Consider the following 72,089-nt stretch of genomic DNA (forward strand, 5'->3'; position numbering starts at 1 on the left):
CGTTCCAAATTCACTCCTTGTAAATATCAGAAACCACAAGGATCATACAAGATGGCTCAGAATGCACGACAATGTTATTATTGTAAGCAAACTGGACATTATCAGAGGTATTGTCCACAACTGCGGCCATATCTAGCACCTCGAGCACCACCATTGCTCCGCAACCACAATCAATGCTCCACTGCCTCAATATCGTCCTACTTATCAACCCCAACAAAATCAGCCAATAGGTCAGTTAATCAACTACCACAACATCCAACAGGACCACGTGCACAAGGTAAACCAAGGGCACCTGGAGGAGCTAGAAAGTCAGGGCAATTAGCTCAAGGCCAGGTATATGCTGTTGGACAAGTGATGGATCAAAATGACCCTGCACCAGACCAAAATGATCATACTGTGGTGGAAGGTATATTCTTAGTTTACAACTCATGGGCTAGAATATTATTTGACTCTGGTGCTACACAATCTTTCATTTCCACATCATTTACATCCATTCTTGGATTGGAGTCTGAAATGATGTCATCTCCTTTAGTTATTGGATCTCCAATGGGAAATAGTGTGGAAGTTAATACATTGTGTAAATCTTGTTGCATAGAGATATTAAATCATAGACTTGTCTTTGATCTTATCATATTAGAGATGCTAGAATATGATGTCATCTTAGGGATGGATTGGCTTACGCATTTCAATGCCATAATTGATTGCGGTAAGAAAAGAGTGACTATTAAGATTCTTGATGGCGAAACATTTAGTTTCAATGGAGTTGGAAACAAAGTTAAGCCCAAATTTAGTTTGGATACAAGAGAATGTAGTTACTTGAATTTAATAACAAGTATTGCAATGGAGGATACAAACAACTTGCAAATGGAATTCATTGATATAATGAATGACTTCACTAATGTATTTCTAGAAGATTTGTTAGAACTACCACTGAAAAGAGAAGTGGAGTTTTCCATTGAAGTATATCCTGGCACAACACCAATTTCTATTCCTCCATACCGTATGGCCCCTGAACTCAAAGAGCTTAAGGTACAACTGCAGGAGCTACAAGAGAAAGGATTCATTCGTCCTAGTACATCACCATGGGGTGCACCAGCTCTATTTGTGAAGAAGAAAAAAGGAACTCTTCGTATGTGTACAGATTTTCGACAACTCAATAGAGTTACTGTGAAGAATAAATACCCTTTGCCAAGAATTGATGATTTATTTGATCAATTAAGGGATGCTTGTTTCTTCTCAAAGATTGATCTTCATTTTGGCTATCACCAACTCCGAGTGAAGGCGAAAGATGTACCAAAGACAACTTTCAGAACTCGTTATGGCCATTATGAATTTTTGGTCATGCCTTTCGGATTAACAAATGCCCCAGCAACATTCATGGACTTAATGAATAGAATTTTTTGTTGTCATCTAGATCAATTTGTGATCATTTTCATCAATGATATTCTCATCTACTCTAAGTCCAAGAAGGAATATGAAGAACATTTGAAGATCATTTTGTAGTCTTTGAGGGAACACCAATTGTTTGCTAAATTTACCAAATGTGAATTTTGGTTGACTGAAGTAAAGTTTTTGGACATGTAATTTCTAACTAAGGAATTGCAATAGATTCTTCCAAAGTTGAAGTAGTTTTGAATTGGGATCAACCTAAAAATGTTCATGAGATACAAAGCTTTATGGGATTAGCTGGATATTATAAATGGTTCATACAAGATTTCTCTCGGATAGCTGCACCAATGACTAGATTGACAAAGAAGGGAGTTAAGTTTACGTGGGAGAACCAATGTGAAGAATCATTTCAGGAATTAAAGACGCGGTTAACTACAGCTCCAGTTTTAATTATTCATGAACGAGATGTAGGTTATGTGGTAAACACTGATGCTTCACTACGTGGATTAGGTTGTGTTTTAATGCAATCAAATAGAGTTGTTGCCTATGCATCTCGACAACTGAAGCTGCAAGAAAGAAACTATCCACCAAATGATTTGGAGCTAGCAGCTATTGTTCATGCATTGAAAACATGGAGACATTATCTTTATGGTGAGCGATTCGAACTTTTTTCGGATCATAAGAGTTTGAAGTATTTATTCACACAGAAGGATTTGAATTTAAGGCAAAGGCGTTAGATGGAATACCTTGAAGATTATGACTTCGATTTACATTGTCATCCAGGAAAAGCAAATGTTGTGGCAGATGCTTTGAGTAGAAAATCAAGAGGAACTGTAGCAACTTTGCGCCTTCAAAAATGGAAAATGATCAAAACTCTTTGTGCGTTTAAATTGCATGTAGAAATAAAGAAGGATTGCGCTGATCTATGCAATTTGGTTACTCAACCATTTTTGGTGGGAAAGATTATTAAAGCGCAAGAAAATGATGTTTTGTTGAAGTCAATCCAAGCTAAGATTGCAAGCGGAAAAGCACATGAAGATTGGAAGATCCATTCAGACAGTGGACTAAGATACTTAGGAAGGTTATTTGTACCTGAAATTCCTGAATTAAGGAATAAAGTTCTTCGGGAAAACCATTGTTCTTCTTACACGATTCATCCTGGAGGTACAAAAATGTATCATGATCTTCGACATCAATTTTGGTGGAATGGTATGAAAAAAGATGTAACAATCTTTGTAGCAAGGTGTCTAATTTGTCAACAAGTGAAAGCTGAACATAAAAAACCATCAGGCTCACTTCAACCACTACCCGTAGCTAAGTGGAAATGGGATCATATGACAATGGACTTTGTGACAGGACTACCAAAATCATGAAGGAGCCGAGATGCAATATGGGTTATTGTGGACCGTTTAACCAAGTTTGCACATTTCTTACCAGTTAAGACAACGGATTCCATTGAAACACTTGGAAAGCTTTACATTCGAGAAATAGTAAGATTACATGGAATTCCCATGTCAATTGTGTCTGATCGGGATTCCAAGTTTACTTCTAAGTTTTGGGAAACCTTGCAACGAGCTTTAGGAACTCAACTACATTTTAGTACTGCTTTTCATCCACAGACAGATGGATAGTCCGAAAGAACTATCCAAATCTTAGAAGACATGTTGAGGGCACGTATTTTAGATTTTGGAGGAAGTTGGGAAGATCATTTATCACTCGCGGAATTCGCCTACAACAATAGTTACCAGTCAAGCATTGAAATGGCACCATATGAAGCACTATATGGAAGACCATATAGATCACCTAATTGTTGGGCAAAGATAGGTGAAAAGGTGATGTTAGGACTTGACCTTGTACAAGAGACTACTGAAAAGATCAAGACGGTTAAGCAACGTCTTATAACAGCTCAAAGTCGATAGAAAAGCTATGTAGATTGAAGAATGAAACCATTGAAGCTCGAGGTCAGTGATTTTGTGTTTTTGAAAGTATCACCTCGCAAAGGAGTCAAAAGATTTGGGAAGTCAGGAAAATTATCTCCAAGATTTATTGGACCCTTTGAAATACTAGAGCGAATTGGCGAAGTCGCATATAGACTAGTGTTGCCCCCTCAACTTTCAGGTATTCACAACGTATTTCATGTCTCTATGCTACGGAAGTACGAACCTTATCCATCTCATGTCATTGATTGGGGAGAGCTAAGCATGGATGAACAATTGTCATATGAAGAGAGAGCATTTCGTATTCTAGATCGCAAAGAACATACATTACGAACGAAGACTATTCTGTAGGTCAAAGTTTTGTGGCAACATGGTGATGTAGAAGAAGCCACATGGGAATTGGAGAGTGAGATGCATACAAAATACGTAGAACTTTTCCTTCACTCCGGCAAGTTTTTAAATTTTGAGGACGAAATTTTTCTCAAGGGGGGTAGATTGTGAGAACCCGAAATTTTTTTAATTAGTTAGTGGTGCAAGTGTTGATTTAACTCTCTAATTTATATAATTAGACTAATATGTAAATTGGTTCATATTTTTTTTAGATTCATTATATATATATATATATATATATATTATATACTATATATACATCCAAAAAAAAGGAGGGGGGACAAATACAATATTTTGTTGTTACTTTATTTTTCCTTCTTCTGGATGACAACCCCAATAAGGAGTTCACGATCTCCTTATCTCCTTTAGTCTAAAAAGGGGAAAAAGAAACCCTAGCTTTTCTCTCTTCGAATTTCATAAGCAAGAAATAAGTTTTTGTCTTCGAGTCTTCAATTCCATACTTATCTAGAGTCAGATTAGAGTAGCCAACAAGTAATTCATGAGGTAAGTTTGTTTTTGTTTCCTTATGACTGTACATTGAACTTGTGTTTTACATGCTTCTTTCTCTCTTACCACCACGTACGAATTTGAAATTAGGAGGTGTGTTATTTTCATTTGCTAGGATTTTCATCTCAATCTAGTTACCGTGTGGGTAGTCAGGTAAATCCTCCTCTTACTGCTAGCAAGCAAGAGGTGTTCAATTTATGTGGCTTGGTGGCTTGTGTCACCTGAGTGTGAGTTCCAGGAGAACTTGTGGAGTCTATGGAAGCAGGAGGTGGAGGTCTAAGAAGCAAGTGGTGAATAGTCTAGAGTTAGGTATCATGATTGTTAGGGATAAGTACGAGTTTTTATCCAGTTAAAATGAAACAAAAACCTGCATAAATAGGGAGTTAATAGTTCTCTTGAGAATCAACAGTAATAGAAATGCCAGACAAAAAGCTTTATAGTTTCCGAAGGCTATTGAGGAGAAAGGGTGCTAAGAGTTGAAGTATTTTTCTTTTGGTTAGACTTCTCATTCCTTTTGTTTGTTTCATTTTTATTTTAGAGGGGCTTTGAAGAGGTTGGTTAATCAATAGTCAATCTTTTTTAGCCAAAAACCCTCATAATTTTATTATATAATGTTCAGTTTCCCCTTTTATTCCAAAATATATTTATGTTCTGTTACTGTTTAAAACAGAGAGCTTTCATAAACTCAAAAAGAAAGAGTCTTTTATGTTGAGGTTTTGATTATGGATTGGTACGAAGGAAGGGATTTTAAGGTGAAATTTTGAAACATGAAACTGTTGAACCAGTCATCCAATTCAATAAACAAATTTTGGTGTTAGAAACGAGTTCTGATTGTAATAATATATTTAGATATTATTGGTGGATTCGTACATATATCCAATATTAATTTTGCATAACAAATTTCCACCATATAAAAACTTTTAGTTTTAAAACTATTTTTACTAGAAAACTGAAGTATGTGTTGTTTGGGTTATTATTATATATACTTGTATTCTACAAAATCTATTTATAATACGAGTTATATTCTAAATTGTATGCTTAAATAGTGATAGTTTATACTTTGAATAAGAACTCACGAGTTGGACCAAGATACTTGATTAGTTTGGCAGTTACGTGGACTGACGTTGTAGCTTTGGAACCAGGTAAGGGGTGCTTGGGAAACCTTATAAATATTTATTCTTTTATTATCTGATTAATATATATTGATTGATATTTATCTATGTGGTTGGATTCATAAACTCATTACCTATACAGTTACTTGGATGGATTGATATACATGTTTTTCATTCATTTGTTAAACAATGAACTGATTACCTTGGGTTGAGATTCTTGTGAAGTAGATAGGGAAATGGGCAATGCAGAAGGCTTTTGTGTAGTTGAGCCTAATTCTTGGCATGTACCAGGTCTCAGGCCAGCCCCAAAGTGCACAATAATTTAAGGGTAATATGGGACTGGTGAAAGGGAATTAGGCAAGAGCACTAACAAAAGGAAAATATGGTGTTTGGGTTCAAGTTAATAAGGTTTGAAGAGAGAAACTTTGTGCATTCATACATATCATTTTTCTAATGTGTTTTAACTACATAAAAATAATATACTAATGGTTATATATTGAGGTATAATGTCCCTACTGAGCTTTATGCTCACCCTACTTAAATTTTGTGCAGGATCGGAACCAGAGAACTAAGTCATGTGCTAGAGATGTTACTTGTTGTATGATATGTGTAAATAGAAATAAAATAAAGAGCTTGGTGGTGTTTACTCTTTTGTTTGAATAAGGAACAAGAAGCTTTATGTAAATTTATGTAAAGAGTACTTTGTAAAACTTGAGAATTATCTCTTGGTGAATAAATGTGAATTATGTTTGAACAAATTTATATCATCTAAATAAGTTTTTTTTTTCTTTTCTTTCTTCACTATTTAACTATGGATTAATCTGTTCTTAAAGCTTAAAGATTTTATTCCATATTAAATTGTGAATCATGCCTTAATTAGAGTTTTAAGTTAATACTCCGATTAGGGTGTGACAACACCACACCGCAAAGCACCAGAGTATACCTCCGTGTGGGCTGAAAGGCCTACCTTGGTTCTTGCCACAACTGATTAGAGCCCATATGGGCCTTTAATATTTTGGGCCTATTTCTGCAGCCTGTTTGCTACTACTGGGCTCGCAACCTAATTCTTTTTTGGGCCGATTAGCCCGTGCTTACTCCAGCATGTGAGTAAATGAAATACATATAGTAACCAATTTTAGAGTCCGTATATGAGCGGGGTTGACCCATTTCACACAAGTGATGTTTAGAACATATGTAAATTGCATTAAAAGAAGAGTACATACATTTATATTGAAAGGAGAAGTCTTCTACATGACAGCTTTTATTAGCAATCCTAGTCGACAGGAATCTTCTGCCACTAAAATCCTAGAGGGGCGAAAAACAAGGATAAGTGGGCTTGAAAAATAAAGTTTTGTTAACCTTTTCGAAAATGTGTAACCCCTCGCTTTAAAAAAGTATATAGTTTCCCAAAAATATTATAATGATAGTATGTAATAGGTACCCTGCAACATAAGTGAGTCAAAGGATGTAGGGCACTACAACAAGGTATCTCAACATTAAATCTCGAATCGTTGTCACAAGAAATCAATGCTCATTAATTTATGTAGGCACTCAAGTCGATTGCAGAGATATCCAGACAATGGGACAGGCTGAGTGTAGGTCTTACATTCTAGTACTACATCACGTGAGATGCACTAGTCACATCATATACGAGTCTAAAACATCACACAAAAGGACAGGCTGGCACCTAACTCTAGATCCAAAGCGAATGTGAACTACATGTGAAGCTGGTCCTTGGCCCAGGATAGTACAAATAACTAAAAGACACCGTGTAATGAGCAGATAAAACGTAAGGATATCATGCCACAAGTTTATGCTCACAAATAGTAGTAAAAACATTAAGTGTATGAAAAGTCTATTTGTAAAGCTAAACATGGCATGTCACATCATAATATATAAAAGTAGTTGTTAGGAAAATCAAATATACATATATATACGTAAAAACGAAAAGACCCACTAATGTAGGTCATAATCGTCTAACTATTATGTCCGCCGTACTCCTCCATGTGATCTACTCCTATACGAAAAATTACTACACTAATCACTAAACTAATAATAATTAACATAAACAACTTAATTTCCCCTAGTTTGAACAAAAATGGGATTTTCGTCGAAGATTTCTAAAATAGTACAACATAGTCATTGCTCAACCATTTTTTCACACAAGAGGTATCAAAATGAAGCTTAGGACGAGGAGAACGTTTTTATACCTCTTTGGGGACCAAAACTTGGCCAAAGGTGATCGAAAATTGGCCTAAAAGCGACTGCCATAATCGGGACTTTCTAGACAGAGCATGTTTCAAACATGCAAGCTCAAATTTATGGTCTAGGGGTTGTGGGAAATTGTCCTACACATCCAAATACGACCAAATCAACAAAGTTTAGCTGGGAAAATCCTACAACTACCGGAAAAATAACGAGGTTAGACAATGTCTACGCACCAATACTTGCATGCATGCTTGAAAATCCACTAGAACTTGAAGGATAGTCTTGAGAAAGAAAGTGGAAGCTTACCAAGACGAAAGTGGTTTAGTATGGTTTGGTTCGTCGAACTCCGTCGAGATGCAAAACAATTTTGGATGAGTTTCCTTGGTGTTTTGAGAGTTTTTGGGTGGCTTTAGATGAAGCTTGGAGGAGATGGAGAATTTTTGGAGCTGGTTATGGCGGTGTTTTGATGTGCACCGAGAGGGAGAGCTACAAGAGAGAGTTGAGAGGTGTGGAAGAGTTTGAGTGTATTGTAGTGGAAATTAATTGTTGAGTGAGTGGGTAGAGAGACAGAGAAAGTGCATGGGGAAGAAAGGTAGAAGCATAGGGAAGAGTGGAAGTGAAAAAAGAAATCTACATTATTAAGAGAAGAGGGCTTGTCAACTTTTTGCCCCATTTTCTTTCAATTTTGCCCTCACTTTTGAATACACAATGTTGGCATGAGGACCACAAAATAGTAATTTTGTGTCTTTTGAACTTTTTCCCCTTTTTTCCTATTTTGCCCTCACTTTTGGTACACAATATTTACATAAGGAGGGCAAAATAGTATTTTTTTTATAGAAATATTTACATAAGATAAAAAATATGCACTTATTAAGTGAAATTGTCCCACCATCATTTTTTCATGCATGTAAGTGAAATCAAGATGTTTTTTGGATAGTTTGAATGAACTGAAGCAATTGCGCTTGAGGAGAACGTGGGAGGGCAAAATAGGAAAAAAGGGGGAAAAATTTGACAAGGAGGCTTCTCTTAATAATAGTATAAAAAAATGTACTTATTAAGAGAAATTGTTCACAAACACACACACAAAGTGTGTGCTCACTGCTAGTAATAAAGAAAGCTAAGGAAATGGACGTGATGATTAAAAACAAGAGGATCTGCTACATTTAAAAAGAAGTCATGGAATGGGATTTCCAATCCCAATTTAAAAATTAAACGTGGGTCCCACCACTCAATTATAGCTATAGGGTAGAAAATATAAACTTTCAAATGTATTTCTTGCAAAAAGAAGAGTAACTACATCACAAAGACTCTAAATTCAATTCCGCTTGCATCCATGAGTTCGTAAAAATGAGCACTATTTAGAAATAGTAAAGTAAAAGTGGGAAGTGAAAGGAAAATTGAGGTCCACGTGGAAGGCCTACATGGCATCTCAGGGGCATCGTGATAATTTCACTACTACTAAGAATAAAATACAATAAATTTCGGAATGGGATGTCACAATCTACCTCCTTAAGAAAATTTAATCCTCGAAATTAAAACAAAAGAATTTAATCAAAGAAGAAGTACGTATACAAATCTCTCACATGTTTCTCCATTTCCCATGCAGCCTCTTCAACAGAGTGGTTGTGAGACCTTGAATTTTTAAAGTACTTAGAAAGTGTTGTTATGAATTTTGAACTGCCTTCGAATTTTACAATTTACAATTCATTTTGAATTGTTGATAATTTTACATGAGATCAAGGGTTATTTTGAGGTGATAGGTTGAAAGTAGATGAGACCATGAGTTTGTAGCATTTTTAGAATTATTTTTCGGATATTGAATGAAATTTTTATGAGATTTAAAGCCGAATGAATGTTGGAAAGCCACGTGAACGCCAAGGTATGGATGACTTGCCACGTGGACAATAGCTAGAATGATCAACAAGGAAAGGGCTGATGGTGGTGGCAATACACCATGACAACACATGGTTATAAGAACCGAAAGATAAGAACAAAGCAAAAGGAAAAGTGATTAGATTTCCATATTGCTTGACACATGGCAAGCACCTATTGGACCTCTGAAATTGAAGAGGTGAGGCGGCAAGCTTGGAAGATTATAAATATTCTTCCTCATTCAATGCTGCAAGCTGAAACGAAAACAGCAATAGGAAAAATTTCCTTCAATCTTTCGAAATTCATAACTTTCAATTCAGGAATCCGACTGAGGAATGGTTTTTGCCTACATGCTCAGTGAATCAAACCCAATGTTCAAAGGTAAATTTTGAGAATTATTACTTAAGTTTGAATAATTCGTTCAGATTGGGATTTGTGACTAATTAGACTAAAATCTTCGATTTTAAGCTTGTTCTTGCACGATTTGAGGGCTTTGAAGCCTATTTGGTGACTGGAGAACAATTTCTAAGACATTAAGGTAAAGATTTACACATAATCAAATTGCTGGGATTTTATACAAGTTTCATTTGAATGAGATATAGAAGAATATGATGTTTGATTCAAAATACTTTGAATTTAGACTTTAAAGGACGTTTGTATGAAACAAATGAGTTGTACTATTGATAGATTGTGTTTTGTCTTGGGATATATGTTGAAATTCTGGGAAAAATAGATCTCAAAGCCATTGGTTTTCATAACAGGGACTGAACTGCGAAAACATTTTTGGTATTACTGCAATTGTGTAATTTTCAAAAAGTTAGGGGCCAAAGTGCAATTATCAAAAGTTTGGGGACCTATTTCAAATAATAAAAAGTTCAAATACAAAATTTTTATTCTGGTTAAGTGAAGGTCCCTATTGGATATAATTGTTGTTATGGAATAAAGTTGAGTCATTATATATGGACATATAGTGACATATTGTAATTGTTGAACTATGGACTCCAATAACTCATTGTGCTTGCATTTAATCAAGGTATTGGTGAGGAATATTGATTGCTTGGCTTGGAGTCCAAGTAGGGGAATCCTCACTTACCCTAGTTATGGAGTTTTGTGAATGTACGTATATGTAAATATACGAAGGCCTATGAAAGCTGCATATATTTTGCTGTGATAGAACCATGAGGAAAAATGGTTTTGTTTTATATCATGATATGCATGTTGTTTTATGCTACAAATTAAAGTGATGAGAGTGAAGCGGGCATAGCGACCGCCTTGGGTTTCAATCCCCTAAACCTCCGGTGGGGCTACTACTAAGGGATTAGTACCGCTACCTTTCTAGGAAAGGTACTAGGATATTTAAAGGTAGAGCATTAAAGGACACTCTTGCTACACCTTACCATAAGTATGTTTGTTCGAAGTTGGTCCAGGTAAGGGGGTAGTTGGTCATTGGACTGGTTATCAGGCATGTAGCGATTTATTAGGATCTCTGTTTTCTTTAAAAAGGAAATTGTGTGTGCATATAGTCTATTTTCAAAATTAAACAAAGCTTTTGTTGTGCATCAATCATTTCGCTGGGTGGATTCCCTCGCTGGGTGGATTCCCTATTTTCAAACCTAGCTGGGTGGATTCCCTGAGGGGGAGCGATGAACGTTTGTGATGCTCACCCCTACTTTATTACAGGACCGGTGCACCTACAATTAGACTATATGCTTGACTTTCCACATGTTTGTTACTTGTCAACTTCTTAGTTGCTAATTGGCTTTCCACATGTTTTTGTTTGTACATATGCTTGATTCCCTCAATCTTGAAGGAATCTTTTATAGCTAAACTTAGCGCTTTGTACTTTCCAAATCGTACCTAAGAGTTGGTTTTGTTGTTAATTGTAAACTTCATCCTTAATGACAAAAAGAAATTATCAATTCAGTTGCCTTTTTATTCTTCGTTTTGCCAAAATGATTTCTGCTTCCGTACTGCTTAAAAATAAATGATTTTACTTCCCCTCAAATAGCCTTAAGTTCTGTTAGGAATGTAGTGTTATAGTGTTGGAATTTAACACTATAGTATTGCGCTACTAATAGAGCGTGGCACTATTATGTGCCCCTTTTTGGGGCGTGATAGAAAAATGGTATCAGAGCAACAGTTGATCCACTTCTAAAGATTTTTGTTGTTCCTGTTTATTTTAAATCGTTATGGTTCGAAAAAGAGTTTTGAATTCCACTTTCGATTTGAGTTTTGGATTGACTTTGCCTTGCCCTTTCAATTGAAACTTCTACTTCATCTGTTGTTGAGTCAAATCTTGAATGAGTTGTTGAGTCAATATCTCTCATTTCAGTTCATATTCGGTTGACAAGATGCCTAGTCATTCGACAAGTCCAAAAGAAAACAGGGCATCGTTTGATGCACAACAAATAGCATAAATGTTTAGGAGTTTTGAATCATCGATGAATGCTTATATGCGCACTAATGAGAAATGTGCGCATGACCGATAGATGTCTTATCTCGATCCTTTTGAAAAATAAGCCGCTCAAGTTTTGGGGAGCGCCTAAAGCTGAAAAAGCTGAGAGTTGGTTGGAACATATTAAGAAGAAGATGAGAACTGTTCATGTACCACTATAACTTCAAGTTAATCTAGCTTCACCTGTCTTCAAAGGTGAAGCAGATTTATGGTGGGGTACTATACGTGCTCAATATAACATCGAAGAGATGAATTTTGATGATTTTGAGTAACTTTTTCTCAAGCGTTACTTTCCTGATGCAATGAAGCATACTAAGATTCAAGAAATTCTTGATCTTAAGGAAGGGAATGTGACTGTAGCTGAGTATGTCACCAAATTTATTGAGTTGTGTAAGTACTCTGATGGTATTGCTAATGATTAGAAGACAACGGAAATTAAGTTCAGACAAGGGTTTAAAGACTTTATCTGAAGGCATATTGTAGGTCAAGGACCTAAAACTTATCATGAAATTGTGGAAGCAGTTTACGAGTTAGAGTAAGATTAATATAAAGGGTCAGGATTGAGAAAAATGAATAGGAAGTTTTTGAGGAACCAGAATGGAGTAGTAGTGGCAGTGGTGGATATAGATGTAGAAGGCCAGGACCTATTGAATGTTATAATTGCCATGAATTTGGATATACTAGAGATAAATGCACCAGTTGCATTTATGTATCTCATGAATCGAGTATTCCAACCTTATTTGGATAAGTTTGTTATTGTTTTCTATTGATAATATCCTTATTGATTCTAAGACTCAAAAGAAGCATGAAATGCATCTCCATATAGTTTTACAGATTTTAATGGACAACTAGTTGTATGCTAAGAAGTCGAAGTGTGATTTCTGGCTAACACAAATACAATTCCTTGGACATGTGATATCTGGAGATGGAAGATGTGTGGATCCCAATAAGATAGAAGCGGTATTGAACTGGGGGCAACCTAAAAGTGTTTCAGAGATACAAAGCTTTCTTGGATTAGTTGGCTATTATAGAAGAGTTGTAGCTTATGCTTCAAAGACAGTTAAAGAATTACGAGAGGAATTATCCAACACGTGACTTGGAGCTAGCTACCGTAGTACATGCATTGAAGATTTGGAGATGTTCTTTGTACGGCAGTAAGTTCAATGTTTATTCTGATCACAAAAGTCTTAAGTATATATTTACTCCACGTTATTTGAATTTGAGGCAAAGAAGATGGGTGGAGTACATAAAGGATTATAATTTTGAATTGTTCTATCATCATGGGAAAGAAAATGTAGTTGTTGATGCTAAGTACAAAGACCAGGAGCACTTTGTCTTGTCTGATGTTGGTGGATAAACAGATGTTTGATACAATACAAGATTATGATCTAGAGGTGCAACATGATGACATAAGTGCTTATTTGGTGAATCTTAGTCTAGCACCTCAGTTGGATCAATATATAAAGCAGAAACAACATGAAGATTCTGAACTACAAAAAGTAAGGCAGAAGATAGTTTCAGAAGAAGCACTTAATGAATGGAAGCTTCATGAAAATGGTAGTGTGAGGTACAAAGACTGACTGATTGTACCTGAGAATGAAGAAGTCAAAAAGAAAATATTAGATGAAGCTCATAAAACGTAGTTCGCTATGCATCCTAGAAGTACTAAAATGTACAAGGATTTGAAAAGGCAATATTGGTGGAAAGGTATGAAGCATGATGTTGCTATTTATGTTGGACTGCCAACAAAAGGAAGAACACCAGAAGCTGTTTGGAATGCTACCATCACTACCGATCCCATAATGGAAATGGGACAATATCACGATGGATTTTATTACCGGCTTACAAAGATCAAAGAAAGAACAAAATGGTATTTGGGTGATAGTTTATAGACTTACTAAAGTAGCTCACTTTTTACCTGTAAAGACGAATTGGTCTATCGGTTATTTCACCGAATTGTATATTGAATGGATTGTTCGATTACATGGAATTCCAAAGACAATAGTCTCAAATCGAGATCCGAGATTCACATCATGGCTTTGGAATAAATTACAAGATGAGCTTGGAACTCACCTTGATTTAAGTACAACTTATCATCTGCGGACTGATGGATAGTCAGAGCGAGTAATTCAAGTATTGGAGGATATGCTTTGTACATGCAAATTTGATTGGGAAATGAAATATCTTAGAAACCGGGTTATGAAATGTAAATGACAATACCATGGACTTGAAGAACCAACTTGGAAATAGGAATCCGACATTTAGATATCCACGTACATTTTTAGAATAGTTCACTACTTAGTGGCATGATGGGAAAGTATTGGCTATCTGTTTCTTTTGATATTCATGTAATCATTGTCATTTGCTCGAGTTAAGGGACCGACTGGCCACCGGATCTTTGATACTCTACAGTGGAATGTTCATTGATTTAAGGAATATAAAAAATTTAATGGATATGATGCTAAGAAAATTGTTCAAAGGTACCCATAATTTTCTTGAGAGTTTATGTGTGTTCGACTAAGTGTTAAATGCGAGTATGCGTAATCAGCACACTTAAGATTTCGAACTTGCCTTGGAAACGACAGTTCGATCAAAGGTGGAAACTCTGGACTTGTTAATAATTCAGTCTTTAAAGTAAATCTCGAGGATAAGATTTGTTTCAAGGAGAGTGGAATGTGAGACCTTGAATTTTTAAAGTACGTAGAAAGTGTTGTTATGAGTTTTGAAATGTCTTCGAATTTTACAATTTACAATTCATTTTGAATGGGTGATAATTGTACATGAGATCAAGGGTTATTTTGAGGTGATAGGTTGAAAGTAGGCAAGGCCACGAGTTTGTAGCATTTTTCGAATTATTTTTCGGAGCTCGAATGAATTTTTTATGAGATTTAAAGCCTGATGAATGTTAGAAAGCCAAGTGGACGCCAAGGTATGGATGACTTGCCACGTGGACAGCAGCTAGAACGACTAGCAAGGAAAGGGCTGATGTTGGTGTGAATACACCATGACAACACATGGTTATAAGAACCGAAAGATACAAACAAAGCAAAAGGAAAAGAGATTAGATTTCCATATTGCTTGACACATGGAAAGCACCTATAGGACCTTTGAAATTGAAGAGGTGAGGTGGCAAGCTTGGAAGATTATAAATATTCTTCCTCATTCAGTGAAGTATCAATGTAGATTTCGAAATTATTGGTGTCATCGAAAAACATAAGAACAATAGTCGAAAAGACACAACACCTTAGTTGTTAGAAACTTATTCACATCCATTTGTCAAACGAAACTAACCTATTTGTTGGTCAACTTTGTAAGGAATAAGGCTATGGCGGAGAAATTTAACACATACTATTAATGGTAATCGAAAAGACCAAGGATACCTCGTATTTCACAAAACCTTGTGGAGATTTCCAATTTTTTTTATTTTTTATTTTTTACAACTACAACAGTTTTAGGGATTGACAAGAATGTCATCTGTTGAGGTCTCCCAAAAAGAAACATAATCTAAACAAATCCGACATTTGGGGAATTTAGTGTAGAGTTAATTTGCTTTGAAATTGCTTAGATCACATGATCAATGTTTAGAAAGTTTAACTTCATTATTGGAGTAAACAAGGAAATTCTTGATCAGGTTATCACGAATCTTTCAGGACATGGGTGGAATGCACGGTCTGTCAGGTTCAAGAATGATATTGGAGCATTCGTCAACCTGCATGACATCACAAGGAACTCATAATGAACATGTCGAGTCTTGAACGCAGTCTTAGGAACATTATCATTTCTGATCTTCAACTGGTTGCAACAAAACTTCATATCAATCTTGAAGAAAGCTCGGTTTCTATAGAGTTGGTCAGAGAGATTTTCAATTCAAGATATGGATTAATGGTTTTTAATCATCACCCAATTGAATTGTTAGTAAACAATGTACAATCTTAAGGTTCGGTCCTTGCTCTTCATGAATGGAAGTAGAGGTCTCTACGATGAATGTTCAAGGAAAATAGGTGTTATATGTGGATGTAGACCAATGGTGCCTTACACATCTCAATCTAGTGGTATCACAGGTAGATATTTAGGAATGATGTCAGGAATTTAGTTTGACTGGGTTCACAATTTCTAGCTATACTGGATTGTCGTCTTTCTCTACAACACGTGCTAATAAGCCTTCATAACTTTTCTCAATAAATGTTTTGCTTTATGGCGGGGATTAAGTTGTGCTTCAATTTCTGATGTTTGCCAGTGAAGCTGACCATAGGGATGACAAGTCGTCGAAAAATGACTACTTTAGGTCGATGCTCCAGTAAAGGAATAATAATAATGTAGTTGACCCATCTCTTGGATTATATGGAATCCCATGATATCCAACAAAATAAGATTAACTGGCATTACCGAATTGGTAATAGAAACGGTGCAACCACTACACTCACACTGGACATAATAGACTTGCCTTATGGCATTGGAGTTCTTGAGACATACCCGACTAAGGTACCATGTGATTGAAGTATTTAAACAAACAAGGATAATATGACTGTTGGAAATGTGCCCTAAAACCAATCATATGATGATACTTTACGGACATTGCACATGTTAAACTAATCTAGTTTAATATCAAGGGCAAAGATTATTGTTTTAAGCCGTCTCATATAAATGTTATATGCTTAAACGATAAGTCCAAGGAATATGTATTTAGGAGAATGTAATTTAAACAAGTTAGATTTATGAGACCATTCTCTTTCTTATACATATCCTAAACGTTCCTGATCATAGGATTGCCAATTGGGCATTGACAGTCCATTAAGATCAGTACGTGCTATGTCTTCTCTCATGGAGAGTGACTGGTCTCGAGTCATTGGTGTGATTGACACCAAGACAAGTACGTAGGTGCTCAATAAGGAATGAGTTCACTGAACACGATCAACGAAGAGTTCTCATACTCATGTCACATGAGAACTCATGGTTGGGATAATGCAAAGTAGTCCTTTGACCTGAGGCATCATAGTTGTCTTGTGGTTAGGTCCTTGATCTTTGATTATGTCAAAGTCACTCCATTCGCGGGTGTCCACGACATAGTTGGGGTTAAGCCACTTAGCCATGGAGGCAAGTGAATGCGCAACAAGGGATCTCTAACCTTCAAACCGTTTGAGGGAGAATACTCTATGATATGATTAAGAATCTCTGGCCAGAGTATGAATGAGATTTAGGAAGTCATTCCAAATCACATTCAAGGTAATCATATAAGTAAATGAATCACATTGGATAGTAGACATGAATAAACTATCAATCCAAACAATGTGGTCAAGAGTATTGTATTAGAGAAAGACCGTATTGCATTGTAATCCTAAACTGAATAGGTTCTCCACCTCTTCTGATTAGCCTGGGTAACCATGACATACTGCTAGGTGTCACTCATGGTTTGTGGAAGCCCTAAACGTGTATAATCACTAAAGGGAGAATTGAAAGTAAGTTTCAATTCACAATCGATTTGAAAGAGTTCTAATCGCCCACTGCCTTGCTAAAAGGAACCTAATGGATCGTACACCATGTAAGGTAGAGATTGAAGAAACAACGGAGATGAGTAAGGATAATTAAATGGTTTAATTATTTATTTATGGCTAGAATTAATTAATATGTTAATTAATCAAACGAATAAGTTCGTTATAGACCTAGGGTTAGTTTTGGGCCGCAAGGCCCAAAGGGATTTGAATGTCAAGCCCATTAACTCAAGTTGTATGACAACTTGAATAAACAAAGGGCTTGAAAGCCCCAATAAACCCTTAAGGCCGGCCATTTAGAGGAGGGTAGTGAACTTGCTTTAATTACAAGTTTGCCACTCTAATGAAGGAAGGTATAAATATGACTTTATAGCCAAAATTCATTTAGGGTTTTCTTTTGGGGAAAGGATGAGAACACAAGCTCTCTTTTCTCTCTAAAGAGGCCGGCCACCCTAGAGGAAAATAGCTAGCAATCTTACTTCCTCTAGGTCACTCATTTCTTCTTAAAATCTTACCTTGGTGTGGAGACTTAGAGGTTCTCAATTTTGAGAACTTGGAGAAACCTATACTTCCATCCAAATCCATGGATCTAAGAAGCAAGGAATGAAGGCCCTATCTCTTGGGTGATTATCCTTTGCTTATGCAAAGAGGAATCAACAAAGGTATAATTTCTCAACTCACTTTGTTTTGAGTTGAGTCTTGGTTCACCTAACTACTAGGCTTTGAATTTAATGGGTAATTTTTTGTTTTTTAGTGCATGCAAGCATGATTCCGCCTTTTAATTGTTAATTGCATGCTATAAATGTTGCTCAAATGAACATGTTTTTCACAAAATTTCCTTCAATGACTGACTAGTGGTTAATGTCGATGACATGACTACGAGTTTGGTGTTCTCCTGCAAGGCTTACTCCTAAGTTTTCACGATGGTGTGTGATGTCGGTCGTGTTGCTACTTAATGTCTCTATGGTATTCTAGTAATGTCTGTCTCCATGGAACAGTGAGCCGGTGTCCTAGCAATGATATGATATCCATATACTGCATTATATTTTCAATATAAAGAAATCATTCCACCTAAATAATGGATGATAGTTTTCGGATACAGGATAGTCTCGTTCTGGTGGCAATTAGCGTCACTGGCTACTACCTAGGGCACGATCGAAAGAGTAAGTATGATTTCTAGGAAGGCTACTCTTATGAGGTGATTTTGTTGCTTTTGTGAACACTGATTACTGAATTTGGTATGTAATTATAAAAACTAGTGTTTGTGAAACTGCCCTAAGCTCGAGAATGGGAATTATGGTTAACTTTACCTCAAAATGAGATTTTTCGAAATTCGATCTTCCTCCTGAAGATCCAAAATCATAACTGATATGTTTGAAAGATTGACATTGTCGGGGACCAAATGTGACTGTCCCTCAGATGTTCTTCCGTTGAGTGCAACCACTTCAGCACTAACATAGTCCATCGAGACAATTTTCAAAAACTTCAAGGTGAAGCTAAACCTCAAGGAAATTTTGGAATGTGGCACAATAAATAAAGACTGCTAAGGATGAAAGCGCTTGTGATTTTCTAACAAAGAAAGGTTGGTAACGATGGCTAGAGTGTAGTTGGGATTGATCGGTTAATTTTTAGTGGTACACAATTGTTGATATAACGACCCTGCTTCAGGGTCAACAAAACGTCTTCATTTTGGAACTTTCTTTGGCAAATAGGTTCTTCACGTAAAGTCTAGTGGCAGCTCCCAAAGTATTTTTCTAGAAGGTCAGTAAGTCATCAACAGTGTCAGTGATAGTCATTCCAAATTGCCCAAAATTCATGAAAAGTTGGCATATTTCGTGTTCAATAAGGTGGTATAACTATGACGTTAGAATTTAAGAATCGAAAATGTTTACATCACATGTGTGATGAATGCAGTACTGCCTAAACTTATGCTCTGATACCAAACTTACACACCCCGACTCAGAATGTCTACCTAGACACCTAAATCGCGATATGCTGGCCAACTCCTAGAAGGTAACGAAGCTATAAAGTATAGTGATGTGGAAAATGTGAATAAATTAAAAACATATAGTAACTAATTCTAGAGTGTGCATGTGAGGGGCATTGACCCATTTCACACAAGTGATGTTCAGAGCATAAGTAAATTGTAGTAAAATAAGAGTAAGGACATTTATACCGAAAGGAGAAGTCTCCTAATTGACAAAGCCAAGGCCCGTCTAAGGGAGGAAACCGAGCCCAAAAGTGCTCTAACCTTGCTCCTAATTCCTTGAACTTCAAGAATAAGGGTAAAGCACCTAACACCATGGATGCAGACATGTGCTACTGCTATGGTTCAAAGGACTATTGGTCCCGTGTTTGCCGTGCTCCCCTGAAGGTTGTAGCTGAATATCATTCTCATTGTAAGAAGTTTGAATCAAACTTTATGCAAGTAGATGAATTGGAGAGTACCAAGATGGAGGTTTCTGACTTTCAGGAGGCTATTACCCCTATGGAAGATTAGAATATTAGGCATGAACTATTTTTAGTTGAATTTTAGAACACATGGGGCCGAATTCCACCTAGTGGCCGAACCCCTTCTTTATTTTTGGTTTAAATTTGAACAATTTTCCTTTATGTTTGGATTATTTGTTGGTGATTTGTTTTTGGATATTAAGTTTTTTTTTTTTAATTACCATCATTGAATACTTAAATTATTTTGAATGGATATTTGTTTTTAGAACTTTTATGCATGTAACCAATTCAAATTAATTTTTTATTTCTTGGTATGACTAGTGAGAAAGTTGGTTGTATGACAGATAGTGCAACCACACACATTGTTTTGCGTGAACGCATTTATTTCATAAACTTTGTACCTAAGAATACACCTCTGACAACCTTCTCATGACCATCCAGCCTGATCAAAGGATACGGTAAAGCACGTATAATGTTGTCTAATGGTACAATCTTGACCACACTAAAACCTATGTGGAAAATGAAGTGCAATTTCTATGCATCACTTCCTACGAATATGGCCAGAAGTGTATTTTAGAGAAAATGGGGCATATCCCGAGTGGTCTGTATACTACAACCATACGCCTTATAGAGAGCCACTATGTGGCCGGCCCTACCTTAAGGACCACGCACGAAATTACACTTTGGCATAATTGTTTAGGAAACCTTGACGAATAGCGATGTGCCTCATCCTCAAATCTTGACATGGGCATCCACTAACCCGAAGTTTAGGTTCGATTTAAGGAATTGCATGTGAAACCTGCTCCATGGGAAAACTTATTATTAAGCCTTGTTATGACAAGATTTGTTTAAATCCTCTTATTTTTCTACCAAGGATTGAGGGGGACATTGGTGGACCGATTCACCCTCCATGCGGACCATTTAGATATTTTATGGTTTTGGTTAATGCTTCCACACGTTGGTCATATGTGTGCTTGTTGTCCACAAGGAACGCTGCAATCTCCAAACTGATGGCTCAGGTTATCAAGCTCAAGGTTTAACACCCTGATTATCCGATCAAATCTATTCGATTGGATAATAATGGAGAATTCACATCTAAAATTTTTTATGACTATTGCATGTAGGTTGGGGTTGAATTTGAACATCCAGTACACCATGTTCACACCCAGAATGACCTGGTAGAGGCATTCATTAAGTGCTTACAAATGATTGCTTGATTGTTGGCCAAATATACCAAGCTCCTGATCGCTGCTTGGGGCCATGCAATATTGCATGCAACCATGTTGGTCTGCTTGAGGCTTGTTGTGACCCAACCATATAGCGCCTTTTAGTTGGTTACCGAATACGAACCCAACATATCGCATCTGCGCGTTTTTGGTTGTGCGGTCTATGTGCTGATTTCGCTGCCCTTACGTACGAAAATGGGGCCTTAGCGAATGATGGGAATCTATGTCGGATATGATTCTCCTTTAATTATTAGTTACTAAGAACCTTTGACAGGTGATCTGTTTACCACTCGTTTTACGGATTGTCGCTTCTATGAGATAGTCTTCCTGCTGCTAGGGAGAGATAAGAACGTCATCGTTCCTGATGAACGATGTAAATTATTGTGGACTCATATGCCCCTATTGAGCCTACAGTGAATCTGACTGTCGCATACTCATTCTATCCAACTCATGAGGAAATTCTAGATTACGGAAGTGTCCTTAAAGAGACGAATCCACCTCCTGAGAATCGAGGGATTTATGTCCATTATGCTAGCTTGAATGATGTTTGGTGTAGAAATGAGATGATCATCGATGATACATTAACATATGCAAGAGCTACTGAGATCATGTTAAGCGATGACACTGAACCGCGTCTCGTTGATGAATGACGACATAGAACTGATTGGTCAAACTGGAAACAAGCAATCCAAGTTGAACTCAATTAGCTTGTGAAATGTAAGGTGTTTGGACCTGTAACTCCTACTTCTCTACATGTGAAGCTCGTTGGCACAAGTGGGTTTTTGTTCGAAAGTGAAATGAGAATAATGAAATTGTACGTTACAAAGCTCATCTTGTTGTGCAAGACTTCTCACAACACCTCGAGATTGATTATGATGAAACTTGTTCACTCGTTATTGATGTGATTACTTTTCGCTACCTTATCAGTTTGGTAGTTTTCAAAAAAACTAAGTATGCAGCTGATGGACGTAGTAACTGCATATCTCTATGGAGATCTTGATACGAAAATTTATATGAAAGTTCCCGAAGGACTTACATTAATTGGATCAAATATTTCCAAACCCTAGAACACACTCTCAATTCGGCTGAGGCGTTCACTTTACAGTGTGAAGCAATCTGGAAGAATGTGGTATAACCATCTGAGTGAGTATTTGACTAGTCAAGGATATGTGAACGATGAACTATGCCCTTGCGTGTTCATTAAGAAGTCACATTTCGGTTTTACGATTGTTGCAATTTATGTTGACGACATGAACCTCATCGGAACTCCTGAAGAGCTTAAGAGAACTGATGCGCACCTTAAGTCATAATTTGAGATGAAAGATCTAGGAAAGACTCAATATTGTCTCGGTCTTAAGATAGAGCACCATTCGGATGGCATCGTAGTACATCAATCGAACTACACCCAAAAGGTGTTGCACTGCTTTAACGAGGATAAAATGACACCTTCGAGTACTCCTATGGTCATTCAATCGCTAAATGCAAAACGAGACCCCTTTCGTCTAAAGGATGATGATGAAGAGATTTTGGAGCTTGAAGTTCCTTATCTAAGTGCGATAGGCACTTTATTGTACTTAGCTCAATGCACTAGACCCGACATCTCCTTCGCTATTAATCTTTTAGCAAGGTACAGTAATGCACCAACACACAGACATTGGACTTGTGATAAAGACATCTTTCGTTACCTTAAGAGTACTACAGAAATGGACCTGTTCTATCCCTACGAATCCTTGAGTGATGACGCACCCCCTTATCTCGAGTTGATTCTCACCTTGTTGGTTATGCCGACACATGATACTTATCTAATCCGCACAAGGCGCATTCTCAAACGGGTTTTGTCTTTATCGTTAGAGGCACCACAAACTCTTAGAGGTTAACTTGGGAATGTTTCTAGCTGAGAGAAATTGTGGGCCATATTCGAAGCTCTTGCGATCTCTACCTCGTCTTTGATGTCCCAACGACGATCTAAGAAGACAACGCATCATGCATTGAACAACTCAAGAAGGGTTACATCAAAGGAGACAATATGTCATCGGCAATATCAATATAATTATGTACTCAACAATATATACTAGCATGCAAGTCGGAGTCACCTAATGTGACCTGTATGACTGCACCTATGGCTCATCAGTCTACGCTAGCACACGAGTTAGAGTCACCTAATGTGACCTGTACGACAAGACTAGGTGTAATAATCGCTCTAGTGCTACGATCACGTGAAGACTATTGTTATGCGCGAGTCACCTACGAGTTGGAGTCGCCTAATGTGACCTATACGACAGGAATGTCACCTACTTGGATCCAAGGTAAACGTGCAATGTGGGAGGTGAACATACACATGAAGGATTGGCCCTGGCCTGGGGCGAGAGCACTAATACCGGGGTGAAGCAATGATAAGCAAACTATATGAATATAGGCATGCCATAATGATGCAATAATCCCAATCAACATAACAAACTTACCTGAACTTACATGCGCGTCCCAAAGCATTTCATAACAGTACAATATTCATGAGCAGGTAAAAATGCATATGAAATGCCATGACAATGTAAAACTCAACCACACACGGTATTTTTAAAATTAAGTAAATCGTGGCATAATATGCATAAACCAATTTAAAAGCATTTGTGGAAACTATACAATATATGTGTGTGTATATATATATATATATGAAAACAAAATGCCCACTCACTGATACACAACAGGAATGAAGCCTCCGAGGCTTGTTTGACCCTGTACTTCCTTAGGATACGTTTCTCGTATACGTGAAATTACTAATTCAATTAGTTTAATAACACATATATGGAATAAAACCTCTGTAGTTTGGTCACATATAGGGTTTGAATATATGAAATTGATCTACTTGATGTCACTGACCTACACAACTTGACAGAAAGCTGATTAAAGGTCAGACGCGCAGCCACGCATTGCCTAGGGCACGACCCTACACGCCACCACACATGGGCAGAGACTGACGAAGGCCCTAACGACCATTAAGAATATTTCGTTAAAGTGACGGAATATTCCATTAAATGGTAACGGTGCTATCGTTAGGATGTATTTCGTCATCTTCTCCGGTGGTCCTCGCCGGTTGCCGCTATCTGAACTCGCCGTAAATCTGGAAATCTTTGAAGGTTTCTGGGTAAAATTTCAAAGCTTCATAACTTGTTCATTTCTCAACCATTTTTCACAAAATTTAAATGGAAATGAAGCTTATGAAGAGTAGAACATGATTGTACCTTTTGGAAGTCCAAAAAGTGGACGGAGGTGGCTGAAAATGGTTTGAAAGGTTTAGGTTAAACTCCGACTTCTCAAAATCGTGTCTTTCAAGGTTGTTTCTTCTTCAAACCTTCACTAAAGACCTCGGGGAGTTGAGTGGAGGCCTTTAGAATTGCTAAAAACTTATAACTCGCTTGTAACTCGTCGGGGAAAAACTAAGCCGAGTCGTGATCTGGGGGTATAGCTATGCTCGTGGTGAGGAGATGAACACAACAGTGGTGGTTTGAGGGTTTGATACGTGAGTTTTGATGTCGATCTAGCTAGTTGCATAGAGAAGAGAGTTCGGATTAGAGAGAGAGAGAATTGTGGTTTCTGATTGGTTGAGTGGTGAGGGTGAAGTAAAGTCTGATTGGTGCCAAATTTGAGGGAGAGAGCTTGATTGGCTGTGAGGGTTTTGAGGGGAAAAGAAGTGGATGAGAGGAAATTGAGGAAAGTGATTGGTGGGATTTGAAATGGGAGGCCGAATCCGCCAATTAGGGAAGGGATGGATGAATTTTGTACAATTTTAAATGTACAAAATCTTTTCCCTTGACAGTGTTTCCAACATTGGTAATTTGTATGCGCGTGTACAAAAATACCCGTGATTAACGTACTTTAACGAAGTGTAACTTTTCCGTTACAGATATGATTTGAGTCTATCACGAGTTCATAACGACGAGTACTTTTTAAGTACAAAACCAGGAAAAAGAAACAACATTCGAAAAACTACGTCCACGTCAAATTGCACTTTTGTCCAAAGAAGGGTAAAATTGTCAAATTACACCAACGGAAAAGAAATTGCAATGAGAACTAAGGACAAGTCGTCACAGGATCCCTTTCGGTTCCATATATTAAGAACCAAAACTAAATCGTTTTTTAGCTTGTGGTTGTTTTCAAATCGAAATCGTTTTAAAACTGTAAAAATAGAACTGTTAAGTGCAATTCAGTTCGATCTGTGTTTCGGTTTCCATTTTTGCCCATCCTAGCTAAAGAGGTGTGGATAACAGGCAATCAATTGGCATTAAAGGTCGTGGGAGCTCAAAACTCTAGTAATTAGAACACTTAATTTGAGAAAGAAATTGCATGAAAAAAGTCTTCATGTCACTTTAACTTTATGAAAAGAGATGAAGTTGGTACCAAAGAAAGAAAAAAAATGCTTTTTTGCTCACCACTCTCAAGTGGTGGTGAAGCTCATCACTCTATTATCACCGTAAGATGAGTTTAAATTTTAAGATTTATGCCTATCTACTACACGAATCTCGAAATTCAAATTCTTCTAGTGATGATAAATAAAATGGTGAACATACATCATAATATATGATGGTGAGTAAAAATGCTCCTAAGAAAAAAGGGTTCATATTACTTTTAACTTTAGAAAAAGAGATTACTTTAAGTTTACGAAAAGAGATTACTCTTAAGTTTACAAAAAGAGATTTTACTTTAACTTTAGGAAAATAGATTACTTTAACTTTGGATGAGGATCTTCTCCGGATTCTTTGTGGGGATCCTAGAAATCCTCACATCTTAGTCGTTCATCATACATTGTACGATCATTTTTCGTTAGGTATTATTTGTGTTTAATGTTAAATAAAAAAGTTCAAATAATTTATGTTTACATGATGTACAATGAATAACTAGAATGTATCCCTAAGATCACCACAATTTGAATCTGGATGGGATTCAAATCCTTGAACTTTAGAAAAAGACATGAAGTTGGAACCAATGAAAAAGGGAAATCAAAATAAAAGCAAGTTTAACTGTCCTTTTGTTATTTGTTAAAGGTTGGACTGCTGATCCTCAGTAATACATTTTAATGGCAAATGATTCAATGAACTATTGATACGAAATATGTAATTTAACGAAAGGAATACGATACTACATTTCCCGAATTGGTCATATATAATAGGAAGATGACTTAATGCAAATATGCTACCACTGTCATTTTTTTTTTAACAAACGATATTATCTACGTTAAGGAAGAATTGATGAACTTAACCTGACATTGGACTAACAATAATATGGTTCAAATTCATTTTTGACGAGAATCAAACCTAAAGCCTCTTACTTACAAGTAAAAAATAATACTATTAGACTGTAGTATTAAATGATACCACTGTCCAAGTTAAAAGCCCCTTCCCTCGGCTCTTTTTGACAAAAAAAAATACACATTATTGGTCATTCACCCGATACAGTTATCGATGTCAATAAAATGATGCAAGAAATACGTCTTGGGTTTCTGCATATTAAACATATATAAAAAAATTATTCTATCAGAAAGGAAAAAAATTGGTGCTGTAATAAACAAATCTAAAGAGCGAAAAAGGGATTCTTGATTGCACAGTCGAGCTCCGATCCAGCTGAGTTCAGCACTGCCATGTCAACCTTTTCCCTAGGAAGAAGCAAGAACTCTCCCCCTTCCATTCTCTCAAACTCGCACAATTCAAGAAACTCGACGCCGCCTTTTACTGAACGAACCCTTTCCTGCGTAGGCAATGAGTGATTTGACAACAAATGAAAAGAAACCTAAGTTAGTGACCAAATCAAGAAACATGGACATTAAAAGAGTAAACTAGACCAGTAAACGGATCTGATTCTGATTGGATCGGCCTAATCCACATTTGATCCATTTATCAATGGTATTTTATCGGATTGTATCAACTCAAATCCATATCTGATTTGTTAGCTAACAGGTTACCAGATTCGGAACATCACATTGAGAATGTCAATCCATATCACATCGGATTCAGATCAAATACGGATCAAAAACTATTGGACGATATGGGCTATGATATGGGGTGACTGGTACCCATGCTGTCAGTCCTCAGTTTCCTCTTTCCATGGGATTCATTATTAAGCCTAATTCCTTAATTTGAGGAAGATTGACCACTAGTTGACTTGTTGATATTTGTGTGCTAGTTATTTGCTGGATTCCCTTAATTTAAGGGATGACAGCTCTAGGGTTTACCCGCTTAGTAGAGTTTGTCAAGGGAAAGTTGCTTGTAACCATCTCCCTCATTTTATATATACCCTCTTGTACGTTCAAACAATCAACTTAAATTTCCACAAAAACCGATCCATTGGTAGGTCTAAGTATAACTTAATAGTATAGTATTACGCAAACTTTAGCAGGGGAGGGAAAAGAGAACAAAAATCCATAAAGGGGAAAGATTGGACTCAAAAGTGAGGTGTTTTCTGTGCAAGGTAAGTTGTTCTGACTGGAAAGATGGGTTAGTGAGTCTTATCTTTCTAAATTTCTAACAACTTTCTTGATAAAACTCTATGTTAGGACACGTTTGGCAATATAATCCATTTTGGTTCTTTATTTTCATTTCTTCGATCTCTTCATTTTCCAGAAGCTTTTTTGTACGATCCACAAATTAATGGGAATACATATACTTTCCAGATTTCAAGAATATTACAGAATCGGTAGGTTTTGTTGTCATCCTAAAAACTCCAACAAATTGTTATTTGCGGGGCAATATGTCGTTATAGTAATGGCCCTGTGTTAGAAGGTTCAGATTGTAGTATTTGTTCACTAAACTTTTTAAGGTCCAGGTGTTTCATACTTCATATTATTACACTTCCCAAACAGAGGTATAGATGGATATGTATCATGTATGGTGTCACTCAAGAATTGTTTTGTAGTAGCCGACTGCACTTAGTAGGATAAGGTTTTGTTGTTGTTGTTGTTGTCGTAGTCAAAGAGTCTTTGATTGTTCCGCCGAAAGAGGTCACTTCATCAGCTTTCTTAGTGAGGTAGAGTGTTCTATGATCGGATACTCCCAAGTACATTTAGAGTTTGGCGTGTAAGCGGTTGAACCACTTTTACAATAAAGACGCTCAGTTTTTTAGTACAAACCTATATTTTACCAATATAGTTGAGGTTGCCAGACACATTGTAAAAGACCAAAAACTTCACGTGCCACTTGGTCCCTGGTGGAGGCCTCATCCTTGTTGTGGTCAAACGCATTGTTGTACTCGCCACTGTCACAGTGGTTGTTGTCTAGCTACGCCAGAACAATGGCAGTTGTAATCCGGCGCAGCCACGTGTCAGGCGGAGATTGATTCTAAAGGGGTAAAGGAATATACCTTCGTCATCTAAGATTCCATTAGAATTAACAAAAGTCACCTTCTTCGCCGTTAAATCCGTCATCGGCTGCCATCCTCTGTTGCCGAATTTTGCAAATTTTAAAAAATTGCACAAAGCTTCGAATTAGCATGTTGTCACAAAATTTTCAATCAAAACTTCACAAAAATGTTCGAAAGTTTACCCAAACACAAATTAGGACGATTTGGGACTGAATTCACCTCAAGTTCACCAAGGTTTGGCCAGACTTCCTCATCGAAAAATGCAAAACAACACATAGAGGTTTGCAGAGGTTAGAGCCTCGATTCATAGCTCAAATTCATCACACGGTGACTGAAGTTACTTGGGATCCATTAGAGATGATCCTAAGCTAAATTGAAGGCCAGCTCGTCACTTTTCACCACGAACTTCGCCAGAAAACTCACTTAGAACTAGAGTTCAAGTTCTTCACCTCCCTGCCACCACGCATGCAAGACCACCATTGAGTTCCTCATGGTGGTTCTGATTTTGGTAGTTTGGAGTTGAGATTTGGTCAAGATTGGTCGTTGTTTGGGTGAGTGTTCTTGGTGAGCTAGAGAGAGAGAGAGAGTGAGAGTTGCAGAGTTAGAAAGAGGGAGATCTCTGTTAGAGTGTGCGTTAATGAGTGTAAGATTGTTACACTTGTCATAAGATTAGAAGCTGTGTTAGTTAGGTAGTTAAGATTGGTGTGTATAAATAATATTGTACCTTGTACATTTATCTCTCTCCCTCTCTCTAGAAAATGTTCTTCATTATATACATCAAAGATCTTCAATTGATATAGGTTAACATGGTATCAATCACCTCTGATGCTTGCGCATGATACTATCATCTATATTCTTGCTTCCTCTACCTTCAAATTTGTCTTCAGCTGCCTTTGATTTCTGTTTCTGGATCTTCAAAGATTCTTCATCTTCTTGAAACCCTCATTTTCTAGGGTTTGGCTCGATCTTGATTTGTGATCAATTTTCTTCTGTATTTCTCTGAATTGTTCAATCCAAGTGTTTGTGATTAGTCTTCAATGACTTTCTTCTTTGAACAACGATTTGGTTCAGTTCTCTATTGTAGCACAACTTACGATTCTTCAATCTCCAATCACAGCTCTAATTTCTACGATTTCTACTTCTGTAAACATGAAATTAGATGATTCAAACTACCTGAATTGTCATTTTTAGATGCAACTCATGCTGGAAAGCAATGGAATTATGGGATTTGCTTATGGCTCCAATCTTTGCCCTGCTAATACTGTCTCTGCTGAATCTGGTATAAATTCTTCCGATTGTTCTACTTTTGTGGAATATGATGAATTGCTAGTATAGAAAATGCATGACAGGGTTGTTATGCAACTTATTATTGCGACTTTATTTGTTGTTGCTATGTCTTGTGCAATTGATAGTAAAAGCTCTAAATATCTTTGGATTTGCCTTAAAAGAACAATTTTCCACTGTGTCAAGAACTAGCATTTTCCAAATGAAGTCTAATTTGAAAAACATCAGAAAAGGGTCTTATACTATAACTCAGTATTTGCATAAAATCAAAGAGGCTAGGTATTACTTGGCAGCTATATGTGTTTACTTTGTTGATGAAGACGTTGTAATTCTAGCTTTGAATGGACTCCCTCCTGAATATAATACATTTAGATGTGTGGTTAGGGGTAGAGAGAGTGTTATTACCCTTAAAGAATTTTGATATCAATTAATAGCTGAAGAAAGTATTGTGGATAATATCTCTGTTGTACCATTTTATCTCACTGCTATGGCTACCAACTCTAGACCTAATATGTCTTAAGCACCAACATTTCAGTAGTCTAATGGTTCTCATGGACAATCTTCTTATATTAATGGAGGTTATAAGTCTTTTAATAGAAACAAGGGTAAGGGAAAGTTCAATCAAAGTCAGAGATCCAAGACAACAGTTTTATACACAAACTCATAAGTTGCCTACACCAAATCCAGGTGTTCTTGGTCAATCACCAACTACATACTACTCTTCACCATATGCACCTCTTATTCCTACATGTCAATTATGCAACAGTGAAGGTCATACTGCTCCATTTTGTGGTTCTAAGCCTCCTAAGAGATCCAAGTCTTACATTTGTGGAAAAATAAATCATACCACATGTTACTGCTTCTATAATGACAAAGGTCTGAATTTTGTTGGTGTTGGTTCACATCAGAATTATCCTCAGATGTCTTCTCAGTCAGTTGGACATTCTTCATCTCAGCACTACCAGTCTCAACAATTTTCTATGAAAGCCATGCATATTGCAATACAACCCACTTAGGCATCCACATCTCAGAATCTACCTCAAGTATGGCTCACTGATTCTGGTGCAACAAACCACATGACTGCCGATCTGTCTAACATGTCTTTAGAAACTCCTTATCCAACTAATGAAACCTTTCAAACAGTCAATGGTGAAGGTTTATTAGTATCACATATTGGTAAATCTATTATTAATACAAGAGTGAAACAAATAAACTTGAATTCAGTGCTCTATATTCCAAAATTGACACAAAACTAGTTGTCAGTTCATAGGATGTGCTTGGATAACAATTGTTGGCTAATTTTTGATACATTTTTCCTTTGGATTTAGGACAAGGCCACATGGCGGATTCTCTACAAAGGGTTGTACAGTAATGGACTTTATCTCATCCCTCTAGCATCCTCTCATTCTGTCCTCAAAACCACCAAATATCAACCTCAAGCATATCTTGGTCAGCTAGTACTATCTTCTGAAGGAAAAATTTTGTCCTAGCTAAGAACAAGTAAGAGCATTTGAATACATATACAAACTATTAACACATTAAAGTAGGCATGCATTCAAAAACAATTCATAAAACCCATGACTTTCAAAGCCTAGTGAATGGTGAACCAAAAGACTCTTTAACAACATTAAAGAGAATGAAGAATTTAAAGATTCTTTACCCTTGAAGCTCATCCTTGTTTACACAAGGGATTCACCCAAGTGGAGGGCCTTCAAGTCACCTCCAAGCTCCTTGGATCTTGCTTGTGATTTCCTTCTCCTTTTGTGCTCCTTTGGTCCTTGAGGATGTGAGGAAAGGATCTCCAAAACACCAAAGGTTTGGTGTCTCTAAGTCTCCACACCAAGGGTGAGGTTTGAAGATGAAATGGATGACTTAGAGAAGAAAAGATTGCTAGATAAATCTCCTCTAAGTGGCCGGCCTCCTTGTTGAAAAAGAGAGAATAGGTTTCACCTCTTTTCTACAAGAAAAACCCTTATGAGAAAAATAGCTATAAAGTTGCTTTTATAACACTTTTCTTAGGTGAGTGGCAAACTTGCAATTAAGCAAACCTTCACCCTCTCCTCACCATGGCCGGCCTATTTGTTGTGATTGGGCTTATTGCCCATTTTGTTTTAGTTGTCATACAACTTAAACATAATGGGCCTTATGGACCAAAACACTTTTGGGCCCCGAAACCCAAAACCAACTTAAAAGCCCAATACGAACCTTTTGTAAAATTAATTAACTAATTAATTAATCGTGACCATTCTTCAATTAAACCATTTAATTGCATATCCATTTCATTTAATTTCTTCACTTTCATCCTTACTCGGTGTATGATCCATTAGGTTCCATTTAGGTAGTGGGCGATTGTTACTCTTAATGATCGATTGTGAATTGAAACCACATTTCAATTCTCCCTTAAAATTAGTGTTTGCTAATCATCAGGGCTTCCACAAACCATGAGTGACACCTAGCAGCATGTCATGGTTACCCAAGCTAAGTAGAATTGGTTGGAGAACCTATCCAGTTACAACTACAATGCAATACGGTCCTTCTCTAATACAATACTCTTAATCACATTGTTTAAGTGATAGTTTGTTTCATGTCTACTATCCAATGTGATACTTCTCCTTCCACTATGGAAGGTTAGAGATCCCTTGTTGTGCATTCATATGCCTACATGACTAGATAGCTTGACCCCAACAATGCCGTGGACACTCCAATAGAATGCCTTTGACATGATCAAAGGTCAAGGACCTAACCATTAGACATCTATGATGCCTCAGGTCAAAGGACTACTTTGCATATTGCAACTATCGAGTTCTTACATGACATGTATGTTCGAACTCTCTTTTGATCGTAGTTTAGTGTACTCGATTACTCTTTCGAGCACCTATGTGTTTGTCTTAGTGTCCAACACCAAATGACTTGAGACTATTCATACTCACACTTGAGTCGACATAACACATACTAACCTTAGCGGATTGTCAATGCCCAACTGGCAATCCTATGGCTAGGAACGTTTTAGGAATGAACATAAGAGAAAGGTCTTGATAATCTAACTTACTTAAATCACTTGTCTCTTAGATCAAATACATCCCTTAGATTCCCTTATTGCTTAAGCATATGAAACAATAAATAGTGATTAACAATAAGTTTTGCCTTTCATTAAACATATAAAAGTTTAATACAATAAGTATCCCAAAAGCTATTACATCAAATGAGTGGCTTTGTGGGCATACTTCCAACAATCTCCCACTTGCACTCAAAGCCATCCTCCCATGTATCTAATACCCATCTTTTCCATATGGTGGTCAAGTTGGATTTGAGACATTGGCTTCGTTAGTGGATCTGCTACATTATCGGCTGAGGCAACTTTGAGGATCTTGACTTTCCCCTCCGCAGCATATCTTCTAATGATATTAAAGCGTCTGTCAAAATGCTTGTTCTTTTGATGTGCCCTGGGTTCCTTGGCTTGAGCTATCGCCCCACTATTATCATAGTACAAAGTTACTGGTGATGTAATGGTTGGAACCACTCCAAGTTCAGTTATGAACTTCTTCATCCAGAACGCTTCTTTGCCGGCTTCAGCTGCAGCGACATATTCAGCCTCTGTTGTGGAATCTGCAATTACACTTTGTTTCTTGCTCTTCTAACTGACAGCCCCACCATTTAAAGTGATACATATCCGGAGTTGGAACTTCTATCATCGACGTCAGATTGGAAATCTGCATCTGTATAGGCTTCCACTCGCAACTCTGTTGCTCCTCCATAAACGAGGAACATGTCCTTAGTTCTTCTTAAGTACTTAAGGACCATCTTGACAGCTGTCCAGTGTTCTGATCCTAGGTTAGATTGATATCGACTAGTAATGCTCACAGCATATGCGATATCAGGCCTTGTGCATATCATGGCATACATGAGACTTCTTATAGCAAAAGCACAAGGAATAACACTCATTTGCGGCATCTCTTCAGGAGTTTTAGGTTCCATGGACGTAGAAAGGTGAATTCCATGTCTTACAGGAAGAAAACCTTTCTTAGATTGTTCCATCTGGAACCTACTTAGCACCTTATCTATGTACATGGATTGGGATAATCCGATTAATTTTCTGGATCTATCACGATAGAGCTTTATCCTAAGTACATAAGATGCATCTCCCAAATCTTTCATGTGGAAGGTTTTGGACAACCACACTTTTACAGAAGAAAGTACTGCAATGTCATTCCCGAATAGTAATATGTCATCTACATATAACACTAGGAATACCACTGCATCCCCAACGACTTTTTGATAAACACAATTGTCGTCTTCGTTTTGAGTAAAACCAAACGTTTTGATTTCAGTATCGAAACGAATGTTCCAGCTCCTGGAGGCTTGCTTAAGTCCATAAATGGACCTTTGAAGCTTGCATACCTTAGTCTTTTCAGACTTGGACACGAAACCTTCGGGTTAAGTCATATAGAGCCCTTCCTCTAGGTAGCCGTTCAGAAAGGCCGTTTTCACATCCATTTGCCATATCTCATAATCATGGTACGTAGCTATAGCAAGCAAAATCCGAATGAACTTAATCATGGCTACAGGAGAGAAGGTTTCTTCATAGTCAATCCCTTCTCGTTGCCTGTAACCCTTAGCTACGAGTCTAGCCTTATAAGTCTCCACGTTCCCATCAACGCCTATCTTCCTCTTGAAGACCCATTTGTTTCCAACAGGTACTATACCTTCTTGAGGGTCTACAAGAGTCCAGACCTGATTTTGATACATGGAATCCATCTCGGATTTCATGGCTTCTTGCCATCTCTTTGAATCAATGTCGGACATTGCTTTAGTGTAGTCCCTAGGGTCCTCATTTGTGTCATTGCCACCTAGAAAGTGCAATTCCGCAAAGTCATTATTTAAGCCATACCTCTTAGATGGCTTACTAACCCGTTCAGATCTACGTGGAGCTAGGGGTTCAGGAACAGGGTTGTCAACTTGTCGAGTGCTGGTTTGTGGTTCATCATTAATCTCATTAATTTCCATCTCTTTGCTTATAGTTCATTTGAGAACAAATTCGTCCTCTAGAAACTTAGCAGTTCTAGCGACAAAGACTTTCTAGTCGTCAGGATGGTAGAACTCATATCCCATAGTTTCTCTAGGATATCCCACAAATTAGCATCTTACTGATCTCGCTTCAAGCTTCTTGACATATGCTTCACAACCCCAAATCTTAATGTGATTAAGACTTGGCTTTCTTCCATGCCATATCTCATAGGGCGTTTGTGAAACTGACTTGGAAGGTACTCTATTAAGCAAGTAAGCTGCTGTATATAGAGCGTATCCCAAGAATGTTACTGGTAGATCAGTGGAACTCATCATAGAACGAACCATGTTCATCAAGGTTCGATTTCTCCTTTCAGAAACTCCATTAAGTTGTGGAGTTCCCGGTGGAGTCCATTGTGATATTATTCCACACTCTTTGAGATAATCTAGGAACTCATTACTCAGATATTCACCCCCTCGATCCGATCTTAGGATCTTTATCTGTTTCCCAGTTTGCTTCTCAACTTCATTCTTGAACTCTTGGAACCTTTCAAAGGATTCTGACTTGTACTTCATAAGATACACATAGCCAAACCGAGAGTGATCGTCGGTGAATGTGATATAGTAGGAGAAGCCTCCTCTCGACGTAGTAGACATAGGTCCATATACGTCAGTGTGGATTAACCCTAGAATTTCAGTGGCACGCTCTCCTTTTCCAGTAAATGGAGATTTGGTCATCTTCCCTTTCAAGCAACATTCACAAGTACCCATTTGGTCATTACCTAATGGGCGGAATATCCGTCTTTCGACATCTTGTGAATCTTATCAAGGTTCACATGTCCAAGTTTAAGATGCCACATCTTTTCTTGGTTAACTTCTTCTCTAGCCCTTTTGGGTTTTGAGGTATTCCCGCTTTCAATACAGTGCATCCCACTATTCGTCTCTAGGTGAAAAAGTCCCTCTATCATATTACCATGAGAGATAATACGACCATTCAAGTATAAAGTGCAACTCATTTTGTCAAACAATACTGAGTGCCCATCTCGTAAAAGCTTAGAGATGGAAATCAAATTCTTTATACATGAAGGAAAATATAACAATTTTTAAGTTCCAGGACTTCCCTAGAGGGTAGTTTAAGCATGTAGGTGCCTATTGCTTTTGCAGAGATTTTAGTGCCGTTCCCAACTTGCACATCCATCTCCCCATTGCGCAGTGACTTGCTCCCCGCTAGTCCCTGCATCGTATTACAGATATGTTGACTAGCGCCTAAATCAAATATCCAGGAATTGGAGCTCACTGTAAAAGAACTTTCTATGACAGAAATAGTCTCTTCAAAAGTTCGTGTCATAAGGCTCGCAATGCGCACCCTGTATTTCTTCTTCCAACGTTCATCCTTTCCATAATGAAAGCATGTTCCCTTGGATTTCTTTGCCTTCTTCTTATGCAACCTTTTCCTTGTGTTTGCATTCTCACTCCCACTGTCCTTTTTGAAACCTTTTTCAAATTTATAGCACATGTCAATCATCTCGTTTAAAGAATGATCGAATCTATTCACTTTATAGTTTACAATAAACTTAGTGAAATCATCCGAGAGAGATGCAAGGAAAAAATCTTGGGCCATTTTCCCATCGATGGAAGTTCCTAAACTTTGAAGATCTTGAAAGATCCTTTCCATCTTTTGTCCATGTTTATAGACTGATGTCCCCTTTACCATTTTGGCATTCATTAGACTACAAACATTTGAGAATCGTACATTACTAGTCTCATTGTCATGCATCTTATGCAAACTTTCAACCATGGCACAAGAAGTGTCCATGTGCTTATGTAGCTTCATAAGCTCCTCACTAAGTGAAGTGAGGATTAAGCATTTGGCTTGTAAGTCATCCTCATAGTGTCTAACATAATTTTGACACTCCTCCTTTGAAGCTAGTTTCGTAGGAGGTACATGAGGAGGGGATTGCTTAAGCACATACAATATGTCTTTCACCTTTGAGACATTCTCAATGTGGCAATACTAAGCAAGGAAACGTTGGCCCCTAAGGCCCCTTTTGTCAAGTATAATGGTGGGTATTATTTTAGGCATGTCGTTAACTACATAACATAATAGAAATCGTATTAGATTGTTTGTTTCAAAACTACTTGATTGGGTCTTAAATCAAATAGTACCACCCACTATTTTTGGCAAATTCCACATCCCTCAATGGAATTCGAGAGTTATATTGAACTCTTAGCGGGGTATGGGAGACTCACCATTACCAAGCCCACCTCACGATGATACGATGTTGGTTAGAAAAAATAATGATGAGAAAATAACGCTTTATTTATTTACAACTTTTGTAATTACCCATCTTGTTTGGTCTCTAGAGAATGTTGCCTCACGATGATACGATGTCGGCACCATTGCACTTAGTCAAGTTATTCCCACCATGCTTGGTTCGTGAAGGGTTCAAGAATAGCCTCACGATGATACGATGTCGGCCATCCTCGTTGCCTACACTCACTTCATCATATGTTTATGGACTCCTCTTGGATGTAAGCACATAGTTTGAACTTCCCCATGATAGGGTGAAGCCGGTGCATGAGTCACAAACGATTGGAGCCCACCACGGTGGAAGGCCTACGAAGAGATGTTCAAAACATCTCTCGCTTATCAACTTAATATTCGTTTTGTTGAGGGAGTAGTGTTGGGCTACATCAAAAACATTTTAATCTTATTAAAAGAACTTTGGGCCTATCACAACCATTGGTCCAAGTTAATATGATTTAGTAGTATATAATACTCCCACTATTTCGATGAAACAAGCGAGACTATATGGAACTACTAACGAATGCTTTGCATCCTCATATGGACTATATAGTCATATTAGGTTTTAGGATGATTATGAACCGTTTGATTTGATCCAACACGAGCCTTGTGTTGGACCTTGGGTTTAAGGTAGATAGTTGTTGATTTTAGTTACGCGTTTAATCCAATTAAACCGTTATTTCCTATTGGGCGTTAGACCCAACTATTCCAATTTGCATACATATAAACAAAAAGGAATACATGAAATAATAAGAAGGGCTTATGCCCTTTTACAACACAAATGATGGACTTATGTCCATTTACAACAAATTAGAACTAATCAAATTACATTCAATTCTACACTACTAAACCCAAACATTCATAATGTAAAACGGCCAATCACATAGCTCAATTATTGAGGCCTTTGGTTCATAATCACCATTTTCTTAATCAATCACATTAACTAAGAAAACAACTTTAAACAATTGGTTTTCGGATCCATAGAATTGATTTAAATGGAACTAAATGAAATGAAAATCCAATTCTCATTAAAGAGACAAAACCATTTTGTTCTCATTTTATTTGGGCCAAAATAAAACAATGACCACAACAATTGGGCCACAATGCAAATACATAAACTTTTGGGGTTACTTTGTAAAAACACAAAAGTCCACAACTTCATGTAATTACAACTAGAACCCAAAATTTTACTAATGTAAAAACATCATTAAAGGAGCAAAACAATTTGTCCTTTAGAGTTTTTGGGCCTTAACATAAAAACGTAAACTTTTGGGCCAAAGTGCAAATACACAAAATTATCAAAACTTTATGTAATTGCATAAAAGGCCCCAAAAGTACCCCCACTAGGGGGTGGCCGGTTTTTGAGTGTAAAAGAGTGTGAAAGGGTTTTGGTGAAACAATCAAAGGTTTAATAAAGTTTTATGCAAGTAGAACATGCAGGTGGATTAGTTAGGTGAAGATAAAGGTGATGGGTTTATGTGTAAGAAAATGTTTTGTAAAACTTTAATGGCATTTATCAACCCTCACCAATAATCCATCACCCATCCAAATAAACCAAAACTTTATGAAAAACACCAAACACTTTGAATCAAAATTCCAAACCTTTTTGTTCTTGGTAAGAAACTCAAGAACATTGAAGAACACTCATGAAAACTCATAAGAGCTCCATGAATGTTTTCACACAATAAAACTCAAATTTTCACTACTCAAAAGAGGGCTAATATCCTAGGGTACTTAGGGGTTCCAAAAATCACTTTAAAACCATTTTAACAAGACAAACATGAACCCAAAAAATCACCCTTTGGATTTGGCCGAATTTCCCAACATACATGGCACCAAATTTTAGTTCCAATATTCATGCTTTAATGAACTACATCTACAACATTTGAGATGCAAAATTTTCAAACAAAACTTATTCAATAAGCAAGAACAAAGCTTGTAACATTTACAACACTTAAATCATAAATCATGAAATATACAAAACCCAAAAGGATTCACCATAAACTAGGCCTAGGCTCTGATACCACTTGAAGGAAAAATTTTGTCCTAGCTAAGAACAAGTAAGAACATTTGAATACATATGCAAACTATTAGCACATTAAAGTAGGCATGCATTAAAAAACAATTCATAAAACCCATGACTTTTAAAGCCTAGTGAATGGTGAACCAAAAGACTCTTTAACAACATTAAAGAGAATGAAGAATTTAAAGATTCTTTACCCTTGAAGCTCATCCTTGTTTACACAAGGGATTCACCCAAGTGGAGGGCCTTCAAGTCACCTCCAAGCTCCTTGGATCTTGCTTGTGATTTCCTTCTCCTTTTGTGCTCCTTTGGTCCTTGAGGATGTGAGGAAAGGATCTCCAAAACACCAAAGGTTTGGTGTCTCTAAGTCTCCACACCAAGGGTGAGGTGTGAAGATGAAATGGATGACTTAGAGAAGAAAAGATTGCTAGATAAATCTCCTCTAAGTGGCCGGCCTCCTTGTTGAAAAAGAGAGAATAGGTTTCACCTCTTTTCTACAAGAAAAACCCTTATGAGAAAAATAGCTATAAAGTTGCTTTTATAACACTTTTCTTAGGTGAGTGGCAAACTTGCAATTAAGCAAACCTTCACCCTCTCCTCACCATGGCCGGCCTATTTGTTGTGATTGGGCTTATTGCCCATTTTGTTTTAGTTGTCATACAACTTAAACATAATGGGCCTTGTGGACCAAAACACTTTTGGGCACCGAAACCCAAAACCAACTTAAAAGCCCAATACGAACCTTTCGTAAAATTAATTAACTAATTAATTAATCTTGACCATTCTTCAATTAAACCATTTAATTGCATATCCATTTCATTTAATTTCTTCACTTTCATCCTTACTCGGTGTACGATCCATTAGGTTCCATTTGGCGAGGTAGTGGGCAATTGTTACTCTTAACGATCAATTGTGAATTGAAACCACATTTCAATTCTCCCTTAAAATTAGTGTTTGCTAATCATCAGGGCTTCCACAAACCATGAGTGACACCTAGCAGCATGTCATGGTTACCCAAGCTAAGTAGAATTGGTTGGAGAACCTATCCAGTTACAACTACAATGCAATACGGTCCTTTTCTAATACAATACTCTTAATCACATTGTTTAAGTGATAGTTTGTTTCATGTCTACTATCCAATGTGATACTTCTCCATATGATTCTTTTGAATAAGATTTGGAACAAACTTCCTAAGTCATATTCATATGCTTTGGCCAAAGACTCTCGAATCACATCTTAAAGTATTCTCCTTCCACCATGGAAGGTTAGAGATCCCTTGTTGTGCATTCATATGCCTACATGACTAGATAGCTTGACCCCAACAATGTCGTGGACACTCCAATGGAATGCCTTTGACATGATCAAAGGTCAAGGACCTAACCATTAGACATCTATGATGCCTCAGGTCAAAGGACTACTTTGCATATTGCAACTATCGAGTTCTTACATGACATGTATGTTCGAACTCTCTTTTGATCGTAGTTTAGTGTACTCGATTACTCTTTCGAGCACCTATGTGTTTGTCTTAGTGTCCAACACCAAATGACTTGAGACTAGTCATACTCACACTTGAGTCGACATAACACATACTAACCTTAGCGGATTGTCAATGCCCAATTGGCAATCCTATGGCTAGGAACGTTTTAGGAATGAACATAAGAGAAAGGTCTCGATAATCTAACTTACTTAAATCACTTGTCTCTTAGATCAAATACATCCCTTGGATTCCCTTATTGCTTCAGCACATGATACAATAAATAGTGATTAACAATAAGCTTTGCCTTTCATTAAACATATAAAAGTTTAATACAATAAGTATTCCAAAAACTATTACATCAAATGAGTGGCTTTGTGGGCATACTTCCAACATCTTCTACTTGGCATCATAGATTAAGACACCCTACAAATAAGATTGTTACATTGATGTTACTTAAAGCTCAAGTACAAATGTAAACAGGTTTCTTCACCTGTCATGTGTCACAGTTGCTTACAAGGCAAGTTTTGTAAACTTCCCTTTCACCAAAGTGTCAATAAGTTTGTACAACCCTTCCAAACTATACATAGTGACCTTTGGTGCCCTTCTTCTTGTATTTCAGTAAATGGATATAAGTACTATGTGATATTCGTTGATGAATGTACAAGGCATTGTTGGCTTTTTCCATTAATCAATAAAAGTGACTTGTGTTCTATGTTTGTTACTTTTTACAAATATGTTCAAACTCAGTTCTCAAGCTTTATTCAAACTTAACAAAGTGATTGGGGGGGGGGGGGGGAGTATGTCAATAAACAATTTCAATCCTTTCTTAAAGATAAGGGTTTCATTCATCAAAAGTCATGTCTATATACTCCTGAACAAAATGGATTGGCTGAGAGAAAGCATAGACACCTTATAGAAACCACCATCACTTTATTGCAAAATGCCAAGTTACCATCTTTTTTATGGTCCTATGCTATTCAAACTGCATCTTACTTCATTAATAAAATGCCCACACCAATTTTACATGATAACTCTCCCTTTGAAGTTCTATTTGGAGATGTTCCAGCAATTTCTCATTTAAGAATATTTGGTTGTGCCTACTATCCCTTGCTAAAACCATATCTCAACAACAAACTTCAACCAAAAACCATTAAGTGTGTCTTTTTAGGACATGAATCTCAGTATAAGGGGTACATTTGTTACGATGTGTCTAGGAAGAGAACCTACATTTCTAGGCATATTGTATTTGATGAACATGATTATCCATATACAAACTTATTGATGCACTCCAAGCCACCACATAGATCTCATGTGATGCCAAGTACATCATCTTCTTTACCTATTGTCACAAATACTAATATTGTTGTCTTACCTGCATCTCATGATACCACTACCTCTAATACATCTACTACACTTAGTAATTCACCTTATCCATGTTCTTCATCACCACATATATCACCCCTGCCATCCTCACCCTCTCCATTTGTTCAAAATTCACCTATGTCCATTACTGGTACATCTGAATCTTCTTCATCAATCCAAATGGTACTTGAGTCCAATAATGAAGCAACATCAATTGTTTCTCCATTTCAACCTAAAACTTTGCAAGTAGTTCTGAAGATTCCCCCTATGAATTTGCATCCAATGCAAACCAGAAGTAAAATTGGAATTGTGAAAAAGAAGGGTTTCCTAACAACTCTCCAAGAGTCTGGTGGTGTTGATTTGTCTCTAGTTGAGCCAGCTACTTACAAGACAGCTTTAACAGTTTTTGTTTGGTTGACAGCTATGAAAGAAAAAGTTGATGCTTTCACTCTCAGGGTACATGGAGTTTGGTGTCCTTGCCTACAAATAAGAATTTGGTTGGGTGTAAGTGGATATTTAAGATCAAAAAGCGTGCAGATGGGTCCATCGCTAGACACAAATCTAGATTAGTGGCTAAAGGATTCAGTCAAGAACCAAGACAAGATTATGGAGAAACTTTTAGTCTTGTAGTTAAGCCAACTACAATGAGGATTCTATTGGCACTTGTAGCAAATTGTGGTTGGAATTTAAGGTAGTTAGATGTAAAGAATGCATTTCTGCATGACATTCTCCAAGAAGAAGTGTACATGACTCAACCTCCTAGATTTGTGGATCCCAATCATCCAACTTTGGTCTGCAAACTTTATAAATCCTTATATGGTTTAAAACAAGCTCTCAGAGCTTGGAATGAGAGGTTTACTACATCTCTACCGACACTGGGGTCCAAGAATACATACTCTGATTCTTCCTTATTTGTGAAACAAGTGGATTATGAGATTGTCATTTTATTATTGTATGTTGATGACATCATTATTACTGGCAGTACATCCAATGCAATTCAAGAGGTTATTCAATCTCTCACAGTTGAGTTTGAGATCAAAGACTTAGGGGTCTTGCATTATTTTCTGGGAATACAAATTTCCAATACCAAAACTGGGTTATTTCTGTCACAAACTAAATATGTACAAGATTTATTAATCAAGAAATAAATGAATGAGTCAAAACCTTGTGATACTCCATGTCTACCCTATAATAAATTGTTTAAATATGATGGTCAACCTTATGGAAACCCCAGTTTGTACAAAAGCATTGTAGGAGCATTGCAATATCTCACTTTCACCAGGCCTGATATTGCATTTTCTGTGCATCAGGTCTACTAGTTTATGCAAAATCCAATGGTTGCCCATTTCACAGCTGTGAAGAGAATCTTGAGGTACTTAAAGGGAGCAATGCACTTGGGAATTAGTTATAATCAAGGAGATTTGAATTTAACAGCATTCAGTGATGCTGATTAGGTAAGAGACCCAAATGATCGAAAATCCACTACTGGATTAGTTGTATTTCTTGGACCAAATCTTGTGTCTTGGTCTTCTAAGAAACAACAAATTGTTTCCAAGTCCTCCACTGAAGCTGAATATCATGCCTTATCTACTACCTCTGCTGAACTCGATTAGATCAAACAATTACTTGTGTTTATGCATGATCGCATTTCTAAAGCTCCAGTATTATTTTGTGACAATATGTCTGCCATTGCTATCTCATTCAATCCGATTCAGCATCAAAAGACAAAGCATATTGAGATTGATGTGCATTTTGTTAGGGAAAGAGTGGCAAAACAACAGCTTTTTGTGCAATTTGTTTCCTCTAGAGAACAATATGCAGATATATTGACAAAAGGGTTAAGTGCTCCTTTATTTCAAACTCATTGTAACAATCTCATGATTAGCTTATCAAAGCAAGAGATTGAGGAGGGATGTTAGAGTATGAGTTAGTGAGTGTAAGATTGTTACACTTGTCATAAGATTAGGAGTTGTGTTAGTTAGGTAGTTAAGATTGGTGTGTATAAATAGTATTGTACCTTGTATTACTTGTTCATTAAGAAAAGATATATATTTCTCTCTCTCTCTCTCTCTCTCTCTCTCTCTAGAAATTGTTCTTCATTACATACATCAAAGATCTTCAATTGATATAGGTTAACATGAGGAAGAATGAGGAAGGAAGAGAGAGTGACCGAGAGTTGTCCTAAACCCACTCAAAAATTTCCTCAAAATGGAATTAACATTTTGCCCTTCTGTAACCCAAAATCACAACTTAGCTTTGTAAGTCTGTTTTCAATTCTGCTTTTGCCCACGCATTCGTGAGTACGAAAACTAATTGAATAAAATAAGAAACACAACAAAATGAATTTAAACTCAAAGGTCTATATGTATTGAACATACCCGCCCCAAGAGTATTTTAGTCATTTCACACTTCTCAGTAATGAAATACATTTATTTAAGGTACAGGTCATAATAGAAAAGTCGGTTGAATGCTTGTTTGTATTTAATCTTGTGAGTGAGAATTATTTTTGTACGCAAAAAATTGTGAAATGTTTTATAAATGAGATTGATTGACTTTTCACATACATATATCATATTATTGTTACTCACACCAACTTCATAGCTTATCCAGGTTTTATTTTGCCCCATGCACCATTCTTACATGGTAGGGTTGTTTCTTACAGAGTATATGTAGCGGTTCAAGAAGAGGGTTTCAAGGGGTGTAGCTGGTTTGTTACCCTTTATTGTAATTTCGTTTTCGCTAAATACATGATGTATATTATGTATGAGTCCCAGCTCACTCTAAGATGATGTATATGGTGGATATTATGTATATGATGTAAATTATGCTTAGGTTCTAAGCTTTGAATTCACCAGAAGTGGAGATTAATAAAGTTCACGTCTTATTGAAAATAACACTCCATTGGAGGTTATGATTTGATTCTATAAATTAGTTCATCTTAAGATGTTTATCCTAGAAGTAACAATGGAAGCTCCAAAGAGGCATGGTAATTGTGCCCTAAAGCCAATCATATGATGATACTTTATGGACATTTCACATGTTAAACTAATCTAGTTTAATATAAAGGACACATATTATTGTTTAAAGCCGCCTCATATAAATGTTATATGCTTAAACGATAAGTCCAAGGAATATGTAATTGGGAGAATTTAGATTCATAAGACCAGTCTCTTTCGTATACATATCATAAGCGTTCCTGATCATATGATTGCCAATTGGGCATTGACAATCTGTTAAGATCAGTACGTGTTATCTCTCCTCTTAGAGAGAGTGACTGGTCTCAAGTCATTGATGTGACTGACACCAAGACAAGCATGTAGGTGCTTAATAGGGAATGAGTTCACTAAACGCGATCAACAAGGAGTTTTCACACTCATGTCACATGAAAACTCATGGTTGGGATAATGCAAAGCAGTCCTTTGCCCTGAGACATCATAGTTGCCTTATGGTTAGGTATTTGATCTTTGACTATGTCAAAGTCACTCCATCAAAGGGTGTCCACGGCATAGTTGGGGTTAAGCCACTTAGTCATGGAGACAAGTGAATGCACAATAAGGGATCTCTAAACTTCAAACCGTTTAAGGGAGAATACTCTTTGATATGATTAAGAATCTCTGGCCAGAGTATGAATGAGATTAAGGAATTGGTTCCAAATCACATTCAAGGTAATCATATAAGTAAGAGAATCACATTGGATAATAGACATGAATAAACTATCAAATCAAACAATGTGGTCAAGGGTATTATATTAGAGAAAGACTGTATTGCATTGTAATCCTAAACTGAATAGGTTATCCACCTCTTTTGATTAGCTTGGGTAGCCATGACATACTACTAGGTGTCACTCATGGTTTGTGGAAGCCCTAAAGGTGTATAATCACTAAGGGGAGAATTGAAAAGTAAGTTTAAATTGATTTGAAGAGTTCTAATAGCCCATTGCCTCGCTAAAATGAACCTAATGGATCGTACGCCGTATAAGGTAGAGATTGAAGAAACAACGGAGATGAGTAAGGATAATTAAATGGTTTAATTATATATGGCTAGGATTCCTGTTAATTAATCAAGCGAATAAGTTTGTTTTAGACCTCGGGTTAGTTTTGGGCCTCAAGGCCCAATGGGCTTCGAATGTCAAGTCCAATAACTCAAGTTGTATGACAACTTGAAAACACAAAGGGCATGAAAGCCCAATGAACCCACGTGGTCGGCCATAGAGAGTGTGAGGGAGAATTGGTTTTAATTTCAATTATGCCACTCAATGTAAGTTGCTATAGAAAGGAAAATATAACACATTCCCTCATATGGGGTTTTCTAGAGAGAAAGGAGAAAAACATAAAAAAAGCTCTATCTTCTCTTAGGAGGCTGGCCACCCTAAGAAGAATGGACTAGCATCCATCTCTTCCTAGGTCACTCATCTCTTCCTCAATGCTCTCCTTGGTGTGGAAACTTAGAGGTTCCCTTTCTTGGGAACTTGGAGAATCCATTCCTTCATCCATATGCAAGAAGTCATGGAGCCAAGAAGCAAAGTTCCTCCATCCACATCCATGGAGCCAAGGAGCAAGGAGACTAAGGAAAGAAGGCCCTCACATGGGTGAATATCCTCTGCTAAGCAAAGAGGTGCTTCAAAGGTATAAAAGTTTCTTAACTCTTTTCTTTAAGATTTGAGTTGAATCTTGGTTCACCACAACTACTAGGCCTTGAATTTCATGGGTAAAGTTTTGTTTTTGAGTGCATACAAGCATGATTCCCCCTTTAATTGTTAATTGCATGCATAGATGTTGCTCAAATGAACTTGTTTTCACAAATTATTCCTTGAGCAATGAGATATGTATAAATTAAGCATGCGCATGCAAGTGAGAATTTTTGGATCACGAATTGAAGACAATCTATAATTTTGATTATAGTAACTATTCATATCATCAAACGCTAGTTGGTCATGTTTTCCCATTACTGTCAACAAAGTAAAAGGTTGAACAAATTGGAAAAGAGGAAATATTTATTTTTGAGTGCCATTGAAAATCGTGAAATATGTGAACCGTGAACCCCCAAAGATTATTCTTGGATTTTTGTACTATAGTGAAATAAAATCACTAATAGTATAAGGCTTCGTAGTATATTCTCCCATTGTAGACATAGCCACATATAAGTACAGTGTTTCTTTAAACGTGAGACTTATGGCATGTATATAAAGTATACATCTTGAAGCAATTTCTTAAAGTAAGAAAATACCATGAAATTCTTTATCAAAGATTTCAAATGAAGAGCCTAAGGCTCAAAGTATGTACTCGATACCAATACATAATATTCTAGATAACATTGATATAAAGTGTCTCAATAAATACTTTTGTTAGTTCAAACTAAAGTTATATTCTTGCAACTTGAAATTAGTTTTTTGTGTGCCAAATTTTAAAATTTGGCATTGGGGTTGGTCTACCTTTTGCAAGAATAGAAAAAGGCTATTGTCAACTCTCGATGAACTTCTGTACTTTCCATATAATGAGCGGGTTGATTTTTGTGAGCATATGCCATATTTATGTAGATAAACAATGGCTACACTTCTCCTATTAAATCCTTGTAGAAAATCAATATCGTCTTCCAATTTTAATACAAGTAAGTAATTCAGGATTCATTTTCAGTCTCAATCCTTTGTAAACTTGAAGACAACCAAAACATCTTTCAATAAGATTTTTTAAAACCAATATCTAGCCAAAATACATGTACATTTGAAAGGAGTAAAGTCACATTTCAGTAAATTTTATAAATAATTTAAAAAAAAAAAATATAACTTGCACGACGTAGCAACCAATACTTTATGCAAAGACTGTTTGCGCGACGCACCTACCAATGCGTCATGCAAAGGGTGTTTGCGTGACAAACAAATTGCGTCGTGCAAAGGGTTTTTGTGGTCCACTTGTGTAAATATTTTAAATTGATGATCAAATTAGTTCATTGTATTCATATAGGATCAAGGAGTGTAGCTGTAAAAAAATCATCAAAATCGGAGTTAAAATAACCGTTAAATCGAGATTTTTTGTTTATAACCGTCGAAAAGTTTTGTCATGTTACTTGATCTCTGAATGTTTTTTTTTTTTTTTTTTTTTTGCGATTTTTGGCGTATGTGAACTCGAAGTATATACAAACATGTTTGACAGTTGGATCGTTGAAACGAGTTTCGTAGAATGCGTATCCCATCAAAACAATAGATTCACTAACACTTAAGAGTTTGTAAATATTTTAAATTGAAGATCGAGTTCATTCATTGTATTCATATAGGGTCAAGGAGTGTAGTTGTAAAAAATCATCAAAATCGGAGTTAAAATAACCATTAAATCGTGATTTTTCATTTATAACCGTCGAAATTTTTTGTCCCGTTACTTGATCTCTAAATGTTTATTTTTTGCAATTTTTGGCGTTTACGATCTCAATCTCGAAGCATATACAAACAAATTTGACGGTTGGATCGTTGAAATTAGTTTCGTAGAATGCGTATCCCATCAAAACAATAGATTCACTAACACTTAAGAGTTTATTTATACTTTCATTAAGTATAACAAAAGATTTTGTGGTATCCACTAGTGTAAGTATTTTAAATTGAAGATCAATTTCATTCATTGTATTCATGTAGGGTGAAGGAGTGTAGCTGTAAAAAATCATCAAAATCGGAGTTAAAATAACCGTTCAATCATGATTTTTCGTTTATAACCGTAAAAAAATTTTGTCTCGTTACTTGATCGCTGAATGTCTTTTTTTGCGATTTTTGGCATATGCGATCTCGAAATATATACAAACAATTTTGATGGTTGGACCATTGAAATTAGCTTTGTAGAATGCGTATTCCATCAAAACAATATATTTGTTGATGCACAAACTCAGTGAGGACTTTGGCACAACAGAAAGTGTCAAGTTTGTAAGCTTCGCTAGATTGCTCCGGTCACTAGTTTGGATAAGTATGTAAATGGATAGAGACAGGGAAGCAAACACAAGATGTACGTGGTTCACCCAGATTGTCTACGTCCACGGAGTAGAGGAGTTTTCATTAATTGTGAAGGGTTTACACATGTACATAGGTTCAAGCTCTCATTTTGTGAGTACTAGTGAATGATTTAGTACAAATGACATTAGGAAATATTGTGAGAGAATGATCTCTATTTATAGAAGAGAGTTTCTAGTTTCATTTTGACATTGACACGTGTCGTGTTGTGATTGGCTTCTGATGTTGACACGTGTTGTGTTATGATTGGCTTCTGATTTCGACACGTGTCGCGCTGTGATTGGCCTCCTAGTTCGAAGGAAACTCTTCTGGGTCCTTGACAGTATAACGTTGACCGGTGCTCAATAGTTTTGGGATTGATTAAGTATGGTACAAACAGTGCTCCCCTAAGTTCCCGAGTGAGGGAAGCTCCTCGGTTGGGGACTTGCAAGATCCAAGCTATTAAGTAATCATGAAATTTCTAAGTACCGAAGTGTGGTATCATTTTCATTTGCCTTATCTATCTCATATGTAGATGTGGCATTTTTTTGGAAGTACCTTTCCTCCATCCAGGGGTGGTATCTTTAACCGATGAAGATGCACAAGCTAATGTATCAATTTCACTTGAAGCTTACTTGTAGTTTCGGGCTTGGTCAAGTGCGATACAAACCCTATAGTAGGAGTCCCCCAAGTCGCCGAGCTAGGAGATTTGCCGAATGAGGTAACAGACAAGGTAAGCAATCAGACTTCCAAGCAAGCAACCTGGATTGCAGGTTCGACTTCGGCTTCCGGTTGATTGTTCTCCTTCTCCTTGTGTCGTAAACAGCAACAAGGATAAGGAGAAGCAAATGGAGAAGAGATGATATGAGATACTTTTGCTTTTGAAGAAGTAACTTTCCACAGGCTTATTCTTGAACTGGGCTGGAGGGTTTTCTGGCTTCCTCCAAAGTATAAGGCCGACTCAAGAATTTGAGGGTCAAAACAAGCCCATCAAATCTAGAGTACGTTCGACCCTGATGATATGGGATACTTTTGCTGTTGACAAAGTAGTGGATATATCGGCACGTGTTCTGTTACGCTTGTCTCCACCTGCTTCCTTGTATCCTTCTCACTTGCCCTATCTGTTCCTCAGGCAGATGTGGTATCTTCTCTAGAAGAATAAGATATTGAAGATGAGTACTCAAGAGTAATGTCGGGTAAGTAATCAGGCAAGGGGTTCCAGGAAGTCAGTTCCTGACTGGAAGCTTGATTCCAAATGCTGACTGATTGCTCTCTTTCTCCTTGTCTTACAGGTAAGAACAAGGCCAAAGGAAAAGACAGGGAAAAAACATGATATGGGATACTCTTGCTTTTAACCCTGATGATATGAGATACTCTTGCTCTGGTGTGGCTTGTTTGCAAAGGTATTATCGAGAGGAAAAGAAGCTGAGTATTTCGAGAGACTCTGCTGAGAGTGCCCTCTCGGATGTGAAGAAAAGTTGAGCATTTTTTTATATTTGTAGGTCTGCCAAGCTGTGGAGGATGGAGGTTGACATATATAGGAGTCTCCCTAACAACAAGTGGTAGTGCTATTCCTTTACCCTTCTTGGTCATAGTAATGTAGTGGGAGCTGTAAGCTTCACGTGTTTTAACTTTGTCAAAGCACTTTGAAAAAGTGGTCTGTGGTATCTGGAAAGCTGATGTTGCGTGTGAAGATTGCAGACAAGCTTTATCCAAGGAAATCTGGCTCTCGAAGTTCGAAAAGCGGTGCCTCTTCAGTTTTCGAACAAGCAATCTTATTGGGGATCTGGCTCTCAAGATTTAGAGAACGGTGCCTCTTCGATTTTTGAGAAAGCAATCATGTTGGGAGTCTGACTCTTGAGATTCGGAGAGTAGTGTCTCTTCGATTTTTGAGAAAATAATCTTGTTGGGAGTCTGGCTCTCGAGATTCGGAGGGCGGTGCCTCTTAGATTTTTGAGCACGTAATCCTGTTGGGAGTCTGGCTCTCGAGATTCGGAGAACGGTGCCTCTCCGATTTTTTAGAAAGCAATCCTGTTGGGAGTTTGACTCTTGAGATTCGGTGAGCAGTGTCTCTTCGATTTTTAAGAAAGTAATCATGTTGAGAGTCTGGCTCTAGAGATTCGGAGGGCGGTGCCTCTTCGATTTTTGAGCAAGCAATCTTGTTGGGAGTTTTTTCTCGAATGTGAGTAAAGATTGGGCATTTTTGCCAGTCTGCCTTGCCACGGAGCACGGAGGTTGACACACATTGGGACTTTCTAGTTATCAAGCAGTGGTGTTGTTCCTTTACTCTGTGGGTAATAGTAAGGTAGCTGGACCTTCAAAATTTATGTGTCTAAACTTTGTCAGAGATCTTTGGCAAATTTATCTGTGGTACCCGAGGAGTTGATGTTGCGTGTGGAAAGTGGTGCCTCCTCGAATCCGAAGAGTGGTGCCTCTTCGATTTTTGAACCAACGACCCTATTACCCTTTCTTTTATAAGGGCACCAATTGTGTGCAAGAAGTACATTCAGAGAGTTATTGCTTGTAGGAATTTTCCCCTTACTTCAAAGATTTATTGTACCTCATTTCTCCTTCATCATTTCTGAGAATGTCTGGCCTATCTGACCGTTGTTTTGACTTGAACTTCGGTGAAGAGGCAGCGATGCCTTCTCAAGACAACATATGGCGCCCATCCTTCTTATCCCCTACTAGTCCTCTTACCATTGGGGACTTTGTGATGAAGAATGATATAACCGCTGTGGTGGTGGCCAGGAACCTTTTCACTCCCAAAGATAACAGAACACTTTCCAAATGGTCTGATGAGTTGGTTGTTAAGGATTCTCTGGCTTTCAGTGTTCAATGTGTAGGTTCTGTGTCTAATATAGCCCACCAAGTTGAATCATTGGCTTTCAGTGTTCAATGTGTAGGTTCTGTGTCTAATATTTACTCGAACCCACCAAGTTGAATCATTGGCGGTTGAAATGATAAGTCTCAAACAGGAGATCAGAGGGCTCAAGCATGAGAATAAACGGTTGCACAGGCTCACACATGACTATGCTACAAACATGAAGAAGAAGTTCGACTAGCTGCAGGAATCTAATGGTCAGACTTTACTTGATCATCAGAGGTTTGTGGGTTTCTTCCAAAGGCATTTATTGCCTTCGTCTTCTGGGGCTATACCGCGTAATGAAGCTCCAAATGATCAACCTTCGGTGCCTCCTCCTTCTAGGGTTCTGCCTAGTACTGAGGCTCTGAATAATCACTCTCTGGTGCCTCCTCTTTCTGGGGCTGTGCCGACTGCTGAGACTTCTCCTGAGCAACCTTTGTGAAGGCTCCCTCTTGTTTGTTTATTTTGATTCATGTATATGTACATATTTGTAACTTATCAGAGATATCAATAAACAAGCTTTGCTTCATTTCAATATATTGTGTTAAATACACCAAGGTTTTCTTCACTAAGTTCTTTGAATTTTTCCTTTTGTTGAATCTTGTATGTTGAAGCTTTGTGAGTGAAGTATGTAGGTTGAGGTAGTGCTCCCTTAATTTCCCGAGTGAGGAAAACTTCTCGGTTGGAGACTTGAAAAAATCAAAGTCACTGAGTGGTCGTGAGACTTCCGAGTATCAAGGTGCAGTGGCATATGGTAGGAGTCCCCCAAGTCTCCAGTCGAGGGCGTTGACGAAGGAGGTGTCTTACTAGTAGCCAAGTTTCCAAAGTAACAAAACTTCACCATTTTCCTTTCTAAATGGTAACCCAAAACTCCTCCTTCATATATATTTGTTATGAAAGTTGTTAGGCCTAAAGAAAAAGAGGCTTAGGCAATTTTTTTTTTTTTTGAATTTTTGAATTTTCAAATTTCCTAATTTCTGAATTTTCGAATTTTCGAATTTTTGAATTTTCGAATTTCCAAAAATATATATATATATTTTAAGGTTTATAGGTGAAGCTTTGTAGGTGAAGCTTTGAGGTTGAAACTTTGTTGGGTACCATGAATTGATTTTGCTTCACATTATCTTGATCAAGATGGTGTGAAGCTTTTGTAGGTGAAGCTTTTGTGTTGAAGCTTTTGTGGTGGGTGAAGCTTTTGTGGTGGGGGAAACTTTTGTGGGTGAAGCTTTTGTGGTGGGGGAAGCTTTTGTGGGTGAAGCTTTTGTTGGTGAAGCTTTTGTAGGTGAAGCTTTTGTGGTGAAGCTATTGTGGGTGAAGCTTTTGTAGGTGAAGCTTTTGTGGTGGGTGAAGCTTTTATGAGTGAAGCTTTTGTAGGTGAAGCTATTGTGGGTGAAGCCTTGTAGGTGAAGCTTTGGAATTGAAGCTTTTGTTGGGTACCATGAATTGATTTTGCTTCACACTATCTTGATCAAGATAGTGTGAAGCTTTTGAGAATTTGTAGTTGTCCTCCATTGATGAAGCTTTTGTTGGTGAAGCTTTTGTGGTGAAGCTTTGTTGGGTACCACGAATTGATTTTGCTTCACACTATCTTGATCAAGATAGTGAGAATTTGTAGTTGTCCTCCATTGACGAAGCTTTGTTGAATTTCCCTTTTTTTTTTTATTTTTTTTGGGAAACTAGAAATTTGTGGGAAACTAGAAATTTGAAAATGTGGGAGAGACAACATATACAAATTTTGCTTCCACACTGTTGACCGAGAGATTGTGATGCAAGCCACACGTTGTAGTAGTCGAAGATTTGGATGAACCATATAAATTGAATTTGCTTTGAACAGTCTAGAATTTGCCTCGAAGGTTTGAGAATTGTAGTTGTCCTTCATTGATGAAGCTTTTGTTGGCACCATAAATTGGTTTTGCTTCACACTTTCTTGATCAAGAGTGTGTGAAGCTTTTGAGAATTGTGGTTGCCCTCCATTGATGAAGCTCATGTTGGTACCATAAATTGGTTTTGCTTCACACTGTCTTGATCAAGAGTGTGTGAAGCTTTTGAGAATTGTGGTTGAACTCCTTTGATGAAGCTTTTTTTTGCACCATAAATTGGTTTTGCTTCACACTGTCTTGATCAAGAGTGTGTGAAGCTTTTGAGAATTGTGGTTGCCCTCTATTGATGAAGCTCTTGTTGGCACCATAAATTGGTTTTGCTTCACATTGTCTTGATCAAAAGTGTGTGAAGCTTTTGAGAATTGTGGTTGAACTCCTTTGATGAAGCTTTTGTTGGCACCATAAATTGGTTTTGCTTCACACTGTCTTGATCAAGAGTGTGTGAAGCTTTTGAGAATTATGGTTGCCCTTCATTGATGAAGCTCTTGTTGGCACCATAAATTGGTTTTACTTCACACTGTCTTGATCAAGAGTGTGTGAAGCTTTTGAGAATTGTGGTTGCCCTCCATTGATGAAGCTCTTGTTGGCACTATAAATTGGTTTTGCTTCACACTGTCTTGATCAAGAGTGTGTGAAGCTTTTGAGAATTGTGGTTGAACTCCTTTGATGAAGCTCTTATTGGCACCATAAATTGGTTTTACTTCACACTGTCTTGATCAAGAGTGTGTGAAGCTTTTGAGAATTGTGGTTGCCCTCCATTGATGAAGCTCTTGTTGGCACTATAAATTGGTTTTGCTTCACACTGTCTTGATCAAGAGTGTGTGAAGCTTTTGAGAATTGTGGTTGAACTCCTTTGATGAAGCTCTTATTGGCACCATAAATTTGTTTTGCTTCACACTGTCTTGATCAAGAGTGTGAAGCTTTCTACGAGTTGTATTGTTTACATTGTTACAGAGGGGAAATGTCTGAAGCAGATGCAAGAGGGTTGAATAGCTTGATCTTGGTATGCCATGCACTGAAGTTGTTGTTGGCTTGCAATAAGACTTTGTTAGTGACTATAACTCTTGTTGGGCATATGTGCTCCCCTAGTTGAGTTGTCAAGCTTGAGGGTTTTTGATTATTTGTGAATGCTAGGAGTTCACATATACAAGTTGTACCACTCGTCTTCTGGTAGGTGGAATGAATGCTGAATTGCTTTCATCACTTGGTTAGTGGTACGAAGGTGAGTTCCTTCATCACCTTTCATCACATTTCATCACCTAGTTGGTGGCACGATAATGAGTTCCTTCTTCACCTGGTTGGTGGCATGAATGGCAAGTTGCCAAATGATATTAAAGTACGGGTTTTACATTTCATCACCTGGTTTGTGGCATGAAGGAGAGTACGAGTTGTACATTTCATCACCTGGTTAGTGGCATGAAGATGAGTTCCTTCTTCACCTGGTTGGTGGCATGAAGGAGAGTACGGGTTGTACATTTCATCACCTGGTTGGTGGCATGAAGATGAGTTCCTTCTTCACCTGGTTGGTGACATGAGTGGCAAGTTTCCAAATGATATTAGAGTATAGGTTGTACATTTCATCACCTGGTTGGTGGCATGAAGGAGAGTACGGGTTGTACATTGCATCACCTGGTTGGTGGCACGAAGATGAGTTCCTTCTTCACCTGGTTGGTGGCATGAGTGGCAAGTTGCCAAGTGATATTAGAGTACGCATGTTGAAGCTCTAAGTTGAAGTATAAGGGTAGGTTAGCGTAAACCAAGTGTTCCAGTGCTAGGAACGCAAAAGACTCAGAAGAAGTTGTCTGAATTCCTTCTTCTTTAAATATTTGCCGAATGGCTTGTGTGACAAAAGATCTCAAGCGGTTGAGAGTTAAAACATTTGTAATGTGTATGCTTTCTTATAATAGCATTTCCTTCTGTACCTAGTCGTCCACTTTGAAAGAGTGAGGCTTGGCCCCATAGTCATAATAGTCGATGGTACTCACCCCTGATTGTCTTGATACAAACATTTATCCCTCTTGTTGTAATGGGCTTGCTGAGAGTAAAAATCCTTCCTCTTACCAAGAAACAGATACGTTTGGTGGCTTAGCAAGTAGCTAAATGAGGCAGGAGATGATGCAATGGGTGTCTGAATGGCCAATAACTCCTCACTTGGTAGAACTTGACTTCCACTTCCCATTTGTTGATAGGTGTTAACCATATAAGGGTTCTCTTGGTATGTCCTTGCTTCGGCGGAGGCGTGGTTGTAAGCCTGTGCCATCACCTCAGAGCAAGTCTTCCAAGTGTTGGCATTGATCATGTACCTGAAGAAACGATCATGTAGGCCTGCCGTGAAGGCCTTGAGGGCGGTCTTGTCATCTGCCTCAGCGCAGTGAGAATACTCATGGCTGAAGTGACCGGCATACTCTCGTAGTGACTAGTCCGGCTTCTGGCGAATAGTGTACAAGTCATCTGCAGAATACAAGTGATCGGTCTAGAAGATGTGTTGAGAGACAAACAGTTTCCTCAATTCCTCAAATGAGTCTACTGTCTCAGGTGGAATATAGCAATACCAGTTTAGAGCTCCGCCAGACAGGGTGGTGGGGAAGAGAAGACATCGTTCTTCATCGGTGTGCATCCGATATGCTATGGTGGACTCAAAGAGGTTAAGGTCTTCAATTGGGTCCTCACTTCCAGTATAGAGTTGTAAACCAAGCTTTTGTTTTGTCTTCGCTTGAAGGGGGTGTTGAGGATCCTTTTTGTGAGAAGACCAGGCCTGGGTTGTTCCAGTCAGGTATCTCGGCCTGACGTTCAGCCTTCAACTTGTTTACTTCCTCAAGGAGTTGTAGGACAAGAAGGTCCTGAGTGGAGTCATGTACCACTGGAATTTCCTTTTGTAAGTCTCCATCGCCTCTTGGAAGTAGGAAAGTTTGAGCAAGGGCGTGTGGTTTTTTCTTAGACTCGCCGTATTGACTTCTAGGGCAAGTCTGTCGGAATACCTCGGAGTCCCCCGTACCTTCATGTTCCTCTGGGACTTGTCGTTCCTTCCTTAGATTGGCAACTGGCCTGGGTCGTGGGAGGGAACCGAGTCTTTCAGAAACCCTTAGGTCATTAATCTTCGAGTATATGTGGAGGGGATTATCTCGATGTTGCTTTAGGAAGTCTCGGCAGTCATGATAAACGGCATTCGATCCTTCCAACCCTTTTGCAAGGAGGTGTCTTCCTCCACTTCTTCTACTTCGGGTCGAAGCATCTGGGTTGAGAGAAGTCTTATGTTGATCAATGTTTTGATGATTAGTTCGCTCCTCATCAGGGATACCCATATCGAAGGGAGGTGACCCTTTGTGTTAGAGGGCACCCAGATGATAGTTGATGTCCACAGGGGCAACGAGCTTGCGTGTTTAAGTACGCCTAGTTTCGTGGAACGTCTCAAAAAGCTTCTCATACTGCTCCTGGATGACCTTATTCTTCATTGCTATCTTGTTGTTCTGAGCTTCTAGCTCATCGACTTTAGCTTGAAGAACAACACTTTTTCCTTCCTTCTTTTGTTGCTTCGCACTAGGTGCAAGAGGGGTGTCATTCTGTGTGTTGTGGCTTCCTTCGCTCCCCATGTTGAAGAGGGATGCCTGGTCAAAAGAAAGTGTACGAATGGTGGAAACCAGCTTGGCAAAGATGAAGAGAGTGGGAATAAGTATCGTTCCCACAGACGGCGCCAAATGTTGCTGCACAAAATCAGTAAGGACTTTAGTACAACAGAAAGTGTCAAGTTTGTAACCTTCGCTAGATTGCTCCAGTCACTAGTTTGGATAAGTATGTAAATGGATAGAGACAAGGAAGCAAACACAAGATGTACGAGGTTCACCCAAATTGGCTACATCCACGGAGTAGAGGACTTCTCATTAATTGTGAAGGGTTTACACAAGTACATAGGTTCAAGCTCTCCTTTTGTGAGTACTAGTGAATGATTTAGTACAAATGACATTAGGAAATATTGTGAGAGAATGATCTCTATTTATAGAAGAGAGTTTCTAGTTTCAAGTTTCATTCTAACATTGACACGTGTCGTGTTGTGATTGGCTTCTGATGTTGACATGTGTTGTGCTATGATTGGCTTCTGATGTCGACACGTGTCGCGCTGTGATTGGCCTCCTGGTTGGAAGGAAACTCTTCTGGGTCCTTGATGGTATAACGTTGACCAGTGCTCAGTAGTTTCGGGATTGGTTAAGTATGGTACAAACAAGATTCACTAACACTTCAGAGTTTATTTATACTTTCATTAAGTATAACCTAAGATTTTGGAGTATCCACTAGTGTAAATATTTTAAATTGAAGATCAAGTTCATTCATTGTATTCATATAAGGTCAAGGAGTGTGGCTGTAAAAAAATCATCAAAATCAGAGTTAAAATAACCGTTAAATCGTGATTTTTAGTTTATAACCGTCGAAAAGTTTTGTCCCGTTACTTGATCTCTAAATGTTTGTTTTTTGCGATTTTTGGCATATACGATCTCGAAGTATATACAAACAAGTTTTGTGGTTGGATCGTTGAAACTAGTATCGTGCAGTGCATATCCAATCAAGTTCAAAGGTATATATATTAAGAAGCTTTAAATTTATTTATTTTGTACGTGTAACACTTAAAAAATTGAATGGTATGCGTATTTATTAAGTAGTTTAACACAATACGTTGAAATGAAGCAACGCTTGTTTATTGATATCTCTGATAAGTTACAAATATGTACATATACATGAATCAAAATAAACAAGCAAGAGGGAGCCTTCACAAAGGTTGCTCAGGAGAAGTCTTAGCAGTCGGCACAGCCCAGAAAGAAGAGGCACCAGAGGGTGATTATTCAGAGCCTCAGTACTAGGCAGAACCCCAGAAGGAGGAGGCATCGAAGGTTGATCATTTAGAGCTTCATTACGCGGTATAGCCCCAGAAGACGAATGCAATAAATTCCTTTGGAACAAACCCACAAACCTCTGATGATCAAGTATAATCTGACCATCAGATTCCTGCAGCTAGTCGAGCTTCCTCTTCATGTTTGTAGCACAGTCATGTGCGAGCCCGTACAATTATTTATTCTCATGCTTGAGCCCTCTGATATTCTGTTTGAGACTTATCACTTCAGCCGCCAATGATTCAACTTGCCGGGTTCGAGCAAATAGGCGTTGGGCCATATTAGACACAGAACCTGCACACTGAACACTAAGAGCTAGAGAATCCTTGATAGCCAACTCATCAGACCGTTTGGAAAGTAATCTGTTATCTTTGGGAGTGAGAAGGTTCCTGGCCACCACCGCAGCGGTCATATCATTCTTCATCACAAAGTCCCCAACAGTAAGAGGACCAGTAGGGGATAAGAAGGATGGGCACCATATGTTGTCTTAAGAAGGCATGGCTGCCTTTTCATCAAAGTTCAAGTCAAAACGGTGGTCAGATGGGCCAGACATTCTCAGAAGTAAGGGGAAAATTCCTACAAGCAATAACTCTCTGAATGTACTTCTTGCACACAATTGGTGCCCTTATAAAAGAAAGGGCAATAGGGCCGTTGGTTCAAAAATCGAAGAGGCACCACTCTCCGGATTCCAAAGAGGCACCACTTTCCACACGCAACATTAGCTCCTCGGGTACCACAGATAACTTTGCGAAAGATCTCTGACAAAGTTTAGACACATAAATTTTGAAGGTCCAGCTACCCTACCATTACCCACAAGGGTAAAGGAACAGCACCACTGCTTGATAACTAGAAAGTCCCAATGTGTGTCAACCTCCGTGCTTCATGGCAAGACAGACTGGCAAAAATGCCCAACCTTTACTCACATTCAAGAAAACACTCCCAACAAGATTGCTTGCTCAAAAAACAAAATGATTACTTTCTCAAAAATCGAAGAGACATTGTTCTCCGAATCTCAAGAGTCAGACTCCCAACATGATTGCTTTCTCAAAAATCGAAGAGGCACCACTCTCTGAATCTCGAGAGCCAGACTCCCAACAGGATTACGTGCTCGAAAATCGAAGAGGCATGGCCCTCCGAATCTCAAGAGCCAAACTCCCAACAAAATTACTTTCTCAAAAATCAAAGTGACACTGCTCTCGAATCTCAAGAGTCAGACTCCCAACAGGATTGCTTTCTAAAAAATCGAAAAGGCACCGTTCTCTGAATCTTGAGAGCCAGATCCCCAACAGGATTGCTTGTTCAAAAATCGAAGAGGCACCGCTTTCTGAACTTCGAGAGCTACATTTCCTTGGATAAAGCTTGTCTGCAATCCTCACACGCAACATCAGCTTTCCAGATACCACAGACCACTTTTTCAAAGTGCTCTAACAAAGTTAAAACACTTGAAGCTTGCAGCTCTCACTATATTGCTATGACCAAGAAGCGTAAAGGAATAGCACTACTACTTGTTGTTAGAGAGACTCCTATATATGTTGACCTCCATCCTTCACAGCCAGGCAGACCTGCAAATAAAAAAAATGCTCAACTTTTCTTCACATCCAAGAAGGCACCCTCAGCAAAGTCTCTCAAAATACTCAGCTTCTTTTCCTTCGGATAATACCTCTGCAAACAAGCCACACCAGAGCAAGATTATCTCATATCATCAGGGTTAAAAGCAAGAGTATCCCATATCATGTTTTTTCCCTGTCTTTTCCTTTGGCCTTGTTCTTACCTGCAAGACAAAAAGAAAGAAAGCAATCAATCAGCACTTGGAATCAAGCTTCCAGTCAGGAACTGACTGCCTAGAACCCCTTGCCTGATTACTTACCTGGTATTGCTCTCGAGTACTCATCTTCAACATCGTATGCTTCCAGAGAAGATACCATATATGCCTGAGGAACAGATAGGGCAAGTGAGAAGGATACAAGGAAGCATGTGGAGACAAGCGTTACAGAACACGTCCCGATACATCCACTACTTTGTCAACAGCAAAAGTATCACATATCATAAGGGTCGAACGTACTCTAGATTAGATGGACTTGTTTTGACCCTCAAATTCTTGAGATGGCCTTATACTCTGAAGGAAACCAGAAAACCCTTCAGCCCAGTTCAAGAATAAGCATGTGGAAAGTTACTTCTTCAAAAGCAAAAGTATCTCATATCATCTCTTCTCCATTTGCTTTTCCTTATCCTTGTTGTTGTTTACAACACAAGAAGAAGGAGAACAATCAACCGGAAGCTAAAGTCGAACCTCCGATCCAGGTTGCTTGCTTGGAAGTCTGATTCCTTACCTTGTCTGTTACCTCCTTCGGCAAGTCTCCTAGCTCGACGACTTGGGGGACTCCTACTATAGGGTTTGTATAGCACTTGACCAAGCCCGAAACTACAAGTAAGCTTCAAGTGAAATTGATACATTACCTTGTGTATCTTCATCAGTTAAAGATACCACACATGGATGGACGAAAAGTACTTCCAGAGAAGATGCCACATCTACATATGAGACAGATAAGGCAAGTGAAAATGATACCACACTTTGGTACTTAGAAGTTTCGTGATTACTCAATAGCTTGGATCTTTCCAGTCCCCAACCGACGAGCTTCCCTCACTCGGGAACTTAGGGGAGCACTATTTGTACCAAACTTGACCAATCCCGAAACTACTGAGCACCGGTCAACGTTATACCGTCAAGAACCTAGAAGAGTTTCCCTCTAACCAGGAGGCCAATCACATCACGACACATGTCGACATCAGAAGCCAATCATAGTGTGACACGTGTCAACATCAGAAACCAATCATAACATGACATGTGTTAATGTCAGAATGAGACTAGAAACTCTCTTCTATAAATAGAGATCATTCTTTCACAATATTCCCTAATGTCATTTGTACTAAATCATTCACTAGTACTCACTAAAGGAGAGCTTAAACGTACGTACTTGTGTAAACCCTTCACAATTAATGAGCACTCCTCTACTCCGTGGACGTAGCCAATCTGGGTGAACCACGTACATCTTGTGTTTGCTTCCTTGTCCCTATCCATTTACATACTTATCCATACTAGTGACCGGAGCAATCTAGCAAAGGTCACAAACTTAACACTTTATGTTGTACCAATGTCCTCGTTGATTACGAATTTACGATATCCTTGTGAACTTTTTGCAGGTTACCCTTGAGGTGAAGGTAGAACCCCAGATAGTGAATTTGTCACAGAAGCTCAAAGCAGGTGGCATAGCACACAAGCTCTGGATTGAACAACCCGAAAACTTCCCAACTTGTCTCGCCACAAAGTTGTACCCGGAATCTGTGGTATCCACATATTTTAAAAAGTTGAAACTCTGTAAGTGATGTTAATGTCATCCTCATCAGTGCACAACCCTGAATTGATTTGTATACAACTTTCAAGCATAATGTGTTCGTTTATGAATAGTTCTTAAACCTTTTCAATTTTGCTTCCCCTTTATGTTGAATGTGTTAGAATACAGTTGATTAGCAGTCTGATGTCACAGTGTTCCTTCGTGTTATTTGCCACCATCCTAGTTTAGATTTCTATTTTCCTACTTTGTCAATTAACATAGCCATCTCTTCACTTCGTTGTAGTTCACGTGTTTGTTTGGTACCTTGTAACGAAAACATGTGGGATTAAAAAGGAAACAAATAGCATTAGATTAAGAAACTCGAATGCTAATGGTGTATGTATTGGTTGTTTGGTGTTTTTAACATGAAAATTTTGGAATTTACAAAATTCAGCATCTTATATAGGTTGAGGTCGTGGATGATGGGAATAGGAGCACTTTGACCCCCTCAGAAGGTCGGATAACAATGCCAAAGCTTCTAGAGAGGATTTGGTGGAAATTGAAACCAGTTCTACTGCAGGACTCTCTGGTGAAACTTCTATTTAAAATCCGTCTAAAGAATGGGCCTTTTTTAAGAGATCCCTGATGCAGAGGTTTCCAGTCTCCAAAACAGTTTTGACTTATTTAATAAGCATTTCACGCTTCTTGATTTTATTAGTTCCACATGCTGTTTTATATTCAAAAGTATGCAATCTTTTGAGGCTTCATGTTGTCTTACGTAATTGTCAAGCTAGCGAGCATGTTTGGTCGTATCTTAGATTGTGGAGCCTATTTGTGACATCAGTTTCGTTTCTGTGTATTTTGTAATGACATGGAGTTCAATATCTAGATTCCTAGATGAAATCTTTTTCAATTGTTGCTAGCTATTTTTCAAAACACAACCGTTAAGCATCTTAGCTGGTGGGGCTTGTGTTCTGACCTCACTTTCATATTCTGTATTTTTTCTATATTGAAATAGAGTTTGAATTTTGCGTTTCTTGGATGAATGTTACTCCAATTATTGTTGGCTAGGTTTCGAAACCATGAAGTATGATATGGGTATTCAGAATGTTCTTATCATATATTGGTTTCTATAAGCGTTTTCCTTTCTTAGGTTTTCGTGTCACATCCCGACCTGGGGTCCACCACATCTCGAGCCCGCTCCACAGCCATAACACGATATTGTTTGCTTTAGGCCCCGACCATGCCCTCACGGTTTTGTTTCTGAGAACTCACACGAGAACTTCCCAGTGGGTCACCCATCATGGGAGTGCTCTCGACGCTACTCGCTTAACTTCGGAGTTCTGACGAAATCTGAAGCCAGTGAGCTCCCAAAAGGCCTCGTGCTAATGGAGGTGGGTATGTACATATAAGGCATAGAGGATTCTCACCCCTGGGCGATGTGGAATCTAACATTTCGAAAGGAAATTTTTGTTTTCCATACCTTCTATTCTCATCGAGCTATTTACTTAAGTTTCTCAATGAAAGCTGTACCCTATCTTCTAACTTTTTATTTTCCTTTTTCTTATTACTTACAGATGTCTGACATGACGAAAGGCAGGAAAAATATGTCAGCCTCCTTTGCTTTGTCCCTATAATTTTTTGGAACAAGTATTCTTTTCATAGGTATTTTTGTTGCCCAACTAGAGCAGCTATGATAGTCACTTTGATTTGTTTTACTGATATGAATTTACAGCACATGAGAAATCTTCAACAAGTTTGCATTTGGAGGAACTAGAAGATCCAGAAAAATTTGCAGAAAAGGGGGGCAAGTTTATCACGGGCCAGGAATATGTTTCTCGATTACATGAGCTTAAAGCTGAATTAACTCATGCATGGCATGCCTATGATCATGTTACATCGCTGAAATTACCAATAAAAGTACATTTTAATTGATAATTCAGTTTAACCAATTAATCTTACATGGAGAGAATTTGTAATAGAAGAAAACATTAAGCATCAAACCTAGAAGACTACTTCTTGTAGTTTTTTCTTTTTTGTTCGGACACCTTGTATGTACATTTTCATATATTTTATAATTAAATACTTTTTTTTGGTTTATTAATTATTGCATAGAATTTAATTACAATATTTATTAAAAATTAAATAAAAAATATTTTTGCCAAAAAAAAAGAGTTTGCGCGACGTAGGTTAATTCTTCGTCACGCAAACCCTACTTTCACTGCCTTGGCGCGACGGTTGGCGCGTGATGAAGGTTTGTTGGGCTAATTTTTGCGCAACGCTTTTTGACTTTGGGACCACATCAGTCACATCTCGGTCCGGGCCCCCACCACATTCGGGCTCGACTCTGCTGTAACACGATATTATCTGCTTTGGGCTTAAACCACGCCCTCATGGTTTTGTTTCTGGGAACTCACACAAGCAGAAGTTTCCAGTGGGTCACCCATCCTGGGAATGCTTTGGCCCATTCTCGCTTAACTTCAGAGTTCTTACGGAACCCGAAACCAGTGCGCTCCCAAAATACCTCGTGCTAGGTAGAGATGAGAATATACATGTTTGTACCATACTTGACCAATCCCGAAACTACCGAGCACCGGTCAAAGTTATACCATCAAAGACCCAGAAGAGTTTCCCTCCAACTAGGAGTCCAATCACAGCGCAACACTTGTTGACATCAAAAGCCAATCATAGCGCGACCCATGTCAACATCGGAAGCCAATCACAACACGACACGTGTCAATGTCAGAACAAAGCTAGAAACTCTCTTCTATAAAAGGAGATCATTCTCCCACAATATTTCCTAATGTCATTTGTACTAAATCATTCACTAGTACTCACTAAAGGAGAGCTTGAACCTATGTACTTGTGTAAACCCTTCACAATTAATGAGAACTCCTCTACTCCGTGGACGTAGCGAATCTCGATGAACCATGTACATCTTGTGTTTGCTTCCCTGTCCCTATCCATTTACATACTTTTCCACACTAGTGACCGGAGCAATCTAGCGAAGTCTTCACTAATTTTGTGCATCAACATTTGGCACCGTCTGTGGGAACGACACTTATTCCCACTATCTTCAGCTTTGTTAAGCTGGTTTCCACCATTCGTACACTCTCTTTTGACCAGGCATCCCTTTCCAACATGGGGAGCGAAGGAAGCTATAACACATAGAATGACACCCCCATCTCACCTAGTGTGAAGCAACGAAAGAAGGAACAAAAGAAGTTTGCTCTTTAGGCTAAAGTCAATGAGCTTGAGGCTCAGAACAACAAGATAACGATAAAGAATGAGATCTTCCAAGAGCAGTATGAGAAGGTCTTCGAGATGCTCCACGAGGCTAGATATACTAAAACAAAATAGGGTCAATTGCCCTCGACATGGGTATTCATGTTGAGGAGCGAGCTACTCATCGAAATGGCGACCAACATGAGACTTCTCTCAACCCAGCTGCTTCGACCTGAAGCAGGAGGAGTGGAGGAAGGCACCTCCTTACAGAAGGAGTGGAAGGATCGAAAGCCTTCTTTCTCAACTATCGAGACTTCCTAAAGCAACGTCAAGACAATCTCATCCATGTAAGTCTCTAAAAGACTTGGTCCTCTCCCATGTCCTAGGCCGGCTACCAATTTGGGGAAGGGGCAACAAGTCCTAAATAAACACGAAGGTATAGAGGACTCAGAGATGTTTCGATAGACATACCTTGAAAGTCAGTAAGGCGAGTCCAGGGAAAAATCACATGCTCTTGATCAAGCATTCCTACTTCCAAAAGGAGATGTAAATTTACGAAAGAAAGCTCTAGTGGTACATGACTCCACTCAGGACCCTCTTGTCCTATAGCTCCTTAAGAAAGTAAACAAGTTGAAGGCTGAATGACAAGCTCAGATACCTGATTAGAACCAACCTAGGCCTGGCCCTCTTACAAGGAGGATCCTCGACACCCCCTCCAAGCAAAGACAAAGCAGAAGCTTGGCTTGCAACTCTATACTGGAAAGGAGGACACGATTGAACACCTTAACCTCTTTGAGTCCACCATGGCATACCGTATGCACACCTACGAAGAGCGATGTCTTCTCTTCCCCTCCACCCTCTCTAGCGACGCTCTAAACTGGTATTGCCGTCTTCCACCTGAGACTGTAGACTCATTTGAGGAATTAAGGAAACTGTTTGTTTCTCAACACATTTTCCAGACCGATCGCTTGCACTCTGCGGATAACTTGTACACTATTCGCCAGAAGCCAGAACAGTCATTACGTATGTATGCTGGCCGCTTCAGCCATGAGTATTCCCGTTATGCCGAGGCTGACGACAAGACTGCCCTCAAAGCCTTCATGGCAGGCCTACGTGATTGTTTCTTTAAGTACATGATTAATGCCAACACTTGGAAGACTTACTCTGAGGTGATAGCCCAGGCTTATAACCATGCCTCCGCCGAGGCAAGGACATACCAAGAGAAACCCCCAGCAACCATCCCCTATCAGCAAATGGAGAGTGGAAGCTAGACCCACCCAAATGAGAAGACCTTAACCTTCCAAACGATAGCGGTGCCTTCCTCTGCCTTACTTAATACTTTGCCAAGTCAACAGACATATCAATCTCAGAGCAGAAGGAAAGATTTCCATCCTCACCAATCTCATTTTAATAAAAGGAGTAAGGGACACTACCGCGATAACCAAGGGTATCGCCACGATAATCCCCGACCCCAAGCAATCAACACAGTGGGTCAAGCACGTGTCAGGACAGGTCCTACCCCGAGGTATGAGGCATACACACCTTTGAATGCAACATGCGTGGCCATTTACCCCAGCATAGCACACCTGATACCGATGCCAAAGCCAAGACACCCGAATTACAAGCCCACGAAGAACATGGGCACGTTTTGCTACTACCACGAGCGTAACGGCCATGACGGCGATAAGCGTATCACCCTTCGTGATCATATTGAAGCTTTGGCACTTGAAGGAAAAATTGATCAATTCCTCATTCACCCCCCAAAGGGTAACCGTAACCAACGCCAGGTGAATGTGATATATTCCATATCACACCCATATCTGAATCTTCAAACAGGGCCATGAAAAATAGTGAACAAGCTTTAAGGTCTAGCCACCAAGTGTTTCACATGGAAGACATCAGGGGAGGCAAGTATCAAAAGCCTAACTGGGATCCAATATGTTTCTACCTTGAGGAAGTAAGAGGTATCATCTACCCTCATAATGACCCACTAATTGTGGAAGCTTCCATAGCCAACTTTGAAGTACGACAAATCCTGGTAGACACGAGGGCTTCAGTCAATATCATGTTTGCTGTAGCTTTCAGGGCACTTAATGTAGCTGAACACTTACTTGATCGCTCGATTTCTCCTCTGATAAGCTTCTCCGGTGATATCGTGCAACATTTGGGGAGCATACACTTACCTTTCACCATTGGTACAGGCCCTTACACAGCTACCATTACCACTAACTTCCTGGTGGTTGATTTCCCAATGGCATACAATGTCATCTTCGGACGCACAAGCATCAATGATTTCAAGGCCATGATATCCACACATATGTGGTTGATGAAATTTTCAACCCCCTATGGCAATGGTTACATCAAAGGAAATCAACTTAGTGCAGGATCATGTTACAACACTTCGGTCAAGCAATAGCACCTGCCTTTGCCCAAGGAAACCTTTTCTATACATGACCAAGTCATAAAGACCATCCTAGACGAAGCCAACTTGGATCTTCATGGTGGCAACAGTCAACCCGACGATCATCGAGAAGACTCTTTCACCCAACAAGCACAACCCACTGAAGAGTTGGAGAAGGTTTCTATCTCAAAAGATTATCCAGATCGCATGGTGAAGATTGGCACAACATTGTCACCACCCATTCGATTGGCATTGATCTCTTTTTTGCAAAAGAACACTGAGGTCTTCGCCTGGTCATACGAGAACATGCCAGGCATCTCTCCCGATATCATATGTCATTGCTTGAGTATTGACCCCAAGACCAAGCCAGTGAGATAGAAGCGAAGATCTTATGACGCTGAACGATACGAAGCAATGAAGGCAGAAGTTGAAAAACTCGAAGACATAGGCTTCGACCGCGAAGTCAATTATCCAACATGGGTAGCAAATGTGGTCCTTGTTAAGAAAAATTCGACCAAAGAAAGTCTCTTGCTCCAAAAGGTCTTGTGGATAATGTGTGTCTACTACACCGACCTAAACAAAGGATGCCCGAAAGATAGCTTTCCTCTTCCTCTCATTGACAGACTTATAGACTCTACGGCAGGGTGTGAACTCCTGAGCTTCATAGATGCTTACTCAGGATACAACCAAGTCCTCATGAACCCCGGACCAAGAACACAGCCTTCACTACTGATAGGGGACTATATTGCTATAAATTTATGCCCTTCAGCCTAAAGAATGCAGGAGCGAATTATCAGAGACTAGTCAATTCAATGTTCGCCGAACAAATTGGGAAGAGCATGGAAGTTTACGTTGATGATATGCTAGTCAAGAGCAAACATGTTGACCAACACATCATTAACCTATCTGAAACTTTCACCATTCTGAAGAGCTATCAAATGAGGTTGAACCCCAACAAATGTGCCTTCGGCGTAGGCTTTGGCAAATTCTTAGGCTTCATGATATGCCAACGAGGCATTAAGGCTATTCCCGAGAAGATCAAAGAAATCCTCGACATGAAGGAACTGATAACTTCAAAAGACATCCAGAGCCTTACTGGCAAGGTGGCAGCCTTAACTAGGTTCATCTCTAAGGCCACAGACAGATGTGCTCCTTTCTTCAAAGCACTTAAGGGAAGGAAGAAGTACATTACATGGACTGATGAATGTGCCGAGGCATTCAAGAACCTCAAGGACTACATGAGTAAAGCCCATCTGCTCTCCAAACCTGAGGTTGGTGACACTCTCATTATCTATCTATCGGTATGGGCTTCAGCAGTAAGTTCTGTTCTCATTCGAAAGGATGGTAATGTCGAACGGCCTGTCTACTACGCTAGTAAGGCCTTACAAGATGCGGAGACACGATACTCCAACATTGAGAAATTGGCTCTAGCATTAGTCATGCCTGCTCGAAAACTTCGCCCTTATTTCCAAGCACACTCCATCATCATGCTTACCAATCATCATCTTCGATAGATACTCCAAAGTCCTGATACTTCGGGGAGAATGATCAAATGGGTGATAGCATTGGGTGAGTTTGACATCTCCTACCAACCAAAGCCAGCTGAGAAGGGCCAAGCAGTGGCAAACTTTATCGCCGACTTCACAAATCATGTTGACATTGTTCTACGCCTAAAGAAGTGGTTTTATTACCCTCGGAAGCCCAAAAAATATAACCAACAGCCCTAGCATGGAGTCTATATGTTGATGGCTCGTCCAACCAACAAGTTTATGGAGCAGGACTAGTCCTTATGACCCCTGACAAAGTGGCAATGGAGTATGTTCTTCGTTTCAAATTCAAGGCATCAAATAATGAGGTTTAATATGAAGCCCTTCTAGCAGGCTTACGTTTGGCCAAACACCTTGGGGTTAAACGAATTGATATATTCAGCGACTCCCAGTTGGTGGTTAACCAGGTCACCAACAACTTTAACGCTAAGGATAGCTCCATGGCAGCATATCTAGCACAAACACAATTGTTGCTCAAGCACTTCCACTACCAGATCACCCAAATTCCTCAAACGGCAAACAGTCATGCAGACTCTTTGGCTCACCTCGCCTCAGCAGTGGAAGACAAAATTGGGACAAAAATTCAGGTCGAATTGTTGGCACTAAGCACCATGGCGGCGGAGGTGTGCAATTTAAAACAGGGGGATAGTTGGATTACCCCAATTTATAAATTCCTTGTGCATGGTACCCTCCCAAACGATAAAATCCAAGCTAAGCAAATTCAATACAAGGCTACCCGTTACTTGATCATTAATGACCAACACTACAAACGGGGTTTTAACCTACCATACCTAAGATGCCTTACGCCCGCAAAGGCGGAAACTGTCCTTCGAGAAATACATGAAGGAGTGTTCGAAGATCATGCTGGATCTCGATCCCTAGCACATAAGGCTTTTCGCCAAGGATATTACTGACCAACATTCCACCAAGATGCCATCAGAATATCTCGCTCATGTGATAAGTGTCAACGCAACACAACTATTCCTCACTCCCCTCTCGAGCCGCTCACTCCTATGATCAGCCATTGGCCCTTCGCCCAATGGGGACGTAATTTGATCGGCCCAATGCCTGCAGGGAAGGGCAAGGTCCGCTATGCAATCATTGCAGTTGACTACTTCACAAAGTAGGTCGAAGTAGAACACTTGGCAACCATTACTGAGGCAAAAATAAAAGACTTCGTATGGAAGAACATCCTTTGCAGATTTGGCATTCCCAATGTGATAGTCACTGACAACGAGCTACAGTTCGACAACAATAAGTTTAGGATGTTCTGCTCTAATTTCAACATTGACTTATGTTTTGCCTCCCTAGCTCATCCCTAGTCTAATGGACAAGTTGAAGCCATCAACAAAATAATCAAGCGAACTTTGAAAACCAGCTTGGACAAGGCTAAAGGTTGTTGGCCAGAATTTGTACCCCAAGTTCTTTGGTCATACCGCACTTCGTATCGAACGTCAACATGAGAAACCACATTCTCACTTGTCTTTGGTACAGAGGTAGTTGTCCCAGTTAAGCTTGAGCAAGCAACGTTTCGAGTCCAAAACTACGTGCAAAGCGAAAATGACAACCAACTTACCCTCAACTTAGATTTAGTCGAGGAACACAGAAACCAGGCTCACTTGAGGAATGTCACCTACAAGCAGCGCATCTCCAACTACTATGACTCAAGGGTCAAACCTCGTTCTTTCAAAGTGAGGGACTGGGTATTGAAGAAAAGATTACTCTACGACAGAGTCTCGAGTGAAGGAACACTTGGTCCAAACTGGGATGGACCGTTTGAAGTTGTTGGCATCAGTCGCCCAGGCTCCTACAAGCTTAGAAGCTCTGATGGCAAGACCATTGGCCATCCATGGAACGCTGACCACTTGAAGTACTATTAAAAGTAAACTCACATTGTACAAGTGTTAAGCTTCAGCCGTTCGGCATCCTATGTAACGAAGACCATTTGGCATGAATTCAATAAAGAGGTGATTTAGACAACTCGATCCTAATCCTCTTACATTCCTAGCAATGAAACACTCGGGTTCAAAGCTTCAACATGAATGCTCCCAACAGGAAATAAAGTCTAAGTATATGTCAACAAGACTGTACAAATAAACAAATAGCTCCACAGTATATTCATTCAATCTGACCCAAGTTATGGCTTATATCTAAACAAAAGATTTGCTCAAACATAGCCAGGCATTCATCAATGATAGTGCAAATTCTTGGTAATTAACATCAAACTATACGGCGCAAAGTCGTAAGCATCCATAAATAAAAAGCTCTCAGGCTTACAACATGGCACATGCCACACAAACAACAAACTAGTACATCCAGAATACAGGTCACATGCCACACAAACAACAAACTAGTACATCCAGAGTACATGGCACATGCCACACAAACAACAAACTCGTACATCCAAAGTACATGCAGAAAAAAATGGCACTACAAGTCATCCTCATCTGAGGCCGAACCCCTGACAATATCACTATATGTTTCAACCCCATCGCCATCACCACCTTCCTCAACATCTCCAGGACCATCCTCACTCTCCTGAGACTGCTCACTGATACTAGCCTCATTATCATAGTCATCATCACTACTAGGATCAACTGTGAGGACGAAGGCTTCACCTTTTTGTCAGTACTCATCCATCTCATCACGGTACTTTCAAATAATGCTTCCATTGTCATAACGCTCAAGGACGGCCATCCATTTCCTTTTCTCAAAATTAGCCGCCCGGATGCAGTGAGGTTTAAAGGCATCGTGAAAGGCCTGGGAACCTAAAAACTCCTGCACAGCAGCATCCCTCTCAGTTGGGATACTCCTCTTCAGCCCAGAAACCTCAACCAAGGCATTATCCAAGTCCCCTTTAACCTTGGAAACCTCAAGGATGGTTGTCTCCAACTGTTCCTTAGTCACTTCCAATTGTTTCTTGAGCCTTACATTCAGAGGAAAACAAAAGGGTCTCAAATCCATCTGTCACAACAATGGAAATCCTCAAAAGCTTCACACACTCTTAATCAAGACATTGTACAGCAAAAACCAATTTATAATCCAAACAAGAGCTTCATCAATGGAAGGCAATCACAATTCTCAAAAGCTTCACACACTCTTGATCAAGACAGTGTGAAGCAAAACTATTTTTATGGTGCCAACAAAAGCTTC

General features: G+C 38.6%; 2 long non-coding RNA genes across 3 annotated transcripts; one reads left to right on the forward strand and one right to left on the reverse strand.

Moving 5' to 3' along the window:
• The first annotated feature begins 9,677 nt into the window (after positions 1-9,677).
• LOC139190377 (uncharacterized) lies at positions 9,678-44,732 on the forward strand. Of its 2 annotated transcripts, XR_011574576.1 has the most exons (3): positions 9,678-9,796; positions 9,884-9,953; positions 44,501-44,732. It is a non-coding gene; the product is annotated as an uncharacterized lncRNA (long non-coding RNA). The 2 variants fall into 2 exon arrangements; XR_011574575.1 differs by lacking the exon at positions 44,501-44,732 and having other exon boundaries at positions 9,884-10,625.
• On the reverse strand, positions 13,169-24,632 carry LOC114820324 (uncharacterized). The gene is made up of 3 exons (XR_003767799.2): positions 24,276-24,632; positions 23,914-24,174; positions 13,169-13,460 (listed from the first exon to the last, which is right to left on the reverse strand). It is a non-coding gene; the product is annotated as an uncharacterized lncRNA (long non-coding RNA).
• Positions 44,733-72,089: the final 27,357 nt, after the last annotated feature.

Source organism: Malus domestica, chromosome 13 (assembly GCF_042453785.1).
Source record: "Malus domestica chromosome 13, GDT2T_hap1".
NCBI classification, from domain to species: Eukaryota; Viridiplantae; Streptophyta; class Magnoliopsida; order Rosales; family Rosaceae; genus Malus; species Malus domestica.